This window comes from Pantherophis guttatus, chromosome 8 (genome assembly GCF_059756535.1).
Source record: "Pantherophis guttatus breed Tessera chromosome 8, ASM5975653v1, whole genome shotgun sequence".
NCBI lineage: Eukaryota > Metazoa > Chordata > Lepidosauria > Squamata > Colubridae > Pantherophis > Pantherophis guttatus.
The window spans coordinates 75,145,697-75,217,504 of record NC_142070.1 but is presented as its reverse complement, the minus strand read 5'-3'; the positions used below and the strand labels follow the sequence as shown (position 1 = coordinate 75,217,504).

The window sequence follows — 71,808 nt, the reverse complement described above, 5'->3', positions numbered from 1 at the left end:
CCCCTTGAGATAGCAGGAGAAACTTGACATAAGACATTGCCCAGACATTTTGCAAAATGACAGAACGGGCATTCGCTTCGGAGCAGCTAGCGAAATGTGAAATCTGACGTCCATCGAGAGGCAGGTCTGAAAATGCGAAAAGAATCACACAGATCCATGCATATGTAGATGTTATCTGAGAAGCCCAAATTATGACAGGTCAACTTTGTGAAGTCCTACACTGGTGAAACTGGCGCGGGTGGTTATGGGAGCGACGTGGCGCTCCCATGTGACCCCCCTCCAGCTCGCGCAGGAGGTCTTCCGGGTGCACTTCAAGGTTTTGGTTACCACCTTTAGAGCACTCCATGGCATCGGACCGGGGTATTTACAAGACCATCTTCTGCTACCAATAGCCTCTCACCGACCAGTACGCTCCCATAGAGAGGGGCTCCTCAGGGTGCCGTCGGCCAAACAGTGTCAACTGGCGGCCCCCAGGGGGAGAGCCTTCTCTGTGGGGGCACCTACCATCTGGAACGAGCTCCCCCCAGAGATACGGAAGATCCCGGACCTGCGCACGTTTCGCTGTGCTCTCAAAACTTTTCTCTTTCAGCAAGCTGGCCTGGCCTAACTCCCATCTTTTAAATTTTAAATTTTTTAAGTCGTGATTTTATAAATTGGGTGTTTTAATCTGTGTTTCGGCCGAAATATTTAATAATTTTAAGGGATTTTTTAATATTTGTATTATCTGTATTTTATCTTGGCTGTTCACCGCCCTGAGTCCTTTGGGAGTAGGGCGGTATAGAAATTTGATTAATAAATAATAATAAATAAAAGCCAGGTGAAGAATTCCAGTCAATGCCAACAAACTCAGCCAAGGTTCATAGGTAAAGGTAAAGGTTCCCCTCGTATATATGTGCTAGTCGTTCCCGACTCTAGGGGGCGGTGCTCATCTCCGTTTCAAAACCGAAGAGCCAGCGCTGTCCAAAGACGTCTCCGTGGTCATGTGGCCGGCATGACTAAACACCAGAGGTGCACAGAACGCTGTTACCTTCCCACCAAAGGTGGTCCCTATTTTTCTACTTGCATTTTTTAATGTGCTGTCGAACTGCTAAATTGGCAGAAGCTGGGACTAGTAACGGGAGCTCACCCCGTTACGCGGCACTAGGGATTCGAACCGCTGAACTGCCGACCTTTCGATCGACATGCTCAGCATCTTAGCCACTGAGCCACAGTATCCCTAGGTTCATAGATGAGGCTTAATAACATTGGGGGGGGGGGTGCTCACTCTGTCTAGGGGGAATCTGCTGTATTGCTCAACTTGTATTCATTACAATATGAAATACATCCAAAAATTTAGCAGAACAATCAGAACCTTGCTTGATATCTGGTTCATATTTATGACGTTTTCAGTCTCCCGGGGCCAAGGGGATCCTATTTTATGAGCTTCCAACAAGCAAAGTCAACGGGGAAGCCAGATTCACTTAACAACCGTGTTACTAATTCAACAATCGCAGAGAGTTTCGCTTTGAAAATATTTACAGACCCCTCGTATCCTGGACATAAACTGTTTCAACTCCTACCCTCAAAACGACGCTATAGAGCACTGCACACCAGAACAACTAGACACAAGGACAGTTTTTTCCCCGAATGCCATCACTCTGCTAAACAAATAATTCCCTCAACACTGTCAAACTAGTTACTAAGTCTGAACTACTATTAATCTTCTCATCTTCTCATCGTTCCCATCACCCATCTCCTCCCACTTATGACTGCATGACTGTAACCTTGTTGCTGGTATCCTTATGATTTATATTAACTGTTTCCTAATATCATTTGATTGCTTATTGGTTCCCTATGACTATCATTAAATGTTGTACCTTATGATTCTTGATGAATGTCTCTTTTCTTTTATGTACACTGAGACCGTATGCACCAAGACAAATTCCTTGTGTGTCCAATCACACTTGGCCAATAAAGAATTCTATTCTATTCTATTCTATTCTATTCTATTCTATTCTATTCTATTCTATTCTATTCTATTCTATTCTATTCTACTCTACTCTACTCTACTCTATTCTATTCAACAAACATGGCAAGAAAAGTAAAACAGGACAAAAGTCACTGAAGGAATTTGTCACTTAGCAATTTTAATTTGTCACTTAGCAATTTTAAATTCCGGGCTCAGTTGTGGTCATAAGTCAAGGACTACCTGTATGGAGATCTTTGTTTGATACAGGTACTCCCCAATACTGAGTCCAAAATTTCAGACTGGTCATGAAACATCTGCAAGGAAAGGACCAAGCTCAGAGAGCATCAAGTACCCCGTGTATCCAAGAATAACCATTTCAATCTTCTTCTGAACGTTTGCCTTCCTGTTAAATAATTATTCTTTGGCCTATTCCTATTAAAGGGGGGAAAAAAATGGCACTTTAGGATCAGCCAGAAATGAGATTTACCGCAAACAATGCCAACTATAGCACTACTTGAGCTACATACACCATACAGCCTTTTCAGTGTGCCATTCTGCATTAAATCTACTATGCATTAAAAATTTCTCCCAAGAAAATTAGACAAGGTAGATATTACATCAAGTGAGAAAGGATCTGAATGTAATTTGCCATGCTTCTTATTCTTCTTATTCCTGCCTACCATATCTGCCTCAAAATGTTCCGTTCCTTGGAATAGGCTCTCTTTTTAACGCTGATATTAGCATCTATTAACATCGATAGTAGAACCTGATATTTATTGTTTGAATATAAGATTGCCACACGGATGGTAACAATGCTGCTATCTCAGAGTCTGGATCAGAATAAGTTTTATAGACTAAATTAATAATGTATCAAGAAACGTTTTAAGGGAAACTGAAATGGGAGGCTGGTGGGGGGGGAAGGCAGATTCCGCTGTTATAAAAAGACGGGTTTGGCAGCTCTGCAAACCTGCTCACATTGTCTCTGTGTATCAAGCCTTTTTTTTTTTCTAAACAGCAGAAACATCTGCATCATTCATAAAAGATAATAACTGGCTTGACAGCAGAGCCCTCCAAGCAGAAGATGATGCAATTCATAAAGTCCCACAATAGCGCAGGTGAACATCGCTTTCACGGAGAAGAGATTAAAAACTGGAGCCCCTCACCTACTCATCGGTATTTATTTGCAGAGGTAGCTGTGGCAAACGTGAGCCAGGCTGATGTGTAAATTAAAAAACTCCCAACGAGTGGAATTTCTTACACACAAACTCCTCCCCCCGCCCCCCAGATCATCTGCAGATCATCTCAACCAAGACAATGGAAGAAATCTCTTCCTTTAAAACAGGAGTCACCAAACTTGGCTGTTTTAAGACTTGTGGACTTCAACTCCCAGAATTCTTCAGCCAGCCATGCTGTCTTAAAATGGTCAAGCTTTGGAAAAAGCTCCCATTGTATATTTCTTCGGGTCACTGAATTCTAAACCCAAAGGGCAACCATATTGTGACGATCTGCAAAAAATAGGAATGGCAATAGCACTTAGACTTATATACCGCTTGACAGTGTTTTACACTGCTCTAAGCGGTTTACAAAGTCAACATATTTGCCCCCAACATTTTACCATCCTCATTTTATCGACCTCGGAAGGATTGGAAGGCTGAGTCAACCTTGAGCCGGTCAGGATCGAACTTCTGGCAGCCAGCAGAGTTAGCCTGCGATGCTGCGTTCTAACCACTGTGCCACCATGGGAAAGAAGGAAGGAAGGAAGGAAGGAAAGAAGGAAGGAAGGAAGGAAGGAAGGAAGGAAGGAAGGAAGGAAGGAAGGAAGGAAGGAAAAAAGAAAGGAAGGAAGGAGGGAAGGAAGGAAGGAAGGAAGGAAGGAAGGAAGGAAAAAAGAAAGGAAGGAAGAAAGAAAGGAAAGAAGGAAGGAAGGAAAAAAGAAAGAAAGGAAGGAAGGAAGGAAGGAAGGAAGGAAGGAAGGAAGGAAAAAAGAAAGAAAGAAAGGAAGGAAGGAAGGAAGGAAGGAAGGAAGGAAGGAAGGAAGGAAGGAAGGAAGGAAGGAAGGAAGGAAGGACTAGCAATAGCACTTATATACCTCTCCACAGTGCCTTCTCTAAGTGGTCTACAGAGTCAGCGTATTGCCCCCAACAATTTGGGTCCTCATTTTACCGACCTTGGAAGGATGGAAGGCTGAGTCAACCTTGAGCCTGGTGAGATTCGAACTGCCCAATTGCAGGCAGCCGGCAGGCAGCAGAAGTAGCCTGCAGTATAGCAATTTTTCTGCAGATGCTGAATTAGAGAGATACTTAACCCGCAAACATTACGGCAATCACAAGAAAAAAAAAAGAAAGACACCCAATAATTTCCTCCAAATTCTGAGAAACACAGTAGCGCACAAATGTAGTATTTAGTCCCAAAAGCTCCAGTTCCCTAGAAACCACATTTTCAAAGGCACTTGATTAGGATATCCTTAAAAAACTAATAATAAATAAATGCAGAAAGTTTTTTCAGGGAATGATGTAGATCCGTTAGGCTGAGTAAAGTAATAATAGGTAAAGCTAAAGGTTCCCCTCGCACATATGTGCTAGTCGTTCCCGACTCTAGGGGGCGGTGCTCATCTCCGTTTCAAAGCCAAAGAGCCAGCGCTGTCCGAAGACATCTCCGTGGTCATGAGGCCGGCATGACTCAATGCCAAAGGCGCACGGAACGCTGTTACCTTCCCACCAAAGATGGTCCCTATTTTTCTACTTGCATTTTTTACGTGCTTTCGAACTTCTAGGTTGGCAGAAGCTGGGACAAGTAATCGGAGCTCACTCCGTTACATGGCGCTAGGGATTCGAACCGCTGAACTGCCAACCTTTCGATCGACGAGCTCAGCGTCTTAGCCACTGCGCCACCGCGTCCCTTTATAGTGATAATAGTGAGATATTAATAACGATCATTTATTTCAACTGGTATGTTGCCAGCCTCACCTTCAAAGTGAAGTAATAGCTTGTCCTTAGTTAGCAGGTCTGAAGCCGTTCTTTTCAAGTCTCGATTTTTAAATTAGTAACCCTTAGACTTAAAATAGCGGTGGGGACTTCGGCAAAACCGTACACGCTTTTCCTGAGAGTAAGGCCTGCTAAGTCTATTAGGATCCCTTTCTGTGGAATTGTCCTTGTATAGCTTTCCCTATAAACGTTGCAATTTGGTGTGTAACACACAGCTTTGTTAGGTGTTTGTGTGTTTTGATGAAGCGAGGCGTTAAATTCTACAAAATTTTATCGCTTCCAGCGGGCAGTTTCATACTTTAACTTTCCAGACTTCAGTGGAAAACACGGGAAAGGAAATCTATATCTATATCTATATCTATATCTATATCATCTCTATCTAATCTCTATCTATCTATCTATCTATCTATCTATCTATCTATCTATCTATCTATCTATCTATCTATCTATCTATGCGTGCTCCATCTGGAATATCCCGTCAGGATTATTTCTCGGATTTCAGCAATCCTGAGGCATGAGTAACTTTACTTCAATGCAGGCCGACTGATGTAGCATCGCGGTAGACAACCAAGTAATTGGGAAGCTTTTGGGTTTCTTAATTTTGAAAAAGAAAAGTGGGGTATGTTTAGTCATGCACCGCTTCTTGGTAATTTAGCCCCTGTGTAAACCTGTTGCTCCTTCCTCACAACAATTTTGCTGATATTGAAAGGCATCAGTTACCGATTCTAATTACATTAATGAGCCTCATCCTCACTCGTTGTGTTTCGAATAAGGATTGGGGGTTTTTTCTTCCTTTTTTTTTTTTCAATCTCTCCAAAATTTTAACTTCCATGAGAAAAAAAGAAGGGAGGGAGGGAGGGAGTGGTAGGGAGGGAGAGAGGGAGAGAGAGGGAAGGAAGGAAGGAAGGGGAGGAGGAAAGGAGAGACAGAAGGAAGGAAGGGAGAGGGGTGAGGGAGGGAAGGAAGGGAGGGAGAGAGGAAGGAAGGAGGGAGGGAGGGAGGAGGGAAGGAAGGAGGGTGGGAGTGGTAGAGAGGAGGGAGAGAAGGGAAGAAGAAGGGAGGGAGAGAAGGAGGGAGGGAGAGAGGGAAGGAAGGAAGGGGAGGAGGAAAGGAGGGAGAGAAGGAAGGAAGGGAGAGGGGTGAGGGAGAGGAGGGAAGGAAGGGAGGGAGAAAGGAAGGAGGGAGGGAGGGAGGAGGGAAGGAAGGAGGGTGGGAGTGGTAGAGAGGAGGGACAGAAGGGAAGAAGGGAGGGAGAGAGGGAGGGAGGGAGAGAGGGAAGGAAGGAAGGAAGGGGAGGAGGAAAGGAGGGAGAGAAGGAAGGAAGGGAGAAGGGGAGGGAGAGGAGGGAAGGAAGGAGGGAGAGAGGAAGGAAGGAGGGCGGGAGGGAGAGAGGGAGTGGTAGAGAGGAGGGAGAGAAGGGAAGAAGAAGGGAGAGAGGGAAGGAAGGAAGGAAGGAAGGAAGGAAGGAAGGAAGGAAGGAAGGAAGGAAGGAAGGAAGAGAGGGAGGGAGGGAGGATCAAACAGACCCAGGAAGGCAAGCAAATGTTTGTTAAAAAGCTACAGTAAATCTCTCCCTGGATGTTGTTGAGTATTGCAGGTTTGTTGTTGTTGTTTTGCTTGTTCAGGTCCACCCTTAAGATGCACCGAACACCCCTCGATAACAACGCCGCCTCGCACACTGATCCTCCCTGCTTTGGACAACGATAATGAACATCAGTGCCATCTGGTTAACCATTTGGAAAAGTGTGACAGATAAATCCATCAGTGTTCAAATGGCACTTGTTGAGGCTTGGAAAGTTCAACGTGTGCTATTTATGTAACTCCCCACCTGTTAGGTTTGCAAATTCTGCAAAGCTTTAAGAAAAATCAGAAAAGACACCGTTGAGAAGAAAACACAGAAGATTTTTTTTTTTATCCGGCTGGATAACCTGTTTTATATTTCTTAGGTTATATTTCTCCCGGCTACAGATCTGTTTATCTCTTGGTCTGCTTAACCTCAAAGACTGCAGTGCTTCTACAAATCCAAGGCACACAACTGCAGCATTAATAAATTGACTAACTGAGTATACGCGATGATGCCAGCTTTTAAAAACAATACCTGACAATTCCCAGCATTAATCTCTAATGTTCCCATTTAGTATATCGTTGATTCTTTCTAACCAACTCAAGAAACAAAACGAGGCACAAACGAGGAGGAGGAGGAGGAGGAGGAGGAGGAGGAGGAGGAGGAGGAGGAGGAGGAGGAGAAGGAGAAGAGAAGGAGAAGTTGGAGGAGGAGAAGGAGAAGGAGAAGAGGAGGAGAAGAGGAGGAGGAGGAGGAGGAGGAGGAGGAGGAGGAGAAGGAGAAGGAGAAGAGAAGGAGGAGGAGAAGGAGAAGAAGGAGAAGGAGGAGGAGAAGGAGAAGGAGGAGAAGGAGGAGAAGAGAAGGAAGAGGAGGAGGAGGAGAAGGAGGAGGAGGAGGAGAAGGAGAAGATGAGGAGGAGGAGGAGGTGGAGGTGGAGCAGGAGGAGGAGGAGGAGGAGGAGGAGGAAGAGGAGGAGAAGGAGCAGCTTTTCATTTATTAGCCTTCCCTACAGAGAAATTCATAAAATAGGATGAATTTGAAATTGTTTTTTTTTTTTTTTTTTGGTGCAAGAACTTTTTGCAGCTGAAGTCATTCCCAACATGTGGATTAAGATTCTCAACTAATCAGCCTTGTCTGAAGGTTATCTGAAGTTGCTTGAAAGCTGAATGGTTGCAACGATTCACACAACTTCAGACCACCTTCAGGTCACTCACAAGCTCTAACCTCATTCAAGTCTTAATATTATTTTAGCCGCTTTGAACCCATCTCCAGCAGGTGACTCAGCAACCGAGATCAGATGAATGCAGATGGCATCTAGTCCAAGATCGACCGGAGCTATTATTAACAAGACTTGTGTGTTTTATTTATAATTTAAAGATACCTTATGGAAACCTTTTTTGGGCCGCAAATAAATATATAATTTTCCTGGCAAGGGTTTTCAAACTGCAATTAACTTCCTCTACAGGAAAAGCTAATGAAGTGTGCCAAAATAAAGTACAGGTTAAATGCTCCATAAGGCAAAATTGCAGAGAGTATCTACGTCCACTTCTTGGTTAAAAAACAACAAGAAGATCATTCATTTGGTTAAAAAAAAATATCCTATGAACTGTGTATATATATGGCTTCCATTAAAATGCCCATCCAAGTGCTTGTGGCAATAAATTGAGCACAATAAAAGTTCACACTCAGTCAACGAACAGATCTCACAACAACACAAAACCCACAATTTTTGCACCAAGCCTACACATTTGAACGGCATTTGCGCATTTAAGAGGGGGAAAAAAATGCAAACATACAGTTTTTCTCTGTTTCAAGAGACTGTATACTTAGGAAAGCTATATTTCTAATTCCTATATTTCTGCATGCACCGCCACGAATTTCTCTAAAATGGAATTTCAGCCACGCTACTTTAGATAATACAAGTAGTCCTTGACTTATGACGGCAATTGAGCCCAACGTGTCTGTTGTTAAGTGAGACATTTGTCAGGTGAATTTTGCCCCATCTCACGGCCTCTCTTGCCACAGTTGCTAAGTGTGTCACTGTGGATTTTAAGTGAGTGACATGGTTCTTAAATGAATCTGGCTTCCCCGTTGACTTGGCTCGTGAGGAGGTCGCAAAAGGGGATCCCACGATCCCGTCACAAATACGAGCCAGTTACCGAGCGTCAGAATTTTTGACCCCGTGACAGTAAGTCGTAAGTTTGAAAAATGGTCCTAAATCACTTTATTCAGTGACGTTGTACCTTTGAACTGGTCAGTAAATGAACAGCTGTAAGTCAAGGACTACTTGTACAGTAATTTACTATTGCTAGATTGTGACACCATAGTTAAATGGTTTCTTCCCAACAAAATAAATACCGAAAAGGATTGCCTAATTCAGAACAAAGTCTTTTTTCTTCTGGGCTGGTAGGTCAGCTCAAAAGGAAGAAACTTCTACCTACTGAGTGATTGAACAGCGCAAATTTGGCAGTGCTTCTTCTACAGTAGTGGCCAAAATTGTGGAAACCTTTTGGGAAAAGTGTATTTTTGAGGTTTGATGGCTAATAACATCACTTTTTTGGGGAGTTTCAAGATAATCCTATTCCACTGCTGGAATGGCCTGGGAATAACCCAGACCTTAACCCAATTGAAAATCTATGGAGCCGACTAAAGAAACTTGTTAGTCAGAAGCGACCCAGCAATAAAACCCAGTTAATAGAAGCCATCCTTCAATCTTGGTTTCAGATTAGAACAGCTGCAGAACTCAAAGACTTGGTTCACTCCATGGGAAGACGTTGTAAGGCCCCAATTCATGCTAAAGGTTACCCAACTAAGTATTAACTGACATGGTGATCATTTTTGTATATCTTGTTTTTTCTAGGGTGATCATTTTTGTATATCTCATTTTTTCTACGTGTTTCACTTTTCTTCTTTCTACAGTAACTGCTATTCTATTAGCAAATCCTTCAAAAAAGATACTGCATTACATTCTTGATTAAATTATCTTTCCATCGATATATGATTTTATGGTACTACTTCCCCCCCCAAAAAAGTGGTGTTATTAGCTAGTTTGAGAAAATACACTTCTCCCAAAAGGTTTCCACAATTTGGGCCACGACTGTACATCCTGAGTTTGACTGGACTGACTTGAGAATCAGTGCATTGTATTCAGGTTGTAACCTTCAAGTTCTTTTTTGTATATATATAGATAATGACTGGTTTTTTAGAGGCCACCAGCCTCCTAGCAGGTGCCTTTGATGCAATTTAAATTGGTGGAAGGCAATCACAAAGCAGTTCAGGCTGAATGTGTCCACGAAGTGATGGTCTCGGAGTCGAAAGGACTTCTTGGATTTAATGAACTTTTTCATGCTTTTCAAAGCAAGGGGTGAAAGAAACATCAACCGAGGAGGCCTGATTATTTCTTCTCAACACAATCAGCGTTGTGTGACACTGGTACTCAGTATTAGTGGCAACCACAACAGAAGGACCTATTAAATGACAACCCGCTGACCTCTGATTTGTAAAAAAGATGAGCTGTTGTTAACTCCAAATTATTTTGTCTTGCTAGGCCAGGTTAATGGAATTGGGAGTACGAGAGTGAAGGGAGTCTATAGAGCTTTCGTAAAATAGGACATCAGAGATGGAGGAATCAAATGCTTTCATTTGAATGGGCTCTTGAGATTTAACAGGCAAATAAATAACAGCCAGTGTTCTCTGGGATCAGATTTTGGAAGGGACTTCAAAGAAATTTTGGTAAAAAAAAAATGTCCTCTTTTCCCCATGGAATTATTCCCAAGAATAAGAGAAGCAGAATTTTCATTTTTCAAGGGGAAATATTGGTTATGGAGATGATGTTATTTCTTGGCCCACTTTAAGTGGGCTTAAAAACTTCACTTCTTTGTGGCATCCCGTGATGTCAGAAAGAAAGATGTACCTTTGTGACTACAGTTGTCCGTTTGGGTGAATAGGTCAAGGGGTTGTCCTCCTGATGTTGGTCAAGTGAGCTAAATGCCGGTTGATGGTCTTATGGACGTTTGAGGAACATCTGGACATCACAATTACGTTGGTTCATGATGTGGCAGGCTGGTTTGGATTGGATTTGGCTACCAGTGGAGACAACCCCAAAACCATCCTGTCACGACCAACCATTGGTAGCTCCAGGGTTTTTTGCCTTTCTAGAGTCATGGTTGAAGAGATGACTATGGCTTTCCAGATGTGCCTGCCAGCATCTCCAAGCATTAACCCCTACTCAGAACTGTAGTTCAGCAACGTCATGGGATGCCCTACCTCTCTCTGGAAGATACCAAAAAAGCACAGGAGAACTCATTCAAAAGCTCAGCTGCTCCATGCAATTCAGCCTTTTGAAAGTGTGACTGTGTGATTTATAAAAAAAAGAAAGAAAAGAAAACCAACAAAATAACATTGTTCTTATGTGTTTGCATGAGGACCATTGTACATTTAATTGTGGCTTTCTGCCAACATTCAGTGTATGGCTCAATATGACTAGGAAGCTAGGAAGGCTAAGACTGAGTGACACCTCTGTTCACGTCCAGCATCTATTCACTGCCTGTCAATAAGGAATTCAATTGTCTTCACCTTTAAGCATCCTGGCTTATAAATCAGCAAGATAGAGAATGGAGGAAAGGATCTGATTATCATAAACTACCATTCACCCACTTGTTCATTAGCATAGTATTCTTTCTCTGACATGATCCTAGTTTGGAAAAGATGCCTGTTACAAACCAAGGGGATTTCTTTAGATCTCAAGGAAGGTCAAAAGTAAGAGAAGTTAACTATGTGCAGAAACTGGAGAAATAAGATAAGGGGGGGGGCACAAAACACAATTAAGCTCAGCTGCTCGTACGTCACTCGATCAGCGGGTTTAAGGGCCTTCCTCAACGGTTAAGTTACGGATTGATTCACGCCTTCCCTGATCCACTTAAAAACTAGACCTCTTTATGGTCTCTGTCTCCAGTCCCCTATCTTGGGTCTCCATCCCTGTTCACGGCGACAGCGACAAAGAGGATTGAAACACCTGGAGAGTATCAGAATAAGGCAGGAGATATTACTTTGACACAGGTACCGCTAAGGACCGCTTAAGTCTTCCCTGCGAAAGAGATGGATAGAGAGGTAGACCAGGCTTTGATACAAGGAGTTGTACCGAGTTGCGTGGGGCCTGAGGAGTGGTACCTGCGGGTATCCTCCCCCCCCCAGGTACCACTCCTCAGGCCCCACACAACAGGTGTAACAGGAGTGGGAGGGAAAGGCCAACTTTGCCTGCGTGCGGTAAAACAGATGACACCTTTGCTCCCAGCTGTAGTTTACTTAACTATGGTTAATCATGCTGGCTGCTCCTGTCTCCCTCCCTCCCTCCAACCAGCTCGTTCTGCTCCCAAACAGGTCCAGCCGGTGCCAAATCAAGCTGGCGGATGTAGGCCAGGTTCTTCCACAACCTGCCTTCGGGGATGCAGGTCCCTCAAACCGCAATTAGCTCAGATAATAGGAAGGAGTCAAACTCAACCCATCCCTGCTCTGCACAGGTGTGTGAAGCGGAGGGTTAAACAGGACATCGGGGTGGGGGGAAGGAGAGAAAAAACCTGCACCAAGAGGGAAAGAAGAGGAACAATTGGGGGTTCTGTCGGTATCGGGGCAACCCAGGGGCTCCCTTTTGGCTGGATGCCAGACTCCGTCTCTTGTAGCCTTAGGGATGCCCCCTGGGCCCAGCTTCATCCATCCATTGGCCATCCAACCATGCCCAGAGTTCCACAGGCGTCAATGGAACTCTCTCTTTCAAATACCTGCCCGGTTCCGAGTGCAAATTCAGCTCACCTTTGAATTCCTTTGCCCAAGCGGTTGGAAAAGCTAAGCTAAAATCCACTTTATAAACTTACAGCCTTGAAGCACTTACTTAAGGGGTGAAAGGCTGCCTAACAATGGGGAGGGGGAATGAGGGAGGAGGAATAGGAGCCCCCCACCCCCACCCGCTGAGTTTGAGCTGAGCCCCCAAGGCCTGGGAAATACCTGGACGTTCCGGGGAAGTGGGGAGGGGGGGAAGGAAGGGTGGTCTTACCTGCTTGCTGTACTTGCTGCTGGCCTGACAGCTGTACTCGGAGCAGTGGTCCGATCCTATGGAAATGTTGTCCCCCGCCCCCACGAAGGTGTTCGCCGGCGGCAGGTCCTGCACCGCTTGGTGCTTTTTCCCGGCGGTGGGCGACTGGGGGTGAAGCTGGACGGTAGGCAAAGGCGAGCTGGATTTATAATGCCGGGCCAAATCCGGACTGCCCGGGCCGCCGTTAACCGAACGGTAGCGGTTCAAAGCCGGACTGTCGGCGTTGGAGAGTTTCTCGTGGACGCTGTCGTAACGTTGCCCGTTGGGCTTGGAGGCTTCGACGGTGACGATGCTGCTGTAGAGGGGCTGCTTGCCTCCCCCTTTTTTGCCCTTGCGGTCTTTTTTGGGCTTCTTGGCCTTGTCGTGGGGCTGGGGGGTAAAGAAATCCTCGTGGTCTTTCTTGCCCGCCTCGTAGCCGCCGTGCTTGCCCTTGGAGCGGCAGTAGCGAGCCAAGACCACCACCAAAATCAACAGGACCACCGCCATCACGCCGGCCACGACCCCAACCACGATGCTCAAACGTTGCTTGCTCAGCTCGTAACTGGGGTCGCCCGCGATGTCCCGGCCCAGGGGCGTGTGTAAACTCCTCGCCACTTGACTCTCCACCGCGCTGGCGTTGGCCAAGCTCTCGTTGACAAATACGTGGAGGAGAGCCGTGGTGGCTTGAGGCGGTTGGCCGCTGTCGTTGACTTGGACCACCAGACGGTGCAACCCGTAGTGTTTGGGGGCCAGCTTGGCCACCAGAGAGATCACCCCGGTGGAAGGGTCGATCTCGAAGAGTTTAAAAGGGTTGCCCCCCACCAGGTTGTAAGTCAACTCGGCGTTTTGGCCCGCGTCGGCATCCAGGGCTTGAACCGTGGCCACCACGTAGCGGGGGTTGCTGGAAGGTGGCAGGAGGCTGATGGAGGTGTTGGCCGGCGAGGTGACGGCCGGCGCGTTGTCATTCTCATCCATGACGAAGAGCGAGACGGTGGCCGTGGCCGAGAGAGCCGGCTCGCCTCCGTCCACGGCTTTCACGCGGAAAGTGTAAGTGGTTTGAAGCTCGCGGTCGAAAGAGACGGTGGAGTAGATGGTACCCGTGTCATTCTCGATGGAGAAGATGCCCGGGTCTCCAACACCTCCGGATCCTGATTCTTGCGCGCCCGGTTGGATAGCCAAGGTGAGTTGAGCGTTGCGCCCTTTGTCGGCATCCATCACGGTCACCATGCCCACGGGGCTGTTGGGCTGGAGGTTCTCCTTGACGTAGAAAGTGAAGACGTCCTGCATGAAGCGGGGCTCGTTGTCGTTCCGGTCCGCCACTCTCACCACCACCAACGCCGAACCCTGCAAGGAAGGCAAACCCTTGTCCCGGGCCGTGACTTGAAACTCGTAAGCGTCCCGCTGCTCGCGATCCAACACCGCCTGGACGCGCACGTCGCCCGAATCCGGATCGATGGTAAAGAGGCCCGCGGGAGTCTCGGCCGCCAGAGGCGAGGGCTCCAAGGAGTAAGCCAACTCCGCGTTCTTGCCGCTGTCCGCGTCGGTGGCCAGCACGGTAGCCACACGCTCGCCCGGGGCGTTGTTCTCCGGGAAGGGCACCTCCAACACTGGCTGGCTGAAGATGGGAGGGTTGTCGTTGGTATCCGCCACCCGGACCAGCAGCGAGTTGTTGCTGGAGAGGCTGGGGCTGCCGGAATCGACGGCCACGATCACCACGTTGTAATCCCGCAGGGCCTCGTAGTCGAGAGGGGCCGAGGTGTGGAGGAAATACTTGCGCTTGTTTTGAGGCTCGCCCTCCCCTTCGCTGGCCGGCTTGAGCTGGAAGGGCACGTCCCCCACCACGGTGCAAGTCACCACGCCGTTCTCGCCTTCGTCGCGATCCGAGACCTGCACCAGGGCGATGGGGGTATCCACCAGGACGTCCTCGGCCACGGTGGCCACCCCGTCGCGCAGCGGGATGCGCCCGATCTTACGGATGTCGATGGTGGGCACGTTGTCGTTCTCGTCGCGGATGGTCAGCACCACCGTGGCCTTGTCGTTCTTGGGGGGCTGCCCCCGGTCTCGGGCCATGACGGTGAAGCGCAGCTGGCTCACCTCCTCGCGGTCGATGCGGTGCAGGACGCTGAGCCAGCCCGACGCCTCGTCGAGGCGCAGCAACCGCCTCACCGACTCGGTGGCCGCCCCGAAGACATACTCGATCTGGCCGTTGACCCCGGCGTCGGCGTCGGCCGCCCTCAGCTGGAGGATCGGCGTGCCCGGGCTGCTGTTCTCGGCCAGGTCCGCCTCGTAGACGCTTTTCTCGAAGCGGGGGCTGTTGTCGTTCACGTCGGTGATCAGGACGCGGAGGATGGCCTGCGAGGAGCGCGCCGGCTCGCCCCCGTCCCTCACCCGCAGGCTGAGCTCGTAAGAGTCCCTCTGCTCGCGATCCAAAGCCCCTTTGACGATCAGCTGCGGCTGTTTCTCGCCGTCGGGGGTGTCGGCCACTTGCAGCTCGAAGACGCTACTCCGAGCTTGGCCGTCGGTCTCTTGCCTCCGCTTGCCTCCGACGGGATAGAGGGCCCCGTCGGTGGCCGAAGCGGCTGCCGGAGCCCCCCCAGCGCCTCTCCTGCCGGCCTCCCCGCCGGGCTCCTGCAGCAGTTCGTAACGATCGATGCCGTTGCGCCCGAAGTCGCGGTCGGTGGCGGTCGGGAGCAAGTAGAGGGTGCCCACCGGACGGTTCTCCTCGACGGTGAGGGTGAGCACCGGGGAAGGGAAAGTCGGCGTGTTGTCGTTGATGTCCAGAATGATGACCCGACCCTCGAAGAGGTCGACCCAGCTCTGCGAGGGCCCGATCACCGACACCTCGAAGTCCAGGAAACACTCGTTCTCGTCGAAGATCATTTGGCACTGCGGCAGCTTCTCGCGGTCGATGCGCCTCTCCGTGGTGCTCAGTTCCCCCGTCATGTTGTCGATCTTCAGATACTCCGAGCCGGATTCCAAGCTGAACGTTACCTCGCCCGAGCCGGTGACGATGCCGAGATCCGAAGCCACGTTCCCGATCCGGATGTCGGCCGGTCCTTCTTCGGCTAAGCGGTATCTCAAGACCTGCTTAGCCGCCGCCAGGCTGATCCAAAACGGCGGAGGCAAGAGGAGCAGAAACCAGCAGCAGCAACGGCAGCAGCGGGAGCAGTAGCGAGGTTGCACCAAACCCAGGAGCGCCGGCATCTTCCACATCTTGGGCAGGACAGAAACCCACCCACCCCCAACCCCCAACCCCCAACCCCACCCGCCTTCCCCCGACCAAAAGACCCCCCTCCCCGGCAGCCCTGGAGAGGTAACCGCCGTCTCCCCACCTTCCCAACCCCTTGCCTCTGCTTGGCCAGCCGAGAGAGAGAGAGAGAGAGAGAAATAGCTGGGGGAAAAAAAAAAACCCCTGAAGTTCAATTATAAAATCCTTTTGCCGGCTCTGGCAGAAAAAACTTCGTTTTCCATCCTTCTTTGGTGCAATAGGTTAAAAAAAAAAGGAGAAGAAGCCGGGGATGGCGCGAACGTCTCTGTCTGTGTGTGTGTGTGTGTGTGTGTGTGTGTGTGTGTGACGGGGAGGGGTGCGTTGCGGTGAGGGGGGGGGAAAGAGAAGCAGAGCTAGGTTTGGCCGGCGGCTCCTTTCTTTCTTTCCCCTTCCTCGTCTCCTTCCTTCTTGCTTTTCTGCAGTTGCTCTCTCCTCACAGTTCACGGGGCAAATGTGCGAGCTTGGGATTTTTTTTTTCAAAAAAGCTGCAGCTCCGCAGATAGGTTGGGGAGGAATTCCGCCTCTTCCTCCTCCTCCTTCGCCTTCGTCTCCTCCTCCTCCTCCTCGGCTGCTCCTCCTCCTTCTTCTTCTCCTCCAGCAGCGCTGGAATCACTTTGCAAGGTTGGCGAGAAAAAGCCGGAGGAACAAGAGCAGGGGAAGATCAGATCCAGCTTCGCTTTGCCGCTTCCTCCCTCCCTCCCTCCCTCCCTCTCTCTCTCTCTCTCTATCTCTCTATCTATCTATCTATCTATCTATCTATCTATCTATCTATCTATCTATCTATCTATCTATCTATCTATCTATCTATCTATCTATCTATCTATCTATCTATCTATCTTCTCCTCTCTCTTTCCCCTTCCCTAGTTCAGTTCACTTCACTCTCACTCTCTCTCTGTCTCTCTCTCCTTCTCTGTCTCTCTCTCCCGGCTTGGCTCGCTCACTCCGAGCCGACGTTCTCCGCCGTGGCATTCGCTCTCGTCTCTCCGCCGCTCCGCACAAAAAGGCTGCCGGGGGGGGGGACGAGGGGGGAGGGAGGGAGGGTGCGAGCGGGGGACGTCAATCGCTTCATTCAAAGAGCGCTGGTGTCCGGCGGAAAAGGGAGGCGGGAGGACGCACCAGCCCCAGTCTCTCTCCCTATCTCTCTCTCTCTCTCTCTCTCATTCCTCCTCTCTCTCCCTCCCTCCCTCCCTCTCTCTCTCTTTCTCTTTCTCTCTCTCTCCCACTCTCTCTCTCAGCGCTAGATAGGGGTAGGTGATTTTTTTTCCCTTCCTTCCTTCCTTCCTTCCTTCCTTCCTTCCTTCCTTCCTTCCTTCCTTCCTTTTTCTTTCTTTCTTTTTTAAGCCCTCCGGAGAAGCCAAGCAAATACGCCGCCTCCGAAGCTGACAGCTGAAGCTATTTATGTATTGTGGGGAGGTGGGGAGAGTGTTCTTGCTTTACGGAGCAGCTCCCGGAGCCGTCCTGTTTTGATCCCCAAAAGATCTTAGCCTCCAACCCTATTCGGGGTGTGTGTGTGGGGGGGGGGCGTTTCCGATGCTGCTCCGGAGAAAATATTCCTCCTTTTTTTTTCTTCTTCTTCTTCTTCTTCTAAGAGGCGAGGGAGAAGAAAGAGAAAAGGGGAGGCGGGAAAAACCACGACCAACCCACACAAACTCTGCGCAAGGTCATTAGTCACAAAGCGAGACGCTGCCCAAAAACTGCTCGGATTAAGATATTCGTCCGAACCGTAAATGGAAGCTGGAGGGAGATGGGAAAAATATATCTATATATATATATAAATAGGTGGATTTCTCGCTGTCTTGCTCGGTCAAGCGTTCCAACTTTGCTCTTGCATCCGCAGCTTAGTATGTGTGTGTGTGTGCTTGCGTGTGTGTGTGTGTGTGTGTGTGTGTGTGTGTGTTTTCCGCTCTTACCTGCGGTTGTGTCGGAGGGCTCGGAGGCTGCAGCGCCGGGAGAGCGATTCAGAAACGCGACTGCAGACTCCCCCGCTCGCCGTTCCTGCCTTCCCGGCCCAATGCAGGTAAACCGGCACTCAAGTTCACTTCTCGCCCTCCCTTTTACCTTCCCACCCCCACCCCCCCCTCGACTCCTCCCGTTCAAAGGTTAGGGCGGTGGGGTGGCGTGCGAGAAAGGCGATCATCTGGGAGCAACCCGCCTCCCCCCTTTTTTAATATTAGCGAATAATAGCGAAGGTTGAGAAGGGAATCGAACTGGGGGAAACGGAGGATGTAACCGTAGCTGCTTCCCACGTGAACGGCCGCCGCTGGTGTTTAATTGCATCCGTAATTAAGAAACTGGGGTGTGTGTGTGTGAGAGAGAGAGAGAGAGAGTGGAGAGAGAAAAAAAAGGGGGGGCATGAACCCCCAAATCACTGAGGTCCGAAAGGTTGCGACGGATCGGCGTTGTGGGAGGGGGGGGGAAGGGGGTTAATCCGGCCAGAGTCCTAGTTGTGAATGCAAAAACGAGCCGTGTACCACAGTTTCCCTTCTCCGCAATTGTGTTGGGTTTTGTGGAGCGAGCCCCCTCGTTCCCCCAACCGGCTCGTCTCGCTCAAGTGCGGCTGGTTGGTGCAGGGGAGCTCAGGACCGCCCCTCCCTCCCTCCCTCCCCGCTCTTCCAAAAAACACTCACACACTAACGCATGGAGAGAGAGAAAGAGAAAGAGAGAGAGAGAGCGGTTGACGCTTGGCCAAGGGCCGCGGATGGAAGGCGGAAGGAAGGAGGGAAGGAGGGAGGAAGGAAAGGAGGGAGGGAGGAAGGAAGGAAGGAGAAAGAAGGAAGGAAGGGGAAGGAAGGAAAGAGAGATGGAAGAATGGAAGGGAGGGAGGAAGGAATGGAGAGAGGAAGGGAGGGAGGAGGAAAGGGGGAAGTAAGGAAGGAAGGAAGGAAAGGAGGGAGGGAGGAAGGAAAGGAGGGAGGGAGGAAGGAGAAGGAAGGAAGGAAGGGGAAGGAAGGAAAGAGAGATGGAAGAATGGAAGGGAGGGAGGGAGGAATGGAGAGAGAAAGGGAGGGAAGAGGAAAGGGGGAAGGGAGGAAAGGAGGGAGGGAGGGAAGAAGGAAGGAATGGAGAGAGGAAGGGAGGGAGGAGGAAAGGGGGAAGGAAGGAAGGAAGGAAAGGAGGGAGGGAGGAGGAAAGGAGGGAGGAAGGAGAAGGAAGGAAGGGGAAGGAAGGAAAAAGAGATGGAAGAATGGAAGGGAGGGAGGAAGGGAGGAAGGAAGGAATGGAGAGAGAAAGGGAGGGAAGAGGGAAGGAGGAAGGGAGGAAAGGAGGGAGGGAGGAAGGAAGGAAAGGAGGGAGGGAGGAAGGAAGGAGAAGGAAGGAAGGAAAGAGAGATGGAAGAATGGAAGGGAGGGGGGGAGGGAGGAAGGGAAGGAGGGAGGGAGGGAGGGAGGAAGGAAGGGGAAGGAAGGAAAGAGAGATGGAAGAATGGAAGGGAGGGAGGGAGGGAGGAAGGGAGAGAGGGAGGGAGGGAGGAGGAAAGGGGGAAGGAAGGAAGGGAGGGAGGGAGGAAGGAAAGAAGGAAAGGAGGGAGGGAGGAAGGAAGGAAGGAAAGGAGGGCGGGAGGGAGGAAGGAAGGAAGGAAGCGGCCGAGTCTGAAGTTTTGCCCCGAGTGGTGGAGAAATGGCCGAGAAAAATAAAATTAAAGAGCCCAAACAAACTCCGCGCAGCTCAGCAGGCGAGGCAGCAGAAAAGGAGGCGCGGAGCTTTGAGCTCTGCACAAGCTTCCCGTTTACCCTCCGGCGACAGGTTGCGGCTGGGGGCGGGGCGGGAGTCAAGGGGAGAGCGGCCCCCCAGCCCAGGTTTTCATTCCAGCTCCGGAGGCGGACTGGAGGGGTCTCTCTCGCTCCTCGCAGTGGCCGGGAGGGAAATGGCCGGACCCCCCCCCTCCAAAAAATTCCTCCGCGAGATATCGGGGTCTCTTCTCCTGGAAAGGGGGCCAACGCGGGGAGCCGCAGGAAAGAGAGGGTGGTCTTCCTTCCTTCCTTCCTTCCTTCCTTCCTTCCTTCCTTCCTTCCTTCTTTCTTTCTTTCTTTCTTTCCTTCCTTCCTTTCTTTCTTTCTCTTTTTCCTTTCTTCCTTCCTTCCTTCCTTCCTTCCTTCCTTCCTTCCCTCCTCACTGCCTCCTCCTTCTTTCCTTCTTTCTTTCCTTCCTTCTTTCCCCCCTCCCTCCTTCCTTCCTTCCTTCCTTCCTTCCTTCCTTCCTTCTTCCTTTCTTTCTTTCTTTCCTTCCTTCCTCTTTCTTTCTTTTTCTTTTTCTTTCTTTCTTTTCTTCCTTCTTTCTTTCTTTCTCTTTCCTTCCTCCCTCCCTCCCTCCCTCTTTCTTTCTTTCCTTCCTTCCCTCCTCCCTGCCTCCCTTTCTTTTTTTCTCCCTCCCTTTTTCTTTCTTTCTTTCCTTCCTTACCTCCTCCCTGCCTCCCTCCCTCCCTTCCTTCCTTCCTTCCTTCCTTCCTTCCTTCCTTCCTTCCTTCCTTCCTTCCTTCCTTCTTTCTTTCTTTCATTCCTCCCCTCCTCCCTGCCTCCCTTTCTTTTTTTCTCCCTCCCTTTTTCTTTCTTTCTTTCCTTCCTTACCTCCTCCCTGCCTCCCTCCCTCCCTCCCTCCCTCCCTCCCTCCCTTCCTTCCTTCCTTCCTTGTTTCTTTCTTTCTTTCTTTCTTTCTTTCTTTCTTTCTTTCTTTCTTTCTTTCTTTCTTTCTTTCTCTTTCTTTTGCTTTCCTTTCTTCCTCCCTCCCTCCCTCCCTTCTTTCCGGAGAGAGAGAGAGAGAGAGGTGGAATTACGTGTGCCGGTGCTTGGCGTACGCTCGCTCGCAACGTTGGCTTCCCTCGCTTGCTTTCACTTTTCACAGGGCGGTTTGGGGAGGGGGAGAAGGGGTGGCCCAAGAGGGCGCCGGTTGGGTTGCAGGGCCAAGAGCCGAACTCGGGAGTATCCGGGGCCAAGAGGGGACCGAAGAGCCTTGCGCGTCTGGAAACGGGAACCTGGAAAGGGGACCCCTGCTGCCCTCTCCGGGGCGACTATTAGGGCGAAGCCCCCCAGCGCTTCTACTCCGAGGGCTCCAGGCATCTCCGCAGCCGGCACAACACTTTGGAGCCGGCTACTTTGCAGCGCCGCTTTTGGGGAGCATCTCCAGACCCCCCTTTCCTCTCCTCTCCTCTCCCACCCAGCCAGCCCCTCTGCCGGGCAGAGGAGGGGCGGCCGGTTCATCTTTCTCTCATTTAAGAAAGGGGGGGGGAGAGGAGACGGGGGACCCCTGGCCGCAGCTCGAGGGGGGCGAAAAAGAGGCTTAATTCCCTTCCCGGAGAGCCGGTGTGTGTTTTGGGGGGTGGGAGACTGTCTCTTCCCCACCCGCAGCCGAACCGGCTGGGCGCCTCCTTCCTTCTCCGAGACAGCTGCAGGCGCTTCAGTTCGCCGGATCTCTTCCAGGCTGGCAGAGCTCAACGGGCCCGCCTCTTCAGCCTCCCTCCTCAGGTCTCTCTCTGTGTGTGTGTGTGATTGTGTGTATGGTGTATGTGTTGAAGCTCGCTCGCGCGCGCTTGCTTTTTTTTTCTTTCCAAGATCTGCAGCATCAGCGAGAAAACGCCACCTTGGCGCAGGCTCAATGCGCCTCGCCGCAGTCCCCGTGTGGGGCGGCGGAGGGGATGTTTGGGGGGGGGGAGAGAGAGAGAGGAGGCGGGTGTGTGTGGGGTGGGGGGTTGGCACCGCCGGCAGTTTCTCGGCGGGTTAAACGAGATTAATCCCAAATCTCCGCATTGTTTGTCAAGCGGCTTGACACTCACTCTCTCTCTCTCCCTCCCTTCTTCCCTCCCTCCCTCTCTCTCTCTTTCTCCCTCCCTCCCTCCCTCTCTCTTTTTCTTTCTCCCTCCCTCCCTCTCTCTCCCTCCCTCTCTTTCTTTCTTTCTTTCTCCCTCCCTCTCTCTCTCTCTCCCTCCCTCTCTCTCCCTTTCTTTCTTTCTTTCTCCTTCCCTCCCTCTCTCTCTCTTTCTCCCTCCCTCCCTCTCTCTTTTTCTTTCTCCCTTCCTCCCTCTCTCTCCCTCCCTCTCTTTCTTTCTTTCTTTCTCCCTCCCTCCCTCTCTCTCTCTCTCTCCCTCTCTCTCCCTTTCTTTCTTTCTTTCTCCTTCCCTCCCTCTCTCTCTCTCTCTTCTGCCCCCCCTCCGCAGTCTCTCCATCCCTCTCCGAATCTCATCTCCTCCCTCCACTCTTTCCAAAGCCCCCCCCCCCCCGGGAGGCAGACCGTCTCCGCCAGGCGGCCCCCGTTGTGGAAGAGAAGAGCGCTTCTGCATTCCGGGTTTTTTTTCTTTTTTTCCTTTGCAACCGCGGAGGAGCTGCTGCTGTCCATCGCTCACTCAACCCCCACCCCGGTTGCCTTTTTCGGGGAGACGACTTGGAAGCTGAACCCCGTTTCTCTCTCTCTCTCTCCCCCATCTCCCCCACTCTCCCACCCCGACAGGAACGATGGACCAACCGGTTTGGATTAAGTCTCGGTTCTTTTTTTATTTTCGGCGGCGGTTGGTTGGCTGGCAGCTTTCTGAGCTGTCTGAAACCCCCCCCCTCTCAAAAAAGGAGGGGGAGGGGGTCGCGGAGCTGCAGTGGGGGAAAGACGTAGCCCGGGACGCCCCCCTCCCCCCCCCGTTGTCGTCCGTCCCCCTCCCCACCTGTAAACCCTCCGATTTAAATTTGCGGGAATTGCAAAGCCTTTTTCCGCAGTGTGTCGTCGGTGTGTAGGGGCTGTGTGGATGCGCATGGGGGGGGGGGAGAGAGTGAGAGAGAGAGAGAGAGAGACACTGCTCTTCTGCTGCGCGGTTTTACTCGTCGGAATGCTCTTGCCAGCATGCGGGTTTGCTCCTCCACCCCCCCCTGCTCTACTTGCTTCCCTTTGCGTCTTTTCCCGGCGGGGGGAACCTCGCAGCGCAAATCCCGAGGATGCTGCTTTTCCCCCAAACCCCCCAATTAATAAACGCCCCTTCTCCATCCTCCCCTCCGCCCTCGTTCTTCGGCAGCGCCTCCCCTGCATTCGCTCGCCGGCTGCCTTCCCTGTTCCGGAATGCGGCGGTGACCTTCACGCTGGATGGGTTCCCCCTCTTTGCAAGCAGAGGTAACGCCGTTCACCCACCCACCCTCCTCCTCCTCCGCCTCCTCCTCCTCTTCTTCCTCTATGCTCACCCACTCCCACCACCACCATCACTTCACCCCGGCAGGGAAATCAGTAGAGCACCAACCTGTGCAAGTAAGTAGTCTTACTTGCCCCGGTTGGCACGTGCTGAGTAGGGCAGGGGTGAGTGGTTAGGAGAGCAGCCCCCCTTCCCCGTCCTCGACCCCTCTTTCCCCTCCTTCCACGCGACCCCCCTTCCCCCCCCCAATTCTAGAAAAGCGATCCGCCTTGCGCCGCGCGCGCCTCCTTTTCTCCCCCTTTTCCCCGTCTCCCGAACTGGCTGATTAGGGTCCTGCGAGCGTTAGAATTGTGCTGATGGCACGATTTCTTTTATTTTTATTTCTTTTATTGTGATTTATATGCCGCCCTTCTCCGGAGACTCAGGGCGGCTTACAATGTGCTAAGCAATAGCCTTCATCCTTTTGTATATTTATACAAAGTCAGCTTATTGCCCCCACAAACTGGGTCCTCAATTTACCTACCTTAGAAAGGATGGAAGGCTGAGTCAACCTTGAGCCTGGTGAGATTTGAACTTGCAGTAATTGCAGGCAGCAGATGTAAGTGGATGTTAATTAGTCTGCTGAGCCACCAGAGCTCCTGTCAATCGGCAGCAAGTGGAGATTCTCCTCTGGATGGAGGGGGGGAGACGAGAGGGGGGGAAGGGCCTCGGGTACCGCCACTGCTGCTCTTCAGGGAAAGCTGGGGAGGGGGGGATCCCCACCCCCCAGTCCAGAACCGGGCGGGCCGCGCAAACAAGCAAAACCCCATCCTTGGGATACAGGCAGCCATGCAAAAAAACCCCGTCCTCCTCCCCTGGGTGTGTGTACGTGGGGGAAACCTTTCTCCAGGGAACCTGTGCCCCCCCCCCAAATATTGGGGGGGTGAGGGCAGTGCTGTAAAGGATGAGAGAATGGAAGTGTGGGGGGGATTTTGGAAGGTGAATGGGCTGGGAGCTGTTCCCTTCCTTCTTCTCTGCAATTGGATTAATTCCAATTTGGGGATGGGGGAGAGAGGATGAAGGATGAAAGTCCTTTGGATGGTGGCATTGAGCCACCTCTGCACCGGTTGAATGCCCTGCCCTGTCTGCCCTCCCCTCCCCCACCCGTGGTCTTGCAAAAGATCTCCAACAGTTCCAACTGAGCTCCTTTGAGAACCTGCCCGCCCGCTCGCTCACTCCCATGTCTGAACCGGTGGTGGTGGTGGATTTTGGATCTCAACCAGATCTGGGAGGTGGGGGATGGGGAGGGAAAGGAGGTTAAGCTTGGACAATCCTCTGGGCAGGATTTCCAGGAAGAATCTTCCAGGAACGGGGTGGGGGGGGGCATCCCCGCCACCACGTGGCCTGTGAGCTGGAAAAGGTTAAATAGAGTAAAAATGAGATTGTTGGTTGGAGGCATGTATGGTGGGGGGAGGGTGCCCAGTACAGAGACAGACAGTGACTGATATGATTGCGGATGTGGGAGAGAGAGAAAGAGAGAGAGAAAGAAGAGGGAAAAAAACAACCTAACTCGACAACTCCACCAAGGGACAAACAGAAGAAATGACACCTCCAGATCTGATGACCTTTTTCCTTCTTCAAATCCAAGGAAGAAGGACATCCTGGCTGAGTTTAGCTCTCTTTTGTGGTTTGATCTTCCCTGGCTTGCTTTCCCATCGAAAAAGGGTTTTTTGATCCTTCTACCAGCCCCAGAGTTTAACAATCCTTAGGAGAAAAAAAAGAAAGAAATTGGATTGGCCACTTCAGAAGGAGGTAGTCAACAGCAACCGTTTATTGAAGTTCTCTTCCCACTCCTACAATTTATTTATTTATTTTTGGGGGAGGGAGATGTTTGATGGACTCCGCGAAGAAAGGAAAGCAAAAAAGAAAATCAGTAACTGAAAGCGTGGATTTTCTCTCTCCCAACGGCAAAGGAGAAAGGGAAGGCTGCCTAAAAACATGCAAAAATCATACTTCTTCCTTCTGAATTTGGGAAGGGACCTCCACCGTGAATCCCTGTTGCGTATTGTTGCTGAGAGACCTGCATTGCCTATATGTCCCTCTGTAATTGCTTCTAACTGAAGACTGCGTGTTTTCTGTGTGTGTGTGAGAGAGAGAGAGATGCAGAGATTACCCCTAATTCGGTGGTGAAATCTGAACCAGTTTGCTACGGGTTTGCTGCAGGGGTAAAATGCTCCCGGTTCAGACCGGATCACTTGATCCGGTAGCGATGGAGGCGGGTGGTTCAGAGAACTGGTAGCAAAAATCCCTGCTCCCTCCCATGCCCAGCTGAGCTGCGCGATCATCAGAGGCTTTTTTTTTTTTACTTTTAAAAGCATTTTTTCTACAACCTCTTCGACCAAAAGAAATGCTTTTAAAAGTGAAAAAAAAAAAAAGCCTCTGATGATCACGCCGTTCAGCTGGGATCGTCAGAGGCTTTTGTTATCTTAAATTGGGGCCAAATTAATATATATCCTTTTAATTGTTTTTAATGTTTGTATTGTATGTTTTTATCTGGCTGTACACCGCCCTGAGTCCCTCGGGAGAAGGTGCGGTATATAAATTCGAGATTAAATAAATAAATAAATAAATAAATAAATAAATAAATAAATAAATAAATAAAAATACTGATGATCACGCGGCTCAGCTGGCATCGTCAGAGGCTTTTAAAAGCATTTTTTTTCTACAACCTCTTTGGCCAAAGAGGTTGTACGAAAAAAAGATGGCTTAAAAAGCCTCTGACGATCCCAGATGAGTTGCTTGATTGTCAGACGCTTTTGAAAGCATTTTTTTCCTGCAACCTCTTAAGGTGGTAGAAAAAATGCTTTTAAAAGTAAAAAAAAAAAAAAAGTTGGCCACGCCCACTCAGTCACATTACCCCCACCACCAAGCCACGCCCACAGAACCGGTAGTAACAAATTTTACATTTCACCACTGGTTTGCTGGCCGCGCATGCACAGTGCATATTGCGCATGTGTGTGCATTGTGCACAAAACACGTACACATGTGATTGCGCACAAAACACGCTGCATGCACGCATGCACAGTACATGCCAAATGCGCACTTCATGCAGAAAAAGGAGGCTTGGGAAGGTAAGTAGCACAGCGAAGGGGGGGAGAACAGCTGTGCTGCGTGATTTAGATTCACTAGAAAGCAGAAAGCGCGGCACAGCTGATTGTCGGAAATACCGGTTCGAAGGAACCAGTAGCTTTTTTTTTCTACCAGTTCACCCAAACCGGTAGTTTTTATCACTACCGGTTTGCCCGAACCGGTAGTTTTTATCACTACCGGTTTGCCTGAACCAGTAGTTTTTATCACTTCCAGTTTGCCCGAACCGGTAGTTTTTATCACTTCCTGTTTGCCTGAACCAGTAGTTTTTATCACTACCGGTTTGCTTGAACCGGTAGTTTTTATCACTTCCTGTTTGCCTGAACCGATAGTTTTTATCACTTCCTGTTTGCCCGAACCAGTAGTTTTTATCACTACCGGTTTGCCCGAACCAGTAGTTTTTATCACTTCCTGTTTGCCCGAACCGATAGTTTTTATCACTTCCTGTTTGCGCGAACCGGTAGTTTTTATCACTACCGGTTTGCCCGAACCGGTGCGAACCAGTAGGATTTCACCACTGCCCTACTTCCTATCGTATTCCTATGTTGAAAGAACAGAGGGTGGCTTCTAATAGGATTAAACGCCATTTAGAAATGAATCTTTCCGACAAATACAAACAAAACATTGCATTGTGCTTTAAAAAAGTGTTTCTCTTGCAGTATATGAAATGAAGCTGAATAAAATCTCCCCCTTATTAATCTGGCACCAACATATTCCCCTTTCATGGTTTAAAGTACAGGGAAGTCCTTGACCTACAACCATAAATGGGGCCCAAAATTTCCGTTGCTAAGTGACACCTGGGCGGTGATCGCTACCGGATCGCCAAACCACAGGAAAAAAAATCGCTACCGGATCGGGCGATCCGGTTCGATCTGGGATCATTTCACCTGTGGTTTAGGGGCAGGGAGGGCATGTGTGTGTGGAGATAGCTGGGGTGTTGTAGCCAAAATAAAATTCTTTCCCCTGGGGACCAAGGACATTGCCACGGATGATTGGAAGGTGGAGACTGAAGACAACCAACAGTTAGACTGTGTGCTGATTAGATCATGTGACTGATGACTCTGGTGGGGAAGTTACATACTTTTAATTGGGTGTAAAACCGGTGGGAAAGTAGAGCCGGTTTTTCACCAAGACTGTGCCAATATGATACGTCCCAATAAAATGTTCTTTGACGGATATGCCTGACTCGGAGTTTTCTTTGTTGCGGATGTATTAGTTGGAACCTTGACACAACCGTTTATCTGAAATGGTATAGGTCTCCTGTTTGAGCAGGGGCTTGGGTTAGAAGGTCTTTCAACTCTATTATTCTATGTCCCAGCAGTGGAATTTTTTTTTTTAAATTTGATTTATATGCCGCCCTTCTCCGGAGACTCAGGGCGGCTTACAATGTGCTAAGCAATAGCCTTCATCCTTTTGTATATTTATACAAAGTCAGTTTATTGCCCCCACAAACTGGGTCCTCAATTTACCTACCTTAGAAAGGATGGAAGGCTGAGTCAACCTTGAGCCTGGCGAGATTCGAACCTGCAGTAATTGCAGACAGCTGGTCTAATAACAGGGGATTCACTTACCTTTCCTACCGGTTCGCAAAAATGAGCACGTGCCACCTCTGCGCATTCGCATGGCCTTCTGCACATGCGCAGTAGTGGCGCATTATGTCCGGGTAGGCAAGCGGAGCCTCCCACAGTCGCCGTTACCGGTTCGCACGATCTGGAGAGAACCGGCTGAATCCCACCACTGCTATGTTCTATGTTCAGACAAATTCCGGATCTGCGTACCTTCCGTCGCACGCTTAAGACGTTCCTATTCCAGCAAGCCGGCCTGACCTAAACTTTTCCTCTTTTAAATGGGAATTTTAAATTTCGTTTTAAATTATTGGGGTTTTAATTATGGTTCAGCCAAATTTATTTAATTTGTTTTATCTCTATTTTAAATTTTGTATTTATATGTTTTATTTTATGGCTGTTCACCGCCCTGAGTCCTTCGGGAGTAGGGCGATATACAAATTTAATAAAATGTAAATGTAAATGTAAAAATTCTCATGAGATGCTTCAGTTCCTTGAGCAGTTGTTATCACTTGTTGCTTGCTTGTTTGTACACTGAGAGCTTCTGCACCGGAGACAAATTCTTTGTGTGTCCAGTCACACTTGGCCAATAAAGAATTCTCTTCTCTTCTCTTCTCTTCTCTTCTCTTCTCTTCTCTTCTCTTCTCTTCTCTTCTCTTCTCTTCTCTCTAATCTCCATTCTATTCCCAGATGTTGTTTTCTGCTTACTCGGCCTTTTGCTGTCTTCAGATCCTCAAACTTTTTCTCCTCTCACACCCACAATGCTGTAGCCTAAGGGCCTGAGTGGGATGAAGCTGCCTACAGACATTGAGACATTCCTCAAAATGCCAGGATGTGGTCAGTTAGCCAGACAGCTGCCAGGCCGGTGGGGGGGTGGGAGGGAGGGGCTTGCAAATAAACTGTATGAGCAGAAGAATAAATGAATGAGTAAGCCTAGATCTACTCAAGTTTCAGGGCCTGTAACTTTGATGTCCCTTTGAGAGAAAGCATGAGCTGAGCTGAGCTGAGCCTTGGTGAAGCTTGTCAGCCTGGCTGCAGCTGTTTTCCCCAAATGCAGAGTGCAACCTCAGCCCTTCATTCCTTCACAGGCTGCTTTGATGTACTTTATTTATTTATTTATTTATTCATTCATTCATTCATTCATTCATTCATTCATTCATTCATTCATTCATTTGTTTTAATTTGTATACCGCCCTTCTCCAGCAGGACTCAGGGCGGTGAACAGCCAGAATAAAACAGAACATAACAAAATTTAAAAACGGTTTAAAAATAATTAAATATTTTTGGCCGCAATTTAAAGCAACCCAATTAAAATCAATTAAATTTAACCAAAACTGGGGGATCAAGCCAGCCCGGCTAGGTGAAATAAATAAGTTTTCAGGGCCCGACGAAAAGTCCGGAGGTCTGGTATTGTACGTATCTCTGGGGGGAGGTTGTTCCAGAGGGCGGGCGCCGCCACACAGATTTAAAGCTAAGTCTATATATGCTTGTTTCTAACTTTATGCTAAGTTGTTAACAATGGTCTCTTGTGTTCATTATAAAGGTACATACTGTATAGCTTATTTTGACCAGACAATTAGTTCCTAAGCTCTCTTAAATGCCTTCCTTCCACAACACATTTTTTTTAAAAAAAATAAAAAATAAAATCCAGTAAACCATGAAATGGTTGGCATTCAGCCGGTTCGGACCAGTTCAAGCGAACCCGTAGCAGCGACTATGCCATCCTATTTAGCCACATTTTCTAAGCCGCGCACGTGCACATTTTCGATGCGCGGTGAACTGGTGGTAAAATTATGTGAAACCCATACTCTGAATTGGGACATTGTATCTTTCGTCTACAGAAAAGATAGTGAAAGGAATAATAGGAAAGCAGGGTTTTTTTTTTTAAATTGTCTTTATAAACTGTAGCATCTTTTGTAATTTCACTTCCAATGGAAAAAAAGAAGAAGCTGGTGAACATTCCACTTCTTAGAATATAGAACATAAAATAGTTAGAGTTGGAGGCCTTCTACTCTTCTGCTTTCACACGTGTTCCTCTGAGCTCAGAAACTGTTCCATAGAGAGTCAGCATATTGCCCCCAACAATCTGGGTCCTCATTTTACCGACCTTGGAAGGATGGAAGCAGTGGTGAAATCTGAACCATTGGTTCGTTGGCTGTGCATGCACGCTGGGCATCCCGCTTTTGCAAAAAATGAGACTTTCTTTTTTGCGAAAATGGGATGTGCAGGGGGGGGGCTTTCGGGAGGCCAAAAGTGGCTATATTTGGGGAGGGGGGAAGTGCATCTTATAGTCCAAATGATATATGATGGGACATGACAGAAATCATATGCCATATTCTTCCAGAATTTTCTACAACTTCAAAATTCTTTGCTACTCATTCATGCAAGTACTAATTAGACCCAACTTCAAAACAAAACAAAACAAAACAAAACAAAACAAAACAAAACAAAACAAAACAAAACAAAACAAAACAAAACAAAACAAAACAAAACAAAACAAAACAAAACAAAACAAAACCAACCCTCTGGAGTGAAGACAGGGCTGGCCAGAAGCTGTCATCTCCTGAATTTCTCTTAGTTTAGTGGTGCTAAATAAATATATATACTAGTAAAACTCTCATAGTTATGACCTTTAACTGGATAAAACAATGAATCATAAGATGACACTTTTTGAACCAAGGTACCTTGGGGGTGTGTTAACTTATACAGTGTGTCCAAAATTTGGGAATAAACTCTCAAATGAATTCCCTCAAAACTCAGGGAATAAAACTGAGGTAAAATGTAGCTGCTTCAGTGCTATTGGGTATTGCTACACTGCTAAGCTGCTGATGTGGTCATGTGATCTTCATTTTCAATATTCCATGACAGTTTCCCAGCCAGTCTCGCAATCCCTTGCTCCCTGCTCCATCCAGGAATAGCTACGGTATTTACCTGCCTGCTGCAAAGGGAGGGAAGGAGGGAGGGAGGGAGGGAGGGAGGGAGGGAAGGAAGGAAGGAAGGAAGGAAGGAAGGAAGGAAGGAAGGAAGGAAGGAAGGAAGGAAGGAAGGAAGGAAGGAAGGAAGATTTCTGATGCTCCCTGCCAGATTCCCAGAAGGAAATTCAGTGGGGAAGCCAGCAGGAAGTCGGTCCTTCTCCCACTGCCTTTTAGGCCTCTCTTGGTCATTCTGTGTTTAGGTAAGAAACTATCTCTGAAACAATGGCCCAACAGGGCACGGGTTATCTAATAAACAAAGAACAAAACCTTTCATCTGGTTCTAATAAAAGTTACCAGGTTTGAGCAGAGCTTCCACCGATATCAAATCGCGGTGAACCAAGAGAGTGATTCAATTTACCATTTCAGATCCCTCAACGGCAGCTCAGGTTTTCTCCGCCGTGAGAAATGAAATCCACAAATGCAGCACAAATTCACTTCGCCGCGTTGCCTAGGGTGTATCAAGGTATACGTTTGGACGGAAAGGGAAGGCTATTTACCTAGAGTTCCGTTGATGTGACAAGATTAATGTGAAATGATAAATGAGAACGGTGGGTAACAAAGGCTCAGATAACCAGAATGTGCTCTAATGTTTCTATACTATGGGGAACTACCAGGCCCTCATAGAAGAAAATACCACTCTCTGTAATTCTATAGGCTTTGAAACTGCTTCTGAAAATACTGTGCCAAAACCCGTCTTCCAAGTTCTACAAAACTTTTCTCCCTCTTCGAAGAAGATTCCCTTGTTTCTGTCAAATTCTCACCATACTGGATTTCTTTAGACTTATTTTTTTTTAAATTGAATTTGTTTTTCAGATGAAAGGCCCTGCAGTCCATTCTCTTTCTGTCTACTAGCATTCTTGACCAGAAGTGGGCATTACATAATGTAACAACCGGTTCGCCGAGAACCCAAAAATGCAAGTGTGTGCCCCTTCCGCGCATGCGTGTGACTCGGATGGGTTCTAAATTTTTTTACTACCGGTTCTGTGGGCGTGGCTTATTTTGTGGGTGTGGCTTGGAGGTCATGTGACTAGGTGGGCATGGCTAGCTGGTCAGAGTCATTTCTGGAAGGTCCTCGCACTTACGACCAGTCCTCGCACTTACGACCCGACTCATTTGTTTGCTTTTAACACTGATCAGCTGTAGGGCGGCCCTTTGAAGCCCCGCGGCAAGAGTGTAAACAGTTTTTTTCCCTCTAGTCATCAGCTGGGACTCAGGAGGCAGCAATAGATTGGGGGTGGGACCAAATAAAAGGTAATAATAATGTGGGTGGGTGGGTAGGTGGGTGGGAGGGCGGGTAGGAAGAACCTGTTCGGTGACGTCATATCGTCACCGCTACCGGCTCGGCTGAACCGGACCGAACCGGGAGGAACCCACCACTGGTGTGATTTCAAACGCATGGCAATTATATAGGACAGGATAGCACCAGGGCAGGTGGGCAGGCGGGCGGGTGGGCCCAGCCTCTGGTCGGAACTGGCATCATCTGACATCTCATCTCTGTTCTTGACTCTCCCAATTTTCTGATCTTCTAAAATCCTAAGGCCGTGATGGCGAACCTATGGCACACCTATTGCCCTAGCTCAGCTCCAGCGCACATGTACGTGCCGGCCAGCTAATTTTCTGGCCTTCCAGGCCCACCGGAAGTTAGGAAACAGGCCATTTCCAGTCTCTGGAGGGCCTCTGGGGCGGCTGGGGTAAGGCCATTTTTGCCCTCCTCAAGCTCAAGAAAGCTTCTGGAGCCTGGGGAGGGCAAAAAAAACAGGCCTATTGGGCCCACGGTGCCATCGCATGCCAAAAGCAGGGGGAGCACGCGGGGTGGGGCGCATGAATTATGGGTGTGGGCACGCGTGCACATGAACCCCCCCACACACTCCCCCTGCTTTTGGCATGTGATGGCAAAAAGATTAGCCATCACTGTCCTAAGGGATGAGTCCCCCCCACGCCCCCCCGGGATTCTTTGGGCATTTAGTTCAAATGTGTGAAGTTAGGAAGCTACAAACCATTAAAGAGATGATTGCTTGGTGAAAGATACACACTGCTTTACGGTTTATTTACAGCTTTGTTCATTGGTCTATTTATTGAGTTTTATCCCACCTTTATTTCTTTACAACTGAAGGCAGCATACATAATAGGAATAGCACTTACGGTAGACTTATATAACGCTTCACAGTGCTTTACAGCACTGTCTAAGTGGTTTTACAGAGTCAGCCTGCCAGGGGCCTGGAAGCCATCTTTTTCATTGGATCTGCCACATTTACTACTGTGGGAAACTGGGAGGAGGGATTGTATTGAGCCAGGGTACTATGTAGTCATAATAACATTCCTTTCTCAGAAAGTCAAGGACATCTTGCCCTGCACCTGGATGGCTGGAACTGAGAGGCATCTCCAGTTGGGACAGTGCTTGGATTGGACCATGTGATGGACATGTGGGTTTTGGGCAGGGACCTGAACATTCCTTTGGGTGGGGAAAACCTGGAAGCTTTCAGATTCGGGTTTTCCCAGATGTGCCAATAGGACATCTCTAATAAAATGGAACTTTGAGGAAACTCAAGCCTCGTAGTTTTCTTTGGTTGGGGGTGTTACTTGGAACCCTGACACAGCCTATTGCCCCCAACAATCTGGGTCCTCATTTTACCAACCTCAGAAGGATGGAAGACTGAGTGTTCTCTCTTCCTATTTACTATCTTGTACCAAAAATCTTCTTTGAACACCAAAGAATTGAGGCCTTTGAACTATGATGCTGGAGAAGATTCCTGCGAGTCCCTTGGACTGCAAGGCGATCCAACCGGCCAGTCCTAGAGGTAGTCAACCCTGACTGCTCTTTAGAAGGCCAGATCCTGAAGATGAAACTCAAATCCTTTGGCCACCTAATGAGAAGGAAGGACTCACTGGAGAAGAGCCTAATGCTGGGAACGATTGAGGTCAAAAGAAGAATGGGACAACAGAGAATGAGGTGGCTAGACGGAGTCAATGAAGCAGTTGGTGTGAGCTTAAATGGTCTCTGGGGGATGGTAAAGGACAGGAAGGCCTGGAGAAACATTGTCCATGATGTTGAAATGGGTTGGACACGACTTCATGATTAACAACAACAACAAAATTAATGGTTTGGACTATTATCTTATCTGCTGGTCTTATCTCTGCCTCATTTTCATTCAATTGAAAGGGAAGGTTTGGGAAACAACAAGTAGAACTAGACAGTGTTGCATACACTCTAGTCTGATTCACAAGCTCTTAAGAGCTGCAATGATGCAGTGGTTAGAATGCAGTACTGCAGGCTAATTCTGCCAACTTCCAGCAGTTCGATTCTCAACATCTCAGGGTTGACTCAGCCTTCCATCCTTCCGAGGTTGGTAAAAACGAGGAGCCAGATTGTCATATTCTTATATATTCTTGAGTAGGTTTATTCCCTTTGTCTTCCACCAACACTGTTTTTATAAAATCCCTCCCATATTTCATTATAATTGTTTGCTTTAATCATCCCTTTTTCAAATTTAATTTCTGTTGTTAATTTGTCATTTGTTGCCATACTCCAAATTTCATTATACCACTCATTTCTTTGAATATCCCGATTTCGTCCGCAATATTTGCCATCACTAATCGAGCTGCCATTATCAAATTTACAATCAATTCCTTTTTTGTTTCATTTATATCCCATTTTTCCACCAGCAACAGTAATGCAATCCTCGGTGACATATCTAAATTTACATTCAAAAGTGCTCCAATTTCTCTAAACACCATGTCAGGGGTGAAATCCAGCAGGTTCTGACAGGATCTGGAGAACCGATAGAGGAAATTTTGAGTAGTTTGGAGAACCGGTAGTACAAATTCTGACTGGCCCCGCCCCCATCTATTTTCTGCTTCCTGAGTCCAAGCTGATTGGGAGGAAATGGGAATTTTGCAGTAACCTTCCCCTGGATATCCATTTTCCTTAACTCTAACTGACATATTCTTATATACTCTTCTATTCCGAATATTTTTTCCAATCATTATCATTTATTTCTCCTAAATCTGATTCCCAAATTAATTTTAAACCTTTTGCAAAATCTCTGAGTTTCAAGTTCTTCTTATAATGGGTGGAACTTCTTCCTGTACTTGATGGAATGTGTATTTTTTCAGGCCAAGGGCTAACCCACTCCCCTTCCTTTTTTCCCTCATTATTGTTCACTTCCTTCTGTCTGAATTGTCTAAGGGTCTTTGACCCCATATATCGATCCAGACTTCTGTGAGAAGGCTGGTGAGTCTGATAAATGGTATCTCACTTACTTGTGTACCGCTGTCTCTATTGGCCAAATATGGAAACTTTCCAGGGGAGAAATGCTCCCGGTTCAGACCAGATCGCCCGATCCGGTTGCTATGGCAGCAGGTGGTTCGGAGAACCGGTAGCAAAAATCCCTGCCCGCCCCCCATGCCCAGCTGAGCCGCGCAATCATCAGAAGCTTTTTTTTTTAATTTTTAAAAGCATTTTTTTTACGGAGGAAGATGTGGTAGAAAAAAAATGTTTTTAAAAGAAAAAAAGGCTCTGCCGATCAGACAACTCAGCTGGGATCGTCAGAGGCTTTTAAAAGCATTATTTTCTACAATCCCTTCGGCCGAAGAGGTTGTAGAAAAAATGGTTTTAAAAGTAAAAAAAAAAAAAAAGTTGACCACGCCCACTCAGTCATATTACCGCCACTACCACCAAGCCACGCCCACAGAACCGGTAGTAACAAATTTTACATTTCACCACTGAAACTTTCCCTAAAAACTCCTCCCATGAAAGTAATTTGCAAAGCCTAGATCAGAGGTGTCCGATTCAAGGCCCGTGGGCCAGATCTGACTTGCGAGGTGGTTAGAACCGCCCTCAAATCTCACCAGGCTCAAGGTTGACTCAGCCTTCCATCCTTCCGAGGTCGGTAAAAATGAGGACCCAGATTGTCGGGGGCGAGAGGCTGACTCTCTAAACCGCTTAGAGAGGGCTGTAAAAGCACTGTAAAGCGGTATATAAGTACTATTGCTTTACAACAAGCAAAAATGATGTTTACAAATAAGCAGCTGGCGTAATGAATACAGTCGGTTGCAATTTAAAACCGGGAGGGGGTAGGGGTGGGGAATGAACAGAGAAGGCTGCTTTATGCTATTGCCGCTAGTCTTTGTGAGCACACTCGGAATAGAATGCAGCGATTGTTTTCGAGCATACCAAGTGCCATCTATATGAAGCATAACCTTCCAAACTGTCCAATTTCTGGCATACCAAGCAGCCCAAGTATTTGGCTGATGCAATGCATGTAGCATAGGTTATGGTTTGTGCTGATTCGGAACATCAGAATATAGCCTAACCAAGTTGGAAGGGACCTTGGAAGTCTTCCAGTCCAATTCCCTGCTCAAGCAGGAAATCCTATACCATTTCAGACAGTTATCCAATCTCTTCTTAAAAACCTCAAGTGTTGGAGCATTCACAACTTTTGGAAAGCAAGTCGTTCCACTGATTAATTGTGCTCACAGTCAGGAAATTTCTCCTTAGTTCTAAGTTGCTTCTCTCCTTGATTACTTGCCACCCATTGCTTCTTGTCCTGCCCAGGGGTGGGTTTCACTCAGGGGTGGGTTCTAAAAATTTTTTACTACCAGTTCTGTGGGTGTGGCTTATTTTGTGGGTGTGGCTTGGAGGTCATGTGACTAGGTGGGCGTGTGGGCGTGGCTAGCTGGTCAGAGTCATTTCTGGAAGGTCCTCGCACTTACGACCAGTCCTCGCACTTACGACCCGACTCATTTGTTTGCTTTTAACACTGATCAGCTGTAGGGCGGCCATTTGAAGCCCAGCGGCAAGAGTTTAAACAGTTTTTTTTCCCTCTAGTCATCAGCTGGGACTCAGGAGGCAGCAATAGATTGGGGGTGGGACCAAATAAAAGGTAAGAATGACGTATGTGGGTGGGGGGGGAGGGCGGGGGGGAGAACCGATTCGGTGACGTCATATCGTCACCGCTACTGGCTCTGCCGAACTGGACCAAACCGGGAGGAACCCACCACTGGTTTCACTTCATGTTATTACCGGTTCTCCGCGTGTGCACACCAGGAATGGGGTCTACTTACCTTTACTACCAGTTTGCAACGGGATTGCGCGCACCTGTGAGCGAAGCCGATGATGACATCCGGGATGGTGGGCGGGGCCTCCCGCCAGTTTTACTACTGGTTCTTGCGAACCGGTCTGAACCGGGGGCAACCCACCACTGATGCACATGCTCGCTTTGTGCGTGTGTGTGTGTCCAGTTGCGCATGCACCTTCCTTCTGCGCATGCACCCGACCTTCTGCACATGTGCTTTGCTCGCGCACAAACCTTCCACGCATGAGCCCAGCAGATTGTCAGAACTACTGGTTCACCCAAACCGGTCCGAACCATCAGCAGCCCGTCACTGTATAGGCATAAGCAATAAATTAGCTCAAGAGCCTTGGTAGTACAGTGGTCTAAGGCACCCTGTTATTAAGCTGGTTATTAAGACCAGCTGCCTGCAATTACTGCAGGTTCGAATCTCGCCAAGGCTCAAGGTTGACTCAGCCTTCCATCCTTTCTAAGGTAGGTCAATTGAGGACCCAGTTGTGGGGGCAATAAGCTGACTTTGTATAAAATATACAAAAGTATGAAGGCTATTGCTTAGCGCATTGTAAGCCGCCTTGAGTCTCCAGAGAAGGGCGGCATATAAATCAAATAATAATAATAATAATAATAATAATAATAATAATAATAATAACAACAACAACAACAACAACAACAACAACAACAACAACAACAGGCACTTGGTCCACAATACACCTGACATAACAATAACAATAATTGAAAAGAAAAAAGTATGGTTCATTGACATTGCAATACCTGGTGATGCACGGATGGAAGATAAGCAGCAAGAAAAAATCACAAAGTACCGGGACTTGCAAATTGAAGTTGAGAGACTGTGGAAAAAGAAATCGTGTGTTGTCCCGATTGTAATTGGAGCCCTCGGAGCAATACCCAAAGGGCTACCCCGCTATTTAGAAATTCTAAATTTGCCGGACTTGAACATTTTGACTCTACAAAAAACCACCTTACTCGGAACAGCTGACATCCTCCGACGATACCTTAACAGTTCCTAGGTCCTTGGTTAGGATTTGAGCTGCTGAGCTATTAACCAGCCTCACAGGCTGTGAATCTCACTAAAGATTAACCAGTAATAATAATAATAATAGTAATAGTAATAATAATAACTGAAAATTTCACATGGGGTCCTTTGTGCCTGACAACAATTGTCCCCCGGCCTTGAAGTCTACATGAACAAATAGGCAATGCACCTCTCATCACCCACATATTGGCAGTCATACCGACATAAATGTCAACATAAAACCTCTGTAGAAACTGAGATCCATCCCTTAATAGTTCTTCCCATCAAAGGATATTTAGCTCTGTTTGTCTGTCACGCTCAAGGGTGAAGACTTCAAGATGAGAGATAAAAAAAACAACCAAAAAAAAGGAGGTTACAGTTTAGTTCGGAAAATTCTCTGTCTTTAAAACGTGCGGGTTCAGAGTTGTGTGTATTTTCATAATACCAACAGATTCTAACCTTATGTCGGGATCAAAAGAACAAAACTGTTGTACTGGGGAAGGAGCGGGGTGGAAATGCAACACAGTTAAACCTTATTGGGTTGATTTGGAGAGACATTTATATAAGATTTTATATCAGATTTATATCAGATTTTCAAATTACTTTAAGCAATCTCTTGTTCCCTGTGGGCTGACTTTATCTTTTTTTTTTTTTCTTGCTAGTCATTACCTGAGGTTGCTCTTAGAGACATGATGGAAGTAGCAAGTGCAATGATTAATGCCTAGAATTTGCAAGAAAAAAAGATTACAGGGAGTTCCTCGACTTACGACCAACATTTATGTTGCTAAGTGAGACATTTGTTAAGTGAGTTTTGCCTGAACTTACGACCAACATTTATGTTGGTCTCTTGCTTGTGGTTTCACTTGCTAAGTGAGACATTTGTTAAGTGAGTTTTGCCCGAAGTCACAGCCTTTCATGCCACAGTTGTTAAGTGAATCGCTGCAGTTGTTAAGTGAGCAACACGGTTACTAAGTGAAGGTCGCAAAAGGGGATTACGTGACCCCCGGGACACTGCCACCGTCATAAATATGAATCAGTTAAGCGTCTGAATTTTGATCCTTTGACCATGAGGATGGCGCAATGGTCTTAAGATGTGAAAAATGGTCGTAAGTGACTTTTTCAATGCTGTCGTAACTTTGAGCGGTCACTAAACGACCCGCTGTAAGTCGAGAATTTCCTGTAGTGAACTCACAAGTGTGCTTCAATTTTTGCTATGTTTTCAAGGATTCCATCAATCACATTCTGAAACAATTCATCAACATTTTCCTTGGGCCATCCATCTTTGGAACCTTGCCACGAATTCAATCTCTGCAAAGGACTACGTTCAAATTGGTTCTTAAGGGGCACTTCGCTAGGCAGAAATATACTATAGGAATAAAATAAGGAGAATTAAGGAGAAATTTCCTGACTGTTACAACAATGCATCCGTGGAACGACTTGCCTCCAGAAGTGGTGAATGCTCCAACGCTGGAGGTTTTTAAGAAGAGGCTACACAACCATTTGTCTGAAATGATACAGGGTTTCCTGTCTGAGCAGGGGGTTGGACTAGAACACCTTCAAGGTCCCTCCCAATTTGGTTCTTCTTACATAAGTAAGATAATAGGTGTTGGAAGAAATATCCATCTGGTTCAGTTCCGAGCCGGGAGAAAAACGCTGGAAACATGGAGGCTGATTGGAAAGGGGGTTTAATGATGTGTTCTGTCCCCGTCCCCCCCCATACACACAAACAGCCAGCCGGGGGTTAAAGAAATACTCGGCACACACAAGGTTCTTTATCAGGAACTTGGCAGCAATACGATAACCGTCTGCCAAGTGCTTTACTACAAGAAGAGGGAGTGTTCCTCCACCAGATAACACCAACTAATACACACAGTTTTCAAAACAGTCCAGATCAAACATGAAACCTTCAGCAGATCAGGCATTGTACAAAGTGACTAGCCAGAAGTTAGCTTTGTCCATCACAGAGTCTAAATGGCCACCACACTCTCTTATATAGCCTGTGGGGTGTGGTCCAGTGACTCAGCTTAATCCCTGGCATGCCTCCTCATCTGCTGCAAACCTTTATCTCGTCTTCGTTGGCGTGGATCCAGGAATGACTTATCCCCCTCATCGCTGTCATCGGAGACACCTGGCTCCTGGTCAATCTCCTCTCCCTCGGCAGACACCTGAGGCATTGCCAGAGAGGAGGGGCCTGGAGAGGGAGGCCTGGCCGGCTCCTCTCCTTCATGTTCGGAGCCTTCTTCCTCCGATAAGATGGGCTTGGGGATCGGAGCCACAACATGATGAAGCAGAACCGTATGGATGCTCCTGGGCAGCTGATCACATGGAGTTGAGAGTGAAGGGTATATATACCTTCTCTTGGATTTTGCACTTGAGCTTCCTGTTCCAGTGCAAGAACATGTCATTGTATTGGCTGTTGGCAGACTCCCATGGGGTCATGTTTGTCTGAGTCAAGTTTGGTTGAAGTTTGCCAGATGATGCAACGTCTTTAAGAGATTGTGCAATGCAGTGAGTTCTACTGCTAGATAATCCTGGAGATAGATAATAATCTATCTACTGATAGATTATGTCCTGGAGGGTCATGTCTTAATCCCATCACCCTGGAGCTGAATATCTTTTGTTTTGTAGATAGATTGGCCCAATTCTTCTGGGGCTATTAAGAAATACATATCACAACAGCAGCGAGAATAATATATGCACAAAATTGGAAAAATAATAATATACCAACAGATAATATACAAACCGGATAAGAAAAGTTTTAGAGTGTGCAGAGATCGATAAACTCGCAAAAGAAACACAAAACAAGGAGAAAACAAAATATTACATGGTGTGGGACAAATGGTATGAATGGTTGGAGGAGAGGTATAAAGGGCAAGGAAAGATTAAACGAGGAAGATACAGGAGTTTGAATGTAGCAAAAAATATGTAGAAATGGAACGGACAGAGAATGCCTGATCGTAATTTGGTACATTGATATTTCCATATGTATAAATAAATATTAGAATCACATGTACAGATAGTAAATAGAAAAAAAGGGAGAAAAATGGATCTATAAGAAATGAAAACTGATGCGGAAATGTTGGAAAGAAGAAAATTTCATTTTTTGTTTTAAAAAAACTGTTCAATAAAAATTATTTTTAAAAAAGAAAAGAAAAGAAAGACTTGGGGGCTGCTTTCTGTTTTTAAAAACATGTTTTTCCTTTAGGGTAATATAATATAATATAATATAATATAATATAATATAATATAATATAATATAATATAATATAACATAACATAACATAACATAACATAACATAACATAACATAACATAACATAACATAACATAACATAACATAACATAACATAACATAACATAACATAACATAACATAACATAACATAACATAACATAACATAACATAACATAACATAACAAACACAACACAACACAACACAACATAATTATATAATATTATAATATAATGTAATGTAATGTAGTGTAGTGTAATGTAATGTAATAATAATATAATAATATAATATAATATAATATAATATAATATAATATAATATAATATAATATAATAATGTAATATAATATAATATAATATAATATAATATAATATATAATATAATATAATATAATATAACAAACACAACACAACACAACACAACACAACATAAGTATATAATATTATAATGTAATGTAATGTAGTGTAGTGTAATGTAATGTAATAATATAATAATATAATATAATATAATATAATATAATATAATATAATATAATATAATATAATATAATATAATATAATATATAATATAACAAACACAACACAACACAACATAAGTATATAATATTATAATGTAATGTAGTGTAGTGTAATGTAATGTAATGTAATGTAATGTAATGTAATAATATAATATAATATAATATAATATAATATAATATAATATAATATAATATAATATAATATAATATAATATAATATAATATAATATAATATAATATAATATTTTTAAAATATTTCTCAAAATATTTCATTTTTCTAGGAGGGATCTAGCTTCCCACATGGTTTATGATTTCTAAAATATACTGCATTTGTTTAAACGTTGCACAGAAAGGATCGTAAGAAAACAGTCAGTCCGGGAAAAAGTTTCTTTTACAAGTTGAGCTGCCTTCCAGGGCCACGATCAAATTCTTTGTGTCTATTCCTTCATTGCCATTAAAAAAAAAAACCATGCATTACTGCAACATCTGAACTGGATTGCTTTGAGTTTTCACTCCTTCATTAGGAAGAATTAACACTACAGGCCATAATTAAAAAGATTGCAACCAGACCATTGCATTTCATCATATCCCTGTCTTTGTCCTTTCCAAAATACCGTGAAGGCAAGACTTATCTGCTTTTTAGCAGACTGGCTGGCTACTTTCTTTTAAGAAAAGCACTTTGATGGTATCTCTAGAGATTACAATAATTTTTCATGCTGCCAATCTCAGGTTAAAACACACACACATATACAATCAATTGGAAATACATGTTATACAAGAAGGAAAGAATATAATTCCATGTTCAGACTTTTCTCTGATTTCTTATTTGTTCTAAGCCCGGTCCGTGTTTGTTACATGCATGTTTGTTACATGCGTGTTACATACCACCTAGAAATAAGGAGAAATTTTCTGGCAGTGAGAACAATCAACCAATGGAACGGAAGTTGCCTTCAGAAGTTGTGGGAGCTTCAACAAATGGCAGTCCAATCTCTTCTTGTTGATTAGCCATCACTGGTCTATAAGATGGACAGACATTTTCACCCCCTTTTGGGAGACAAAAAAGTGCATCATAGTCCGAAAAATACGGTAAGTAACTACATAAAGACCATAACATTTTAATATTTTGGGTGTTTCATTTGGTCGTAAGCATGAAAAACATTCCTAAGTTACTTTTGAGAGTGCCGTGGTGACTGAACAGTCACTAAATGAGCCTGCATTATTCTCCGCTAAGGTTGAAAGTAACGAATACAAAGCGATCTAAACAAATATAGACAAATATTCAGAAAAAAGAAGAGCAAATGACCTGGTTGCATTTCTTAATCATATTTTTTTTCTTACTTTAAAAAAACAATGCAAGACAGAGAAATCATTGCAATAATTTAGCACCATTTCAGTAAAAAAAATTGCAACATATAACCAAGGGTTTCATGTCCACAGTTTGTTTGGTTCTTTGCAGATTCGTCCCGATAAACCCCTTTTATTTGATTTACGGTGAATTCCTCTCCAGCAAAGTCTTTCCTCTCCCACAGTCTTCCAAGATAGTTCACAATTACCGACCTTTATCAGGCTTGGACAGTGGCCAGGCCGATATCTTTCAGACGCCGCAATACTTGGCAAGAATGCAAGAATGAAGTAATTGTCTCCTGCAAACGCCCCTCTCCTTTTGCTCCTCTTTTATTCCCTCTGGGAGGGGCCCTTCAACGTCCACCTGTGGCCTTACTCCTAAGTCGACCCTTGTTCCTTAGCTGTTCCCTTTGTCAGGCAACTCTGCACATGCGGCGACTGGGAATAGGTTCCAGCTGTTTGTCTGACTCCAAAGGCAGCTGATATCTATCATATGGCCCTGGCGCCAGTGGTGGGATTCAGCCAGTTCGGGAGAACCGGTTGTTAACTTTCTGAGCAGTTTGGCAAACTGGTTGTTGGAAGAAATCATTAGGGCAGAGAACCGGTTGTTAAATTACTTGAATCCCACTACTGCCTGGCCCCATGTCTGCTTCTAATATAGAACACTCGTCAGAGCCTTCCCCAGACTCCAGGACTGGTCCATGTTCCTTTCCAATCTCCAACAGAATCTTCTACCCCCTTAACATAGATAATTCTCTAGGGCGACTTGAGTTTCGTTTTCCAAACCCTTGAATTAGCCTTCGTTGATATTTTAAGGTATATAAAACAATGCACTTGTTGTGCTTGATACAGGGGTGAAATCCAGCAGGTTCTGGAGAACTGGTAGCGGAAATTTTGAGCAGTTCGGAGAACCGATAGTGTAAATTTTCGGAGAACCGGCAAATACCACCTCTGGCTGGCTTCAGAGTGGGATGGGAATAGAGATTTTGCAATATCCTTCCCCCTGGAGTGGGGTGGGAATGGAGATTTTGCAGTATGCTTCCCCTGCCACGCCCACCAAGCCACGCCCACCAAGCCACACCACACCCACCAAGCCATGCCCACAGAACCGGTAGTAAAAAAAAAATTGGATTTCACCAATGGTTTGATACTAAGATAGGGATGGCCACCAGCAAGGGAAGGTTCAAATCTACACACTGTTGTGTTGTTTACTTCCTACAAAATCCCCACACCGTGTTGGTGTTCCGGCAGAAATGGTAGAGATTTAATTCAAAACCACACATGTCGTCCTGTAGATTTCGACCCACTCATCCTCTCCCTACCCTGTGGACACCCTGTTAACTATTCATCGCTCTCTTCATAATTCTGGAGCTTCTAATTACGAGGATTGCCTTGTTTATGCCTATTAAGGTTGAGCCCCTTAATCATCTGGTTCATCCCTCCACAGGGAAAGTTGGCAGAACTTCCCAAAAGTGCTTTTTCAACCAGGACCTCGATGATTGAGAAGCTCCATAGATGCAAGGCAGAACCTTGAATGACTTGACTCCTTCAGCAATGTACAAAATCCTGTTCAAAAAGCAAATTAGCGATGTCCAAAGGTGGATTTGTCTAGTTCTTCCTTCCCAAGGAAGGTTGACTTTGTCTGTAGAGCTTCTAGCAGAAAGCAGCAGAGAGCCTCAGTGTGATCCGAACCACAATTGGTATCTTTATTTATTTATGAGTTTCAGACTCTCATTTTTAAGTACTGCAAAAGGAGGTTTTCCCCTGCAGCCATGATGGGATCAATATCTGTGAATTCAAGCCAGCTTTGATATGGATAAGGCCCACACACACATACCCCATAAAAGTCAACATCAAAGCAATCCTGCTCTTTAGTTTTTAGAATAGAATAGAATAGAATGGAATGGAATGGAATGAATAGAATAATGGAATGAAGAATAGAATAGAACAGAACAGAACAGAACAGAACAGAACAGAACAGAACAGAACAGAATAGAATAGAATAGAATAGAATAGAATAGAATAGAATAGAATAGAATAGAATAGAATAGAATAATGGAATGAATAGAATAATGGAATGAATAGAATAATGGAATGAAGAATAGAATAGAATAGAATAGAATAGAATAGAATAGAATAGAATAGAATAGAATAGAATAGAATAATGGAATGAAGAATAGAATAGAATAGAATAGAATGGAATAATGGAATGGAATTGATAGAATAATGGAATGGATAGAATAATGGAATGAATAGAATAATGGAATATAGAATAGAATAGAATAGAATAGAATAGAATAGAATAGAATAATGGAATGAAGAATAGAATAGAATAGAATAGAATAGAATAGAATAGAATAGAATAGAATAGAATAGAATAGAATAGAATAGAATAATGGAATGGAATGGATAGAATAATGGAATGGATAGAATAATGGAATGAATAGAATAATGGAATATAGAATAGAATAGAATAGAATAGAATAGAATAGAATAGAATAGAATAGAATAGAATAGAATAGAATAGAACAGAATAACAGAGTTGGAAGGGACCTTGGAGGTCTTCTAGTCCAACCCCCTGCTTAGGCAGGAAACCGTATAGCATTTCAGACAAATGGCTATCCAATCTTTTCTTAAAAACTTCCAGTGTTGGAGCATTCACAGCTTCTTGGTGGCAAGTTGTTCCTCTGATTAATTGTTCTAATGGTCATGAAATTTCTCCTGAGTTCTAAGTTGCTTCTCTCCTTGATGAGTTTCCACCCATTGCTTCTTGTCCTGCCCTCAGGTGCTTTGAAGAATAGCTTGACTCCCTCTTCTTTATGGCAGCCCCTGAGATATTGGAAGACTGCGATCATGTCTCCCCTAGTCCTTCTTCTCTTCAAACTAGAACATACCCAGTTCCTGCAACCGTTCTTCATATGTTTTAGCCTCCAGTCCCCTAATCATCTTTGTTGCTCTTTTAATTTAATTTTGAAGTATTGTTTTAAAACTGGCTGAATATTTGGATCCTGGCTAAAGAAAAAAAGACGAAGCTAGAACTGAAATCTGACTATTGGTCTTGTTAAACTACAGATTATCATATAAGTAGTGAGGCAAGGAACAAAGGATGAGTTACAGCTGACAGTCCAGTTTTCATACCTTTATGTCATTTTGCCAGATTTCACACTTAAATCATCACTGGTGTCTAAAAATTATCAGTAGATAAAAAAATTTTTTAAAAGAAGGAATGACTCATTCTATGCATTTTTTTCAGGACACTTTTCATCATCCGGTTATCCAACCCCAGCATATCTAAGATGCAATCTATCTGTGCACATTATTAAATACACATTAAACATAATCAATGTGTATTAATTGCAGAATAGTTGACTTAAAAAAAAACTAATTAGGTTTTCCTTGGCTGCCTTAAATTCCTTCCTTCCTTCCTTCCTTCCTTCCTTCCTTCCTTCCTTCCTTCCTTCCTTCCTTCCTTCCTTCCTTCCTCCCTCCCTCCCTCCCTCCCTCCCTCCCTCTCTTTCTCTCCTTCTTCCCTTCCTCTTTTTTCTTTCCTTGCTTCCTTCTTTGCTTGCTTGCTTACTTCTTCTTTGCTTCCTTCCTCTTTCTTTTCTTCCTCCCTCCCTCCCTCCCTCCCTCTCTTCCTCTTTTTTTTCCTTGCTTCCTTTTCTTTGCTTCCTTCCTATTTCTGTCCTTCCTTCCTTCCTTCCTTCCTTCCTCCCTCCTCCCTCCCTCCCTCCCTCCCTCTCTTTGTCTCCTTCTTCCCTTCCTCTTTTTTCTTTCCTTGCTTTCTTCTTTGCTTGCTTGCTTCCTTCTTCTTTGCTTCCTTCCTCTTTCTTTTCTTCCTCCCTCCCTTCCTCCCTCCCTCTCTTCCTCTTTTTTCTTTCCTTGCTTCCTTTTCTTTGCTTCCTTCCTCTTTCTGTCCTTCCTTCCTTCCTTCCTTTCTTCCTTCCTTTCCTTGTAATTTTTCTTCTACTTGTACCTGGCATTTGGCGCTGTTGTTTGAAATCCTGTCCTAGGGAGCCACCTAGGGATGCCCAGTAGTAAGACAGGTAAGTAGACAAAAAGAATTGCTGGACTAGGTTTGTCCAGAGACTCTCATCCCTGGCCTGTAACCTGTCTCACAGATGAAAATTTGTCCATTGATGGTCACAACTGGTATTGCCTTGTTCGTTAAGTCTACAGAGACACGTAACAACCACAGACCAGGCTGTTACTTAACCTCCAATACAATCAGGTTTTCAAGCAGGTGAAGCCCTACCAATGGCTTCAAACTAACAAGTAGTGAGGAAATACCTTATTCACTTCTCACCCCAAACGCATCATCTTACCCCACTGTAGAACTGTATTTGAGGATTTCTGATTTGTTTTGAATTGCTGTTTCTCAGTATCGTTTCATCTCCCGGACAAAGGAATAGAATAGAATAGAATAGAATAGAATAGAATAGAATAGAATAGAATAGAATAGAATAGAATAGAGTAGAGTAGAGTAGAGTAGAGTAGAGTAGAGTAGAGTAGAGTAGAGTAGAGTAGAGTAGAGCAGAGCAGAGCAGAGCAGAGCAGAGCAGAACAGAACAGAACAGAACAGAACAGAACAGAATAGAATAGAATAGAATAACAGAGTTGGAAGGGACCTTGGAGGTCTTCTAGTCCAACCCCCTGCTTAGGCAGGAAACCCTACACCACTTCAGACAAATGGTTTTCCAACATCTTCTTAAAAACTTCCAGTGTTGGAGCATTCACAACTTCTGGAGGCAAGTTGTTCCACTGATTAATTGTTCTAACTGTCAGGAAATTCCTCCTTAGTTCTAAGTTGCTTCTCTCCTTGATTAGTTTCCACCCATTGCTTCTTGTCCTGCCCTCCGGTGCTTTGGAGAATAGCTTGACTCCCTCTTCTTTATGGCAGCCCCTGAGATACTGGAACACTTCTATCATGTCTCCGCCTAGTCCTTCTCTTCATCAAACTAGACATACTCAGTTCACTGGTGAAATCCAATTTTTTTTTACTACCGGTTCTGTGGGCGTGGCTTGGTGGGCATGGTGTGGCTTGGTGGGCATGGCTTGATGGGCATGGCAGGGGAAGGATATTGCAAAATCTCCATTCCCACCCCACTCTGGGGCCAGCCAGAGGTGGTATTTGCTGGTTCTCCGAACTACTCAAAATCTCTCCAGAACCTGTCAGAACCTGCTGGATTTCACCTCTGACCCAAGAATGAAACTGTGACTTTGGGTTTTATAGATTAAAGTAATAGATCTTTATAGAAATGACTTTTTCATATTATTATGAATATATGATTTGATGCTAATGCCTTATTTTACTGCAAAGAAGTCAAAGCTTCTTTTTCTTTTCTTTTCCCTACCTTTCCTCACTTCTCTTTTCTCTCTCCCCTCCCCTCCTCACTGTTCTTTTATTTACATTTGTATTTTGCCTTTTATAATACCTAATAACTTAACAAAAAAAAAATAAAAAAAGGAAATAGGAATCATAAATAAATAAAAATCAATAATGATATTTGTGTGTATGTACACACGCATCCACACAATGATGACACACAGATCCTATTAGCCTCAGAACCTGTTCTTCCTGTTTATCCTTTCAGGACAAGCTTGTCCAAACAGAATTTTGACTTCCCAGCAGGAGAACAAATGAATTGGCGTACATTCATAGTTATGTCGCTCATTCAATATATAAATGAGACTTGTAATCCTTTATGTCTATGTTGGAAGAAATGTCCATCTGGGTTCAGTTCCAAGTGGGGAGAAAGACATTGGAAACATGGAGACTGCTTGAAAAGATAGTTTAATGGCGGACAGGACCACATGGTTTTGAGGTCCTGGGCAAAAAAGCACATGGGGGAGAGAGAGAGGGGGGGAGGAAGGGAGAGAGAGAGAGAGAGAGAGAGAGAGAGAGAGAGAGAGAGAGAGAGAGAGATTTATACCCTTTTATTGGGCTTTGAATTTGAGCTTGTATTCTGATTGGTTGTCAGACTCTCATGGGGCCATGCAGGGGTTACTTTGTAGGTTGTGTTTTTGAGCTTGGTTGAGCCTTGCTGGGTGATGCAATCTCCCCAGGTGCCATGTGGTGAGTTCTGTTGCTAGATGGGCTAATCCTACCTTTGTTGGGTCTTGGGTAGGGCATTTGCTCATGAATAGATCTAGCTATCTCTTTATCTCTTAAGTGCTGACATCTGCTGTGGGCTATTGAGGAGGTGGGAGCTATTAAGAGTGAGTCTGCTTCCTGCCTCAGAAAAAAACATGTTTCTCCATTTCTCATCCAGGGAAATATAATATTCTGCCTCTTTAATATTTCCTAGAAAATTCCATTCTTCTAGGAGAGGTATGGGTGCTACCTTCCTACATCTATTACTGGGAATATTTGATTATTAGCTGTCTAAGTCAGTGGGACTCAAGCTTTCCACCCTGGTGGCCCCGTTCATGCAGGGGGAGCATGTAAGTGGAAGGTGCATGTGTTCACAGAGCTTCAATGGGGTGAGCAGTGGGGGCGCGCCCTCCACTCACACAAAGAGAGCTTCATGCTTGAATGGAGGGTGTTTTGTGCTCGCGCATTGTTAGGAAATGATAACTACCTAACTTGTTGGGTTGGCAATATATAAACCCTCAATATAGCTTTAAGATTTTATTGCTGTATTGCATCATGCTGTGTCCTGATTGGTTAGCTCTGTAGCCAATGTCCTTAAGAGGGAGCTTGAAACATGGTTTATCTCTCTTTGCTGATCATTATTGCTCTTTGCTGTGTTTGCTACTGTTGGCAACTGTTTATTGTGTATGACTACGACGACTGGTAAGAAGACTTCGTTATTGGAATATCCCTGGACTATTGTTTTACTATCTACTGATTTATCTGTGTATGACCTGGACTGTTTATTGGACTGTGCCTTATTACTATTTCCTAAAAAGTAAACACAACTCAGTGTATCTGTGTGTTGGCTGTTTATTCACAACTGCTCTCAATCGCTTTCATGTGCACACCCTTGCTACTCTAGGGTTGTTTTGTGAATTCCTTAACCCGCGTGAAGCTCAGGGGTGAAATCCAGCAGGTTCTAACAGGTTCTGGAGAACCGGTAGGAGAAATTTTGAGTAGTTTGGAGAACTGGCAAATACCACCTCTGGCTGGTCCCAGAGTGGGGTGGGAATGGAGATTTTGCACTATCCTTCTCCCAGGAGGGGAGGGAATGGAGATTTTGAAGTATCCTTCCCTTGGAGTGGGGTGGGAATGGAGATTTTGCAATATCCTTCCTGTGCCACGCCCACCAAGCCACGCCCACAGAACCGGTAGAGAAAAATTTTGGATTTCACCCCTGGTGAAGCTCCATTCATGAGAATGGACTTTCGCAGGTGAGTGCTCTCAACTCACGTCAGGAAAGCTTCAATGTGCCCTCCACTCACGTGAGTGGAGCTTCACAAGCGCCTGCCCACAGTTCTTGCGAGTGGAGCTCATACACTCGTGCGTGCGCTTGCCCGTTGCTCTCGTGTGGCCCGGTTTCAAACAAACAACAGTCTGGGGGTTGGGGAAACCCAGTGTAAAGTGTTTCGTTGACTGAAATCTCTTACTAACTGTTGTAACCTGATTTTTTGCGTGGTGGCCAATTGTTCAAGTTGCTTAACTCAATTCAATTCAAATCTTTATTGTCAGTGCACAACATATGTACAATGAGATTGGTTGAGCTCCCTCAGTGCACGCCCTCTCCCCAACACAATACAACTCACAGTGAAGGCAAAAAAATCCCTAACCCACTAAATCATATTAACAAAACACCTAGTCCTATTGCACCAGTGGGAACATGTTACACGTTGCACCAGCCCTGCAGTCCATCATACTACGTAGTTATGATGTGATTTCTCATTCAGGAGTCTGACAGCCCACAGATAAAAACTGTTCTACCAGTAGAAGACACATTCCTGTTGGTTTGGGGGGGGAGAGAATTAAAATAAATTTATTTATACAACAAGCATCATCTTAATGACATCTAAATGTAATGTCTGAATTATTACAATATCAATAACCTATATTCTTCAGTATATATTCTTTCTCTCACCTTATATAATGATATTATTTTATTGATATCTGGTATTTCTTTATTAAATTTCATTTGATATATAAATTTAATTTATTCTTTTGAGATTTTCCTTTTATTTGATTTTTCTTTCTTTTTCTTTTCCCCCTCTAACCATTGATACCACCTTTGCCAGACCAGATAATATTCAGATTCTTCTTTTCCTTGAATTTCCTTGGTGAGTCTAACCATCTCAGCACACTCCATAATTTTAGATACTATGCTATCTTGAGTTGGGACTTCTTCTTGCTTCTAATTTTGTGCATATGTGATTCTTGATGCAGTCAAGATATGTGTTATTAAATATATTATTTCTTTTTCATATTTACGTGTAGGTATTCCTAATAAGTATGTTTCCGGTTTTAATGGTACTTTTTGAGTTGTTATTTGTTCCAGTTGCATTTTAATATTGGTCCAGAATTGTTTAGCTTTGGGACATGACCACCACATGTGGTAGTATGTCCCTTTTTGTGCTTTACATTTCCAGTAGAGTGAAGATGTACTGGGTATTTTGTAGTTTCTTAAATTAATAAAAGTTTACAAATTAAAAAAAAAAATATTTATTTGTATCCCACTTTTATTATCTTTACAAGTAATTCAAGGCAAGAAATATATCCAGTACACCTTCCTCCTTCTATTTACCTCACAACAAAAACCCTGGGAGCTGAGATAGATTGAGAGAGAATGACTGGGTCAAAATTACCCAGCTACCTTTTGTGGCTAAGGTGGGACTACAATTCACAATCTTTCACTTCTGGCCGGGTGGCCGTAACCAGTAGACCGAACTGGCTTTAAATAAGAAAGGTTTTCAGTTTTATTTCATATATGAAATAGAAGCCAATTCATTCCACTGTCAACTTTTAACGGAAAGAAGAATTTATGTCCTCCAATGACTACTCTGTATTATATGCTTATAACATGTTATTTTTCTGCTTTCAAATCAAATATAAGTCTGCGGATGGTACTTTTCCTATGTTCAGTTCCCTCTTTTAAGCTTGTAGCCACCAAGTAGGAAAGAATAAAACTCAGAGGTTTGCAATTTACTAAAAGGTTTTTCTAACTTTATGGAAGAATCACAATTAGCAAAATCATGTGTGTCTGAGTGTATGTGTGTGTGTGTGTTTCTTCTTCTTCCTCCTCCTCCTCTTCTTCTTCTTCTCCTTCTCCTTCTCCTCCTCCTCTTCCTCCTCCTCCTCCTCCTCCTCCTCCTTTTCTTCTCCTCCTCCTCCTCCTCTTCTTCTTCTCCTCCTCCTTCTCCTCCTCCTTCTCCTTCTCCCCTCATCTTCTTCTCATCCTCCTTCTCCTTCTCCTTCTCCTTCTCCTCCTCCTTCCCCTTCCCCTCCTCCTCCTCCTCATCTTCTCCTCCTCCTCCTCCTTCTCCTCCTCTTCCTTTTCTTCTTCTTCTCCTCCTCCTCCTCCTTTTCTCCTCCTCCTCCTCTCTTCTTCTCCTCCTCCTTTCTTCTTCTCCTCCTCCTTCTCCTCCTCCTTCTCCCCTCCTCCTCCTCCTCATCTTCTTCTCTTCTCCTTCTCCTTCTCCTCCTCCTCCTCCTCGTCTCCTTCTCATCTTCTCCTTCTCCTCCTCCTCCTTTTCTCCTCCTCCTCCTCCTCCTCCTCCTCCTCTTCTTCTCCTCCTCCTCCTCCTCCTTCTCCCCTCCTCCTCCTCATCTTCTTCTCATCTTCTCCTCCTCCTTCTCCTCCTCCTTTTCTTCTTCTTCTCCTCCTCCTCATCTTCTCCTTCTCCTCCTCCTTCTCCTCCTCCTCTTCTCCTCCTCCTCCTCCTCTCCTTCTCCTCCTCCTCCCCCTTCTCTTCCTCCTCCTCATCTCCTCCTCCTTTTCTCCTCCTCCTTCTCCTCCTCCTCCTTTTCTCCTCCTCCTCCTCTCCTTCTCCTCCTCCTCCTCATCTCCTCCTCCTTTTCTCCTCCTCCTTCTTTTCCTCCTCCTTTTCTCCTCCTCCTCCTCCTCCTCTTCTTCTCCTCCTCCTCCTCCTTCCCCTTCTTCTCCTCCTCATCTCCTCCTCCTTCTCCTCCTCCTCCTCCTTCTCCTCCCCCTCTTTTTCTCCTCCTCCTCCTCTCCTCCTCCTCTTCCTCCTCCTCCCCCTTCTTCTCCTTCTCCTCATCTCCTCCTCCTCCTCCTCCTCCCTAGCATATTCTCACAAGTGCAGGGTCCATGTGTGTGTGTGTGTGTGTGTGTGTGTGTGCATTTGGTCCATCAATTTAATTTCACACTCTTGCTCTCTCTGCAACTGGCGAACCAGCTATGACTGCACTGGTGAGATCACATTTGGAATACTGCATGGAGTTCTGGTCACTGTGATACACAAAAGACGTTGAGACTCTAGAAAGAGTGCAGAGAAGAGCAACCAAGATGATTGGGGGGCTGGAGGCCAAACCGCACAATGAACAGTTGTGGGAACTAGGCATGTCTAGTCTAGTGAAGAGAAGGAATAGGAGTGTCATGATAACAATCTTCCATTACCTGAGGGACTGTCACAGGGACGAGAGGCCAACTCCAAAGCACTCGAGGGTAGGACAAGAAGTAATAGGTGCCAGATTATTCAGAGTTGCACAGCTTTTCGTCACTTCAATTAATAGACATGTACTTTGCTTAATCTTCTCCTAAGAGTACACCATTCTAAATTACATATAGAGGTTTGGGCTTTTTCCAAAGCAAATTTGAAGCAAATAAAAAAAAACATATTCCTTTAAATGCTTGAAATTAAATGCTAGCAATCATGATAGATGGATGGATGGATGGATGGATGGATGGATGGATGGATGGATGGAAACTGATCAAGGAGAGATTCGACCTAGAAATAAGGAGAAACTTTCTGACAGTGAGAGCAATCAACCAATGAAAACAGCTTGATTTTGGAGGTTGTGGGAGCTTCATCACTGGAGGCTTTCAAGAAGAGATTGAACTGCCATTTGTTAGAAATAATGTAGGACAAGATAACCTACAAGGTAACTTCCAACTTTGTTAATCTAATGTAATATATGTCCAACAGGACCATCCAAAAATACTGAACTAAAAGCAACACGGAATTAAAGTGACAGAAATGGGAAACTTCCTTCCTTCCTTCCTTCCTTCCTTCCTTCCTTCCTTCCTTCCTTCCTTCCTTCCTTCCCTCCCTCCCTCCCTCCCTCCCTCCCTCCCTCCCTCTCTACCTTCTTCCAGAACAGACCCTGGCTAGTTATTTCCCAACACCAATGGCCTTAAATTCAACTCAAATTGAATACCGATGATTTTATCTTTCAGGTGCTATATATCACAGCCCATCCTTCCCTTAAAGCAGGGGTCTGCAACCTTAAACACTCAAAGAGCCATTTGGACCCGTTTCCCACAGAAAAGAAAACACCGGGAGCCACAAAACCTGGCAGGGCGTGGCCAACTCGACGTCACTCACTTCCACTAGTCACATGACACCCCCCCTAGCCACGCCTATCCAGTCGGTCATTAGGGCGGAGAATCGGTTGTTAAAAAACACCGGGAACCACAAAATCCTTTTGATCTCTCTCTTTCTCTCCCTTCCTCCCCCCTCTGTCTGTATCAGCATTTAACATCCAGCTGCCTGCAATTACTGCGAGTTCAATTCTCACCAGGCTCAAGGTCGACTCAGCCTTCCATCCTTTCTAAGGTGGGTAAAATGAGGACCTGGTTTGTGGGGGGCAATAAGCTGACTTTGTATAAAATATACAAAAGTATGAAGGCTATTGCTTAACGCATTGTAAGCTGCCCTGAGTCTCCGGAGAAGGGCGGCATATAAAAATAAATAAATAAATAAATAAATAAATAAAAAATCTCTCTCTGTCTCTCTTCCCCTCTCTTCGTATCTCTCTGTCTCTGCCCCGGCTGCTTCTCCATCCCCCGTCGTCACCCTTCTCAGGTCAGGTGAGGAGTGACTGGGAGGGGAGGGCGAGGGGCGGCGCCAGCTAGTGGTGGGATCACCTGACAAGGAGCCACAGCAGAGGGGCCAAAGAGCCACATGCGGCTCTGGAGCCCCAGGTTGCTGACACCCGTCTTAAAGAATCAGGCCACCCTGACTACATGTATATATGTGCAAAATCACTTCTTCAGAGTTCAAACGGTTAATGCAGTCAGCATTTCGTCCCTAGTTGTTTTTCAAATTAGGTCAAGAAAACATAGAGTTACCAGCACAAATATTCGAAACCCCAACCATACAACTAAAACGAATTTAGGATTAATATTTTGCTCAATCCCTCGTCTCTTCCCTCTGGGCCTCCTAATTGCAGACGCGCAGGCTGAAAATTGGTGCTTTTATATTAGGACTTAAACATTAATTGAAAGCCTTCTCTTTGAATTTCTTCCGTTTCTTCAGTTAAAAGTCAAGTCATTAAAATGACATTAGTGTGCTTTTTTTTTCCTCCCCCCCACTATTAATTTTTTTTTTATGAATCATCCGAAAAGGGAGGGGACGAGAACTCAAAGGGAAGCTTTTAAAGATCTCCTTGGTAGCTCCTGTCTGGAATTAGGATGGCTGGAAGCGTTCCAGAGAAACCATTTGCTGATGGGAGAAATTGTTTATTTGAAAGCCGCGGGATGACGAGAATAAGAACTGGAGATCAATAAAAGGTAGCCCTTAATTTAGAACCGCAACGGAGGCTAAAAACTCTGTTGCCAAACAAGACAATTTCTTAAGTGAGTTTTGCCCCAGTTTACAACTTTTCTTGCCCCGGCTGTTTGTTTGTTTGTTTGTTTGTTTGTGTATTTATTTATTTATTTATTTATTTATTTATTTATTTATTTATTTATTTATTTTCCAATTTATATACCGCCCTTCTCCCTGAGGACTCAGGGCGGTGTACAGCCGAATAAAAACATAAATTACAAACATTAAAATAGTTTTAAAATAATATATATAAATTTGGCCCCGTAATTTAAGAACAATAACAAACCCATTTAAAACATTTAAAAAAAAATTAAGAAAAAAAGTTAAGCCAGCCCGGCTTGCTGAAAAAAGAAGGTTTTAAGGGCATGGTGGAAGGCCATGTTAAGCGAATCACTGCTGTTTTTTTTTTTTATTATTATTATTATTATTATTATTATTATTATTATTATTATTATTTTAATTTTTAAAACATAAACATAAAATACATCTTTTCAGAACGAAGCCTTGATCCGGTCATAAATTTGTACAATTACTAACACTTTTTTAAGAGAAACTTTTTTCAAATCTCCACAAATGGCCATCTTATAAAATATGAAGAAAGAAAAAAGAAAAAAAAAAAAGAAAAAGAAAAGAGAGGAAAAAACAAGATTAGCTCAAAATGACTTACTGAAAACAATTTTTTTTTTATAATTTGATTTATATGCCGCCCTTCTCCGGAGACTCAGGGCAGCTTACAATGCGTTAAGGAATAGCCTTCATCCTTTTGTATATTTATACAAAGTCAGCTTATTGCCCCCACAAACTGGGTCCTCATTTTACCTACCTTAGAAAGGATGGAAGGCTGAGTCAACCTTGAGCCTTGGCGAGATTCGAACCTGCAGTAATTGCAGGCAGCTGGTCTTAATAACCAGCTTAATAACAGGGTGCCTTAGACCACTGTACTACCAAGGCTCTTTTAACTTTCTATTATTTTACCTTTTCAAATAACACAATTTAAGTAACGGGCTTTTGGATAATGGTATTGTTAAATAGACAGAATTTAGGGAAACAATTGTTTAAAATATTAAGCTGTGTTATCTGCGAATCACTGCTGTTGTTAAGTAAGTCACAGGGTTGTTAAGTGAATCTGGTTTTCCCACTGACTCAGCAGGTCGCAAAAGGGGATCACGTGCAGGGGTGAGTTTCACATATTGTTGTCATCGATTCGCCGTGCACGTGCACACTTGCTTCGCTCTCTCTCTAGCGACTTCCCCACATTCGCCTGGCCTTCCGTGCATACGCTCGGCCTCGAAAATATGGCTAAACATGACAGCATTATGTCTGGGTGGGGTGGGGGGTGGGGAGTGGGGACAGTTGCTGCTACCGGTTTGCCCGAACCAGTCCGAACCGGCTGAATACCACTTCTGATCACGTGACCCTGGGACATTGCAACCGTCAGAAAGACGAGTCAGTTGCCAAGTGCCTGAATTTTGACCACGTGATCATGGGGAGGTTGCCACGGTTGTAAGCATGAGAAATGTTCATAAGTCACTTTTTTTTCAGTGCAGTTGTAAGTTTGGTCACTAAACTAATGGCTGTAAGTCAAGGGCTATCTGTAGACAAAGGCATACCAGTGGTGGGTTCCTCCCGGTTCGGTCCGGTTCGGCCAAGCCGGTAGCAGTGACGATATGATGTCACCGAACCGGTTCTGCCCCCCGCTCTCCCATCCCCCACCCCCCCAGTGTTATTCTTACCTTTTATTTGGTCCCACCCCCAATCTATTGCTGCCTCCTGAGTCCCAGCTGATGACTAGAGGAAAAAAAACTGTTTAAACTCTTGCCGCGGGGCTTCAAAGGGCTGTCCTACAGCTGATCAGTGTTAAAAGCAAACAAATGAGTCGGGTCGTAAGTGCGAGGACTGGTCGTAAGTGAGAGGACCTTCCAGAAACGACTCTGACCAGCTAGCCACGCCTACCTAGTCACATGACCTCCAAACCACACCCACAAAATAAGCCACACCCACAGAACCGGTAGTAAAAAAAATTAGAACCCACCCCTGACGCATACCCAGGCCTGGTTGCTACAGGTATCATATATCCCACTTAAGAATGGTTGCTAGGAAAATCTGGATACTTCCTAGATTGGATATTTTTCACCAAATCAACTAGCCCCAAAGAAGAAGAATGTTCTGACCCGGCTTCCAAAGACAACAAGCTCTTTGTAGTTAACAAAACATTCTGTTTATTAGGAGCAGCAGCAGCCACTCTCTCTCACAGCAAGCTACGAAGTGACACTTGCTCCCTTTCCCCCTGAACTAGCCCAATGTTATGGTCCACCAGCAGCCTGCGGAGCTGGCAGCGGAGTCGGACAGTGAGGAGGCTGGGGAGGAACATGGGCCAGTCCTGGAGTCTGGGGAAGGCCTGGAAGAGGGCTCTGTATCGGAGGCAGAGATGGGGCTAGGACCATCTGGGAGCGATGCGTGGGCTCCGGAGCCTTCAGAGTCGGACCTCAGAGAGGCAGAGGAACAGGAGGAGCCTGTTCCTAGTGCACGCATGTGAAGGGCTACCAGAAGGCATGAACAGTTAAAACAAAAGGGACAACTCAGGAGTAAGGCCTGGAGATGATTGGCCCCTCCCATAAGGCTTAAAAGACGAGCAAAGGCACGTGGGCACTTTGTAGGAAAGCAACATTGTTAATTCTGTTCCCAGTCGGCATCTCTGTTTGATTCTGGAATCCGTGTGGCTTTGCCAAGTAGGTCTTTGGCAGCATGTCAAGGGAGATAAAGGTTGGTGATTATCCCCAAGGACTTCTCCCGAAGGACTTTTTGCAACTAATTGGGACTCAGCTGTGAATGAACGTAATTCACAGCTGTTGCAATAAAATAGGTTTTTCGGACTACTCGTGTGTTTTAATGACTCAGGAAGCCTAGGTAACAACACCCAACACACCAGGAGTCTCTCTCTCTCTCTCTCTTCCCACACTTGCAAAGGAAGTCCTGGAAGGTCTGCTTGCTTTCTTCCAGCAGCAGAGACACAAACATGCTCAGAAGGAGCTGCAGATTCCAAGAAGAATTCTTATAGTTTCCAGACAGGATTCGGAAATGCAGACTATCAGTAGCAGACCGGCAGGGAGATGAGTAGTTGTCTGCCATACCTATTCATCTCCGCCCCCTGCCTTTTATCCCCAGGGCTAGGGTGGGCTTCGCTAGCAGAGGTGGCTCTTCCGTCCCAAGGACCAGCCCATATGTTTCCTCTCTGCTCTTCTCTCCTCTGCCTTCTGCATATCCACGTGTCTGGCACTGGACCCAGCTGTTCCTCCTCCTCCTCATCAGCCGCCTCCAAATCTGGGAGCTATTGACTCTCCATCTGAGGGCTGACAGATGGCCCAGACTCCACCTCTGTCTCTCTCTCTCTCTCTCTGCCAGCTCCATTCCCTCTTCCCTCTGGGAGCTCTCAGGTTGCCTTGATGCTGGCCCTTACTCCCATGCCACTCATCTGATTTGGCTGCTGGAGAGGCCTGTGGCCGACAGGCCACCACACAGGGAAAACATCTGTCAGTCCCAAATGGCAATGCACGAGATGCTAAGTTGCATAAATGAATAAGTAGCAGGAACAACCAACCACTAGATATATTTACTGCCTGTTCTGGGCAACTGGAAGTAAACTAGCTATTCTGAGCCCGACAAGTTAGTTTTTGGGCAGGTGCTCACCAAGGAAGGTTATGATCAACGCAATTCTATTTAAAAAAAAAGTCTCCTAGAAGAAAATCGAATAACAAAAGTTGAAGGGGACCTTGGAGATCTTCCAGTCCAACGCCCTGCTCAAGCAGGAGACCCTATAGCAGTGATGGTGAACCTTTTCAGCACCTTTTTGCATGTGCTCGTTAGGGTCATGCTCTGGAAAAGCCGAACTTCCAGGTTCTAGCATGCATGCACACCAGTGGTGGGTTCCTCCCGGTTCAGCCCGGTTCGGCCGAGCCGGTAGCAGTGATGATATGACATCACCGAACCGGTTCTCTTTGTTCAGGAGCTGGGCCCTCCCACCCACCCCCACATTATTATTACCTTTTATTTGGCCCCACCCCCAATCTATTCGCTGCCTCCCGAGTCCCAGCTGATTGGCTAGAAGGAAAAAAACTGTTTAAATTCTTGCCACGGGGCTTCAAAGGGCCGCCCTACAGCTGATCAGTTTTAAAAGGCAGTGTGGTGGTAGATCAGTGCGTTCGAAAAATAAATGAGTAGACCGGTGCCTCCAAAAACAAATGAAGAGACCAGAACACTCCAAGAACAAATGGGTAGATCGGTACAGCTCTGCAAGCAGTTAAAAGCCTGGTAGACCAGTACCTCTGCTAAATCCTAAAGAATTGTCACATGACCATCAAGCCACACCCACAAAATAAGCCACGCCCACAGAACCGGTAGTAAAAAATTTTAGAACCCACCCCTGATGCACACCCGATGATCAGCTGGCTGGCGCACATGTGCAGGTCGGTTTTCGGCACTGCCACACGCGCGAAGGGATCACGCTCTGGAAAAGCCAAACTTCTTCAAGGAAAAACAAAGTCATTGAAAAAAGCACCTTTGAGTCTAGAAATAATGTGTCATGCCAAGTTCTGAATCGACTGTTTTATCCAGAAGAAGGCCTTGATGTAGCTATCGCATTAAACATAATGTGGAAGATAAACGAAACTCCCTTGAATCGAGTTCAGCTTCCGATAACTAGGTGGACTCATCCATATTTGATAGCTGTTGCTATTATTGTTTTGGCAACAATATGATTTCCGACTGCCTTCTTCTGGAGACGTTTCCTCAATTTTCCGCTGTAGCCTACGCTACTCAGATTTCCTGGTGATCTCATATCTGGCCCTTTAGCATTTTCAAGATCAGTCAAGGACAGGTAGGAGATGCTACTTGTTACCAGTCATGAATTAATTAGGGCATCTTTCGGAAACTTGACATCATTACTGGTAAGTCACACATAAAGGTGTGAGGGTTACTTGCACATGCGCTCATTGGTGTATACTTTCCTGACTATATTTGAACATTATTCACTTTAATAATGCCCAACTGGTGTTGAATGAAGAGCCTTGCGGTATGGTGGTTAAAAGAATGGAAGAGATGTGTGGAGATCCAGATTCAGATCTATCCCTAGTGATGGAAAACTCACTGGCCCAGGGACCAGTCACAAATCTCAGCCCAACCCATCTTGTAGAGGAGAAAATAGTATGCATGATGCCTTGATGTCTCAGGAAAAAGGAAATCTATCTATCTATCATCTATCTATCTATCTATCTATCTATCTATCTATCTATCTATCTATCTATCTATCTATCATCTATCTATCTACTATCTATCAGCTATCTATCTATCTATCTATCTATCTATCTATCTATCTATCTATCTATCTATCTATGTATCATCTATCATCTATCTATCTATCTATCTATGTATCATCTATCATCTATCTATCTATCTATCTATCTATCTATCTATCTATCTATCTATCTATCTATCTATCATCTATCTATCTATCAATCTATCATTTATCATCTATCTATCTATCTATCTATCTATCATCTATCATCTATCTATCTACCATCTACCATCTACCATCTATCTATCTATCTATCTATCTATCTATCTATCTATCTATCTATCTATCTATCTATCTATCTATCTATCAATCAATCAATCAATCTATCATTTATCATCTATCTATCTATCTATCTATCTATCTATATCTATGTATGTATCTATGTATCTATCTTCTATTTTCTTCATCATCATCATCTATTAATCAATTGGCTAGCCTACTTACTGGAGAGAGAGAGAGAGACAGAGAGAGACAGAAACAGAGACACACACAGAGAGGTCTGCAATGTAATCCAAACAAGAAGCACCATGAGATGCTGGAATAGAATAGAATAGAATAGAATAGAATAGAATAGAATAGAATAGAATAGAATAGAATAGAATAGAGTAGAGTAGAGTAGAGTAGAGTAGAGTAGAGTAGAGTAGAGTAGAGTAGAGTAGAGTAGAGTAGAGTAGAATAGGTCTCCAATGCAGAAGCTCTTAGTGTACAGTACATACAAACAACGTAATATAATTATAATAATAATACTAATAAGAGGGGTTAGTAAAGAATATAATGACAATAATAATAATGCTATAGCCATACTAGATGGGTAAGTATACAGAGGCATTAGGCAGTGCTATGAGAATTAGATTTCCAGCAATTGATGGCACCAACTCCAACTCCCTTTTCATACCGACAACCTCCCATCGACCCGTGCGCTCCCACAGAGAGGGCCTCCTCAGGGTGCCATCGGCCAATCAATGTAGGCTGGTAACCCCCAGGGGGAGGGCCTTCTCTGTGGGGGCTCCCACCCTCTGGAATCAGTTGCCCCCAGAGATAAGGAGAATCCAAGATCTCAGTGCCTTCCGCCGTGCCCTTAAAACCCACTTTTTCAAGCAAGCTGGGCTGGTTTAAGAAGAAATTTTTAAATGTTTTAAATTGGTTTGTGATTTTTAATTTTGGGGCCAAATTTATATATATTTTAATTGTTTTTTAATATTTATATTTCATGTTTTAACTCTGGCTGTACACCGCCCTGAGTCCTTAGGGAGAAGGGCGGTATATAAATTGGAAATAAAATAAAAAATAAAATAAATAAATAAATTGAATATATTCCTTTTCTTTTAATATTGATTGATTCATTGTCCATCTCGACTTCTTTTTCTGTCCCTTTCATATACATTCTTGACCATCAGCACTGTCCAACTAGTTACTAAGTCTGCATTACTATTAATCTTCTCATTGTTCCTATCACCCATCTCCTCCCACTTATGACTGCATGACTGTAACCTTGTTGCTGGTATCCTTACAATTTATATTGACTGTTTCATTGTATGATTTGATTGCTTATTTGTAAACCCTATGACTATCATTAAGTCTTGTACCTTATGATTCTTGATGAACGTATCTTTTCTTTTATGTACACCGAGAGCGTATGCACCAAGACAAATTCCTTGTGTGTCCAATCACACTTGGCCAATAAAGAATTCTATCTATCTATTTATCTGGAGTTAAATACTTATGATACATCATTTTATAGAAATTAGGAGGAAAATTAGAATTGACTGTTTAAGCGATGCTCAAGACTTCCTAGACCAATTAAGGGGAGGAGAAGAGGAACAAACCAGTAAGGAGGAAAACGAGATAGCAAATACAGAAGAAGAGACATCCCAAGAACAAATCACAAGGGAAGACATAGAAGAGGAGAAGAAAAAGGAAGACACAGAAGAAAAAGGGAAAAAATCTAGACCAGTGAGAGCAGTAACTTTAAAAGGTAAATAAGAACAAGAGACCAGAAACTAACCCGGTTTGTGGGGGCAATAAGCTGACTTTGTATAAAAATATACAAAAGTATGAAGGCTATTGCTTAACACATTGTAAGCCGTCCTGAGTCTCCGGAGAAGGGCGGCATATAAAAATAAATAAATAAATAAAATAAAAAAACAATTGCAACAAGCTTAAACAACATAGGGCAAGATTTGTTGAAACGGGGCAGCTTACAATTGTTTTTGATTGGTAGGATTTCAACCATTAAGATGAAAGTCTTGCCTAGAATCCTGTATTTATTCCAGACAATTCCAATCAAGTTGGGTAAAGAATTTTTTATAGACTTAGATAAAATGATAACGAGATATATATGGCAAAGGAAAAAGGCGAGAATAAAGTTAAAGCTATTGCAAGATGCTAAATCAAGGGGGGGGGTTTGGCTTCGGTCTGCCCAATTTTGAAAGTTTTTTTTTCCTAAGCTGGCGTCGTTCCTTATTTTTCTGTTTCCCCTGCTCAGATCATCTGAGGACGCGCAACATCAAAATTCAATTAATTCGCTGCGAGTAGGACAAAGATAACAGTGCGACGAGAAAAACAGATAACCGAACTGCTTTCTCCGTAGCGATGGGAAGCCTTTGCCAGTCTGAAAAGGAGAGACGAACTGGAATGCCTTCAACCCTGCAGCTATAAAGGCAGGTGCTTTTTTACCAAGCCTCAGGTTTTCAATGTGTCTCAAGTTTCTCCTGCAGGAATAGGGAGTTTATTCTTACCGCTCTTGAAGTGCAGCTGCTGAGAGTCATTTGATGCGTATTAGGCTAGGGGATTAAAGCAAAACCAAAAGAAAAAAAGAAAAAAAGAGAGAGAGGCAAGTTTGAAAATATGTGTGCCAAGAGCAAAATGAAGCTGAAGCAAGAGCAAAACACCTGCTGTACACATGGGGAGAGCTGTCTGCTAATGTGACTTCGGGTTGCACAGCCCAAACGCATTGAATGTGGAAAAATGACTGAAAGCATTCCCTAGCTTTACCAAAGGGTGATATCAAAGGAGGGAGGGAGGGAGGGAGGGAAGGAAGGAAGGAAGGAAGGAAGGAAGGAAGGAAGGGGAAGGAAATTGGAAGGAAAAGGCAGGGAAGGAGGGAGGGAGGGAGGAAGGAAGGAAGGAAAGAAGGAAGGAAGGGAAGAAGGAAGGAAAAGGAAGAAAGGGAGGGAGGGATGGAGGGAGGGAGGGAAGGAAGGAAGGAAGGAAGGAAGGAAGGATGGAAAGAAGTAGAAGGAAACTGGAAGGAAAAGGCAGGGAAGGAGGGAGGGAAGGAGGAAGGAAAAGGAAAAGGAAGGAGAAGGAAGGGAAGGGAGGAAGGAAGGAAAGAAGGAAGGAAGGAAGGAAGGGAGAGAGGGAGGGAGGGAGAGAGGGAGGGAGGGAGGAAGGAAAGAAAGAAGGAAGGAAGGGAAGAAGGAAGGAAGGAAAAGGAAGGGAGGGAGGAAGGAAGGAAGGAGAAGGAAAAGGAAGGAGAAGGAAGGGGAGGGAGGGAAGAAGCAAGCAAGCAAGCAAGGAAGGTAGCGGAGGGAGGGAGGAAGGGAGGAAGAAAAGAAGGAAGAAAGGATGGGAGAGAGGGAGGGAGGGAGGAAGGAAGAAAGAAAGAAATAAAGGAGAGAAGGAGAGTGGGGAAGGACAGAGTAACAGCTATTCTAGATTAAACTCATTGGAGAAAAGTCAGAATAACATGCAATAAACAAACAAGGCACCACGATACCAAAAAAAAAGGATGTTGAGACTCTAGAAAAAGTGCAGAGAAGAGCAAAAAAGATGATTCGGGGACTGAAGGCTAAAGCATGCAATTATTGGTTACAGGAATTGGGAATGTCTGATCTAGTGAAAAGAAGGACCAGGGTTGCCACAGAGAAGAGTGGGTCAACCTATTCCCCAGAGCACCGGAAGGCAGGACAAGAAGCAATGGGTGGAAACTAATCAGGGAGAGAAGCAATCAATCTGGAACTAAGGAAAAAATTCCTAACAATGAGAACAATTAACCAGTGGAACAGAAGTTGCCTCCAGAAGTTGTGGGTGCTCCATCACTGGCAGATTTCAAGAAAAGACGGGATAGTGACTTTGTTCTGTCCCGGTCTCACACACGTACACAAACAGACAGCCGGGGGTTAAATAAACTGGCAGACAACCAATTCTTCTGATAAGACGCTTGGCAGCAACCCAGTAGCTGCTTGCCAAGAACTTTTACTTAATAAACAAAATACCCACAGTCAAGAATTGTCCAGTTTGTAAAATAAATCCAAGGCCGATAATGTTGTTTCCAAAGATGCAATGTGACTCAATAGTAGTTAGCTTTGTCCGGCACAGAGTCTGAATGGCCACCTCACCCCCTTTTATACCCTGTGGGGTGTGGTCCAGTGACTCAGCTTAATCTCTGGCACACCTTTTCTTCTGTTGCGCACGCTTATCTCTGCAACGCTGCCGAGGATCCAGCCAAGACTCATTACCCTCATCACTGTCCACCTGTGGCTGCGTGGATGTGCTTGGCCCCGGCCCTATCTCTTGCCCTTCGGTGGACACCGAAGGCATTGCCAGAGAGGAGGGTCCTGGAGAGGGAGGCCTTGCCAACTCCTCTCCTTCACTCTCGGAGTCCTCTCCTGCCGATGACACAGGCTCAGGTAACGGAGCCACAACAGACTTGTCTGGAATGACTGGTATAGGATCTCCTCCTTGAGAAGGGGGCTGGACTAAATGACCCTCAAAGTGCCTTCCAACTCTGTTATAGTGTTATTTAATGAAAAGGGGGAAATTTTCCCACTTCCCTGGAAAGAACAATTCTGTGCGAAGTTACCTAAGACTGAGCATTAATCTCTAATATTGGAAAATATTTCATATGAAGAATGGAAGGAAAAGCAAACCAGTGTTTTTGTTTTTTTTAAAAAAAAATATGATAACAATATTTATTTGGGATGATTTGAATGAATGCATGGAGGACTAATGACTGAAGCATCTGTGAAATACAGAAGCCTATAATTAATTTCATTCTAATGTTTTTTTTTTTTCCTGGGGAACAACACTCATCATCATATTAAGGCCATCAATTTCATAGTTCAACGCATTCAGAAAGGGTCAATTAATAGGTCAGCTAAGTGGACACTTAGGCCTTGTATAAAATGGAGGCTGGGACTATGCTTACAGGAAGCACAACAACAACACAACTGATTTATTTTAAATATTAATATTTCATTTATTTATTCATTCATTGGAATTTGTCAAACAAAAATGAGAACAAGGATTTTGTGAAGGACGAGACGCTTCCACTTTGGATTGGATATTGTTTTTCAGGACCCATGGGGGAGATCTGTCTACACCAGGGGTCAGCAACCTGCGGCCCTCTGCTGCGGCTCCCTGTCACTCAAAATATGTATCACAACTGCTAATGTGCAACACCCGCTGGCACGCAATTTATTGAGCTTTTTCAAGCCCCGGTAGGCCAACCATGAATAAATCCAAGAAAAGAAAAGCTTCAGAAGAAAACAGAACGTTTAATTCAACTACATATGCTAGTTTGTGGCCGTTCAAGAAATAGTCAGGCACGGGAAGGGTTTTGTGGCTCCCGGTGTTTTATTTTCTGTGGGAAATAGGTCCAAATGGCTCTTTGAGTGTTTAAGGTTGCAGACCCCTGGTCTACACAATATGTTGCCCAATGGAGGAACAGGCTCCGGAGGCCCTCTGGAGGCTGGAAATGGGCCCATTTCTGGCCTTCCCAAACTTCTGGTAGGCCCATTTTTTGCCCTTCCCGAGCATTCAAAATGGGCCATGTGGGGACTCCTGGGAGGGGCAGGGAGGGGTGGGTGGGGAGGGGTCAGCCAGGAGTGGGATTTGGGGGTTCTCCAAACTGCACAGAATCTTAGTTGCAAACCCCCAGCATCCCATCCCTGCTTGGAAGGTAAACAGCTGAGCCTCAAAATGCACCATTTTCAGCACTGCGCGGAAGTGCCTTAGGCACGCGCTCTCCGAACCGGGTGTTAAACCGATTGCAGCCCTCCACTGACCCCAGTCAATATCTAAAAAGCCACATGCAACAAACAACCGTATAAATACCACACACTGAACGACACATACTCTACTAGAGAAAAATCACCTGAAGCTGGGCTCCAGCATGCGTCTAAACGCTCAGAAGGTAAAACCTCTGGTCCCAGTGTCTGACCCAGATTGGATCCTGCAACAATATCCTGGAACTAGGTATATTTCAGAGGTGGGTTTCAGCAGGTTCTGACCAGTTCTGGAGAACCGGTAGCGGAAATTTTGAGTAGTTCGGAGAACCAGTAAATACCACCTCTGACTGGCCCCGCCCCCATCTATTCTCTGCCTCCTGATTGGGAGGAAATGGGGATTTTGCAGTATCCTTCCCCTGCCATACCCACCATGCCACCCCCACCAAGCCACGCCCACAGAACCGGTAGTAAAAAAAATTGAAACCCACCACCACTGGTATATTTGCCTTCATTTGTATCTGTTACTCCAGGGGTGGGCAACTGTGGTCCTCTTACAATCTGTGGACTTCAACTCCCAGAATTCATTCTGAGACAGCCAAGCTGGCTCAGGAATTCTGGGAGTTGAAGTCCACAGGTCATAAAGGGGCCATGTTTGCCCACCCCTGTGTTACTTTTTCCTTCCCCAGTTTATCTGGTGCCTTTGAGAAGGGACTTCACCATAACACTTTCTGAATCACAGGGAATGTAATATCTACCCCAGAAGCAGAGTCCCAAGACTGCTTAACTGTAATGCCTAGAATTTCCATCCAACAGAGCAAAAATGGAAGAAAACTTGAAACTACAGGTTGCTAAATTCTCTAGTGTTTCCTCATTTCCCTGCATCTTCGTACTTGCTAATACTCACAAAATAACTTCTCTGAGGAGTAAAGAAGTGGAATGAAGAACGAAATGAGGAAGTAAATCAAATTATTTGTTAGTTTAATATTATCTGTGTGGAATGGCAGAAACTTTCTAAAAAAAAAAAATCTAAAAGAGACTTTAGCACAATACGTTACCCGGTGGAGGAACATCTAGAATTTTCTACATTCAACAATGGACTTTCTCACTAGTTCCTTCCATTCCCCACCATTCAGTCACAACAGAATAAGCTTCTGAATAGGAGGGCTGTGAAAATATCTACAGACACCTCACATCTTGGACATAAATCGTTTCAACGTCTACCCTCAAAACGTTATAGAGCATTGCACACCAGAACAACTAGACACAAGGACAGTGGTGGGATTCAAATAATTTAACAACCGGTTCTCTGCCTTAATGATTTCTTCCAACAACCAGTTCACCAAACTGCTGAGAAAGTTAACAACCAGTTCTCCCGAACTGGTTGAATCCCACCACTGCACAAGAACAGTTTTTCCCCAAACGCCATCACTCTGCTAAACAATTAATTCCCACAACACTGTCAAACTATTTAGTAGGGCTGTATTACTATTATTCTTCTCATCTTTCCTATTACCTATCCTTTTCTACTTACAACTATAACTTTGTTGCTTATATCTTTATGATTTATATTGGGTTTTAGTATGATTTATGTTGATTGCTTATTTAGTATACTATGACTATCACAGAGTGTTGTATCTTATGATTTATGATGAATGTATTTTTATGATGACTATGATCATGATTTATCACTTATAGCTTTATGTACACAAAAGAGCTCATGCACCGAAGACAAATTCCTTGTGTCCATTCACACTTGGCCAATAAAGACTTCTATTCTATTCTATTCTATTCTATTCTATTCTATTCTATTCTATTCTATTCTATTCTATTCTATTCTATTCTATTCTATTCTATTCCCATTCCCATTCCCATTTCTCTTCTCTTCTCTTCTCTTCTCTTCTCTTCTCTTCTCCTCTCCTCTCCTCTCCTCTCCTCTCCTCTCCTCTCCTCTCTTCTCATTCTTCTCTTCTCTTCTCTTCTCTTCTCTTCTCTTCTCTTCTCTTCTCTTCTCTTCCCTTCCCTTCCCTTCCCTTCCCTTCCCTTCCCTTCCCTTCCCTTCCCTTCCCTTCTCTTCTCTTCTCTTCTCTTCTCTTCTCTTCTCTTCTCTTCTCTTCTCATTACTCTCTTCCCTTCCCTTCCCTTCCCTATCCTTCCCTTCCCTTCCCTTCCCTTCCCTTCCCTTCTGATTTAATTCTGTTTTAATTTATTTTAATTTTTATATTGTATGTATTTTAATCTTGGCTGTTCACTACCCTGAGTCCTTCGGGAGAAGGGTGGTATACAAATTTAATAAATCTAATCTAATCTAATCTTCTCTTCTCATTCTATTCTATTCTATTCTATTCTATTCTATTCTATTCTATTCTATTCTATTCTATTCTATTCTATTCTATTCTATTCTATTCTATTCCATTCCATTCCATTCCATTCCATTCCCATTCTTTTTCTCCATTCTCTTCTCTTCTCTTCTCTTCTCTCCTCTCCTCTCCTCTCCTCTCCCCTCCCCTCCTCTCCTCTCCTCTCCTCTCCTCTCCTCTCCTCTCCTCTCCTCTCCTCTCCTCTCATTTCATCTGTTCCGTTCCACTCCACTCCACTCCACTCCACTCCACTCCTGCATGAGAAGTGAAACATCTTCGGGGAAAAACAAAGGAAGTCCAGTTGCCTCTTGGAAAAACACCTTTGGGACAACCGTGACTTGGATGAGTGATAATCTCCATAGACACTGAATAATGTGCTTTGACAATGAGTCTTCCACGTTGAGGCCAATCCTACCAAATCCTATCAAGATGTGTTTGGTTCCTAAGCAAGCATGAATTTCACCGGTCTTCCTCCCAAACGCTTTTTAAAAAGTAATATTCAGTTGGCAACTTTCCAGTCCTTCGCTGAAGAGACCAATTTCAGTGACAAGTTGCACACTGTTCTTCCGAGAGCAGCCATTTCCTGCTGATGCCCTTAAAGAACCATCTGGATTGGTATAATGGTCCCAAACCATGATGGGTTTTGAAGCATGCAGTCCAGTCTTATTTGCTAATTAAAGGGGTGTGGGGAGGAAATACAAAGCAAGATTTATCACGCTTCCCTGATGGTGGTTTCACTTCCCAAATCAATTAGACGAAAGTATCCATCCTTCGCTTTCCGCAGGGAAAAAATATAACGGCTTTGCAGTCGTTGGCATTCTTCGTCATCTCAAAACCCGAGACGTCTTTGGCATCCTGTTTCCAATGCCTTTTTAAAATATTCATATTCATATCGGTGTTTTTCTACAGGATGCTCTTAAAAACAGCTTTGGTTCTTTCTTTGTTTTTGTGTTTATTATTATTATTGTTTATCGGTTCGATTTATATGCCGCCCTTCTCCGGAGACTCAGGGCGGCTTACAATGCGTTAAGCAATAGCCTTCATACTTTTGTATATACCTGCTTAGTAGGGCTTTCAGCCCCCCTCCTAAGCGGTGTTCTTTTTTTTTAATACAAAGTCAGCTTATTGCCTCCACAATCCGGGTCCTCATTTTACCCACCTCGAAAGGATGGAAGGCTGAGTCAACCTTGAGCCTGATGAGATTCGAACTTGCAGTAATTGCAGGCAGCTGATGCTACTTAACAGCACTTTAGTCTGCTGCGCCACCAAGGCCACCAAGGTGTGTGTTTGTGTTATCTATAGACAGATTAACAGAGTTGGAAGGGACCTGATAGGTCATCTAGTCCAACCCGCCACTCAAGCAGGAGACTTTATACCATTTCTGACAAATGGCAGTCCAGTCTTTTATTGAAAGTCTCAAGTGATGAAGCTCTCACAACTTCTGAAGGCAATCTCAAGACACACTATTTTTTTTTCGCCAGTGTTTATGCTTCCGTCTTAGCAAATTCTCTGCGTTTCTTTTTTTTAAAAAATATTTTTTAATTTTAAATACAAAAAATACAAACGTAATACATATACATCTAAATAAAAAAAAGAGGGGGGAAATACAAATATTACAGTGCAAACTCACCCACATACCTGGAAACCATTTTTTCCAGGGGTGAAATGCTCCCGGATTGGACCGGATCGCCTGATCTGGTAGCGATTTTTCCCTGTGGTTCGGCGATCCGGTAGGGATCGTTGCCCGGGTGTCATTACTTCCTGGTTTTAATGAGGAAGTAATGGTTTTTTTACCTTCTTATTTTAAATTTTTATACTGCCCCCTCTCCTGAAGGACTCGGGGCGGTGAACAGCCAAAATTAAAAACACACAATACAAACATTAAAATACTATAAAATGAAATTAAATTTATCTTTGGCTTCCCCAATTTAAAACCCCTTACCCATAAAATTCCCCAATTAAAAGATTTTTAACCCAGCCCGGCTTGCTGAAATAAAAAAGTCTTCAGGGCCCGCCGGAAGATATGGAGGTCCGGGATCATTCGTAACCCTGGGGGTAGCTCATTCCAGAGGGCGGGTGCCCCCACAGAGAAGGCTCTTCCCTGGGGGGGTCGCCAGCCAACATTGCCTGACCGACGGCACCCTGAGGAGGCCCTCTCTGTGGGAGCGTATTGGCCGGTGGGAGGTTATCGGTGGCAGAAGGTGGTCTCGTAAATAACCGGGCCCTAAGCTATGATGCATGCGGCATGGGCACTTCCGAACCGGTAAGGAAGGTAAGTAGATTTCACCCCTGATTTTTTCCCCTTATATTTCTTCTTCTTAACTAAAAGATATACCATATATTCCAATTGTGCCCTTATCCCCTCCAAAACAACATATATTCTTGAGTAGATTTATTCCCTTTGCCTTCCACCAACACTGTTTTTATATAACCCCCCACATATTTCATTATAATTGTTTGCTTTAATCATCCCTTTTTCAAATTTAATTTCTGTTGTTAATTTATCATTTGTTGCCATACTCCAAATTTCATTATACCACTCATTTCTTTGAATATCCCGATTTCGTCCGCAATATTTAGCCATCACTAATCTAGCTGCCATTATCAAATTTACAATCAATTCCTTTTTTGTTTCATTTATATCTCGTTTTTCCACCAGCAA

At 45.1% G+C, this 71,808-nt stretch overlaps 1 protein-coding gene and 1 long non-coding RNA gene across 9 annotated transcripts in view; one reads left to right on the top strand and one right to left on the bottom strand.

The window, feature by feature from the left end:
• PCDH7 (protocadherin 7) overlaps positions 1-16,282 on the bottom strand; it is a 602,886-nt gene extending 586,604 nt beyond the window's left edge. For 7 of the 8 annotated variants that reach the window (XM_034411294.2, XM_034411296.2, XM_034411295.2 and 4 more), the window contains exon 1: positions 12,546-16,282. In XM_034411294.2, coding sequence (XP_034267185.2) covers positions 12,546-15,776 — 3,231 coding nt within the window. In that variant the 5' untranslated portion in view covers positions 15,777-16,282. The remainder of the gene's footprint in view (positions 1-12,545) is intronic. The other variant, XM_034411299.2, reaches the window with a different exon arrangement.
• A 5,508-nt stretch (positions 16,283-21,790) lies between these two features.
• On the top strand, positions 21,791-63,795 carry LOC148112717 (uncharacterized). The gene is made up of 3 exons (XR_015729182.1): positions 21,791-22,914; positions 62,580-62,813; positions 63,324-63,795. It is a non-coding gene; the product is annotated as an uncharacterized LOC148112717 (long non-coding RNA).
• Positions 63,796-71,808: the final 8,013 nt, after the last annotated feature.